General features: G+C 37.0%; 3 protein-coding genes, 2 long non-coding RNA genes and 1 pseudogene across 6 annotated transcripts in view; 2 read left to right on the top strand and 4 right to left on the bottom strand.

Moving 5' to 3' along the window:
- Positions 1–8,744: 8,744 nt before the first annotated feature.
- LOC137737155 (MLP-like protein 31) lies at positions 8,745–16,926 on the bottom strand (annotated as a pseudogene). The gene is made up of 7 exons (XR_015954876.1): positions 16,595–16,926; positions 16,417–16,470; positions 15,677–16,261; positions 15,497–15,556; positions 11,523–12,949; positions 10,417–11,411; positions 8,745–9,126 (listed from the first exon to the last, which is right to left on the bottom strand). The product of XR_015954876.1 is annotated as an MLP-like protein 31 (transcript).
- On the top strand, positions 14,308–14,966 carry LOC148692076 (uncharacterized). The gene is made up of 2 exons (XR_015954877.1): positions 14,308–14,705; positions 14,792–14,966. It is a non-coding gene; the product is annotated as an uncharacterized LOC148692076 (long non-coding RNA).
- Positions 16,927–34,700: 17,774 nt separating the features above from the next.
- Positions 34,701–35,895, bottom strand: LOC137737153 (MLP-like protein 31). The gene is made up of 2 exons (XM_088682852.1): positions 35,469–35,895; positions 34,701–35,263 (listed from the first exon to the last, which is right to left on the bottom strand). Exons 1-2 carry the CDS (start codon positions 35,656–35,658, stop codon positions 34,986–34,988), a joined length of 468 nt encoding a protein of 155 aa, XP_088538978.1. The 5' UTR covers positions 35,659–35,895; the 3' UTR covers positions 34,701–34,985.
- A 7,757-nt stretch (positions 35,896–43,652) lies between these two features.
- Positions 43,653–44,597, bottom strand: LOC148692075 (uncharacterized). The gene is made up of 2 exons (XR_015954887.1): positions 44,424–44,597; positions 43,653–44,236 (listed from the first exon to the last, which is right to left on the bottom strand). It is a non-coding gene; the product is annotated as an uncharacterized LOC148692075 (long non-coding RNA).
- Positions 44,598–51,439: 6,842 nt separating this feature from the next.
- On the bottom strand, positions 51,440–52,528 carry LOC137737471 (MLP-like protein 31). Its single transcript, XM_068476962.2, has 2 exons — positions 52,253–52,528; positions 51,440–52,029 (listed from the first exon to the last, which is right to left on the bottom strand). The coding sequence occupies exons 1-2, from the start codon at positions 52,440–52,442 to the stop codon at positions 51,752–51,754; spliced, it is 468 nt and encodes a 155-aa protein (XP_068333063.2). The 5' UTR covers positions 52,443–52,528; the 3' UTR covers positions 51,440–51,751.
- A 10,281-nt stretch (positions 52,529–62,809) lies between these two features.
- LOC137737472 (MLP-like protein 328) overlaps positions 62,810–62,941 on the top strand; it is a 1,159-nt gene continuing 1,027 nt past the window's right edge. The window contains exon 1 of the mRNA XM_068476963.2: positions 62,810–62,941. This exon is cut by the window's right edge and continues 109 nt beyond it. Within this exon, the coding sequence (XP_068333064.2) occupies positions 62,867–62,941 (75 nt within the window). The 5' untranslated portion in view covers positions 62,810–62,866.

The following is a 62,941-nucleotide window of genomic DNA, read 5'->3' as shown; positions in this document are numbered from 1 at the left end:
TATTCATATGAAATTACAAATTGTAACGTACTAATGAGAAAATTATTGAGGGGCAACATTTGAATATTAACTTTTAATTTTTTTTTATACAGAAAAAATGACTACAATTCTAATTTTTAATTCAGTAAATATAGTTTGGATAACTCGAGGTGAGAGTCCTCCGTTCCATTGTCTGGTAGCCCAGACCCCGTCTTAATCCCATTGTAGATATTGCGATCCAGGTTTGCATCTGGAAAATGGGTTTCTAAATGTATCTTTGATGAAAAAATAAATGTCAAATGTAAATTTGATGGCTGACGTGGTAACGTTAGATTTTTTTTTCTTTCACCAACCCATATGTTTTGTGTTATAAATGATATTTGTAGGATCTATTTGTAAAAAGAATCACTTAAAATGAAATTTTAAAATCTATAATTGTTGGATTAATGGAACCTACACAATAAAACAATTGAAAAATAAATTGACAACACATTTTTTTCATATGTTAATTTGACAGAAGAAAATTCATATGTCAATTCACGTAAGATTGATATATCAGTTGAAGTTTTTATCTACCTTCAAATTTGATTGTGTGACATTCCTATTAAAATTTGACACCATATTTGGATGGTTTAAATTGTTTGGCCATTGACTCGAAAAAATATTGTTAGACCAGCTAGGCTCAAAATTGTTGGGCTGGTCCATTTTCTTGTAAATTAGGAAGGGTTTTATTTATTTATTTAGGTTATATATAACTTGCTATTAGCTTTTTACATACCAATTCTGATAATATAGAAGTACCAGTAGCTTAGTAGGTATCTAAACAAAATATAAATAACATATCAAAATACTAATTTGTCCACAAATTTAGATTACATAACGTACCAATAATGTATTGATATGCTATTTTTTAATATATGGGCCTACATATATATCATGTATGTAATGTATTATCATTTGGAGTACATTGGTACATTTAAAATATCACCCGTTTGATTTTTCTTTTGTTAAAAAAAAACGTTCTTTTTTCTGCACCCACAATTCAACTTTGTTTTTTTTGTTATTATCGAAATTTGATTGTCTTTTCTGTTTTTTTTGTTTGTTGGACAAACAATATCATTTACTCTAAGGGAGTGGGGGAGGAGGATAAGCTAGTAATAATGTGGTTTAAATTCGTATTTGGTTAGAATGAACTTAAGATCTCTTACTTACAAGTGAAGAAAAATACCACTAGATCGTAATACTAAGTAGCTAGCAATATTGTTTTTTTTCTCTTTTGAAATCATTTGAATTAATGAGACATAAATTAACAATATCTTCTTTTATAAGTGAGGGGTCTTAGATTCGGTTCTCGCCAAAGACGAATTTAAACCACATTATTGCTAGCCTATTATGAGGCTAAGCTTACCTCTTCTCCCTTAGTGCAGATAATATCATTTGTTAAAAAAAAAATAGTAAATTAATTATAATAACAATTTGTGTAATTATAATTAATTAGTAAATTAATTAAAATTAAAAAAAAAAGTAGTTTGATCCAATCTCTAAAAGCCTTAGATGTTTGGTCGAAAATAAAATAAAAAAACCAAGCATTTAGATCAAAACACCCCTTTAATACTTTGTAATCAGGAAGTTAATTTCATGGTTTCTGATTAAAAGTTTAACATGTTTATGATACAAGTATTTCTAGCAAAAACACTTGTACTTGGCACAAAAACACTAGTACTCGCCAAAATTGAAATTCCAAACTACAGTATCACCATGAATGTGACTGGCCATAAAAAACAACCTTACTCTATTTTTTAATATATGCCACATAATAATACGTGTCTATGGAATTTTTATTTTTACTTCTCGGTTTATTATTCTAAAGTTTTATGGTTTTCAATATTGAATACATAAAATTTTTTTCATCTCAGAAGCATGACTTAAGTCTTAATTTTCGAACAGTCTCATACATCTGTTAAGTTGGCTGTTACGTTAACTAGTGATGTGACACCCATGTAGATAATGACTGGACACATTAAGGATTCACTTGGAAATTAAAAAAATTTAAAAATTAGAAAATTAATTAAAAATTTTAAAAACTAAGCCTAAACCCACCTCCATTTTGACCCGTACATATCCGGGCCGGGCTCCATTTCGATCGCCGACCAAAACCCACCGCACGGCCAAAACCCATCATCCCTTCCCTCCTCTCCCGCTTCGACGCCGTCACCAAGCTCGCCCTCAAATGTGACCGCAGATCCGTCATCGTCGGCAAGGATCGGAAGCTGCTGAACCAGAAACAAAGGATGAGGAAGCAGCATTGCTCAAGCTCCTTTCCATCTCAACCCTCCTCTTCTTCTTCCTCTCTGCATACAAAGGTAAGCAAGTTTCTCTACCAACTCTTAACATTTTCTTGCTCGGTTTTCTTCAATTCAAAGTTTAAATCCAATAGTACTTCAAAACTCAAAGAAATCAAGCAACTTTTTTCCCCACTTGTGGTATTTTCTTTTTGGGTTTTCTCCATTATTTTGAAATAATCTAGAAAGCATTCAACTTTTTCACTAATTCTAACATTTGGTTGCTGGGTTTTCTTCATTACAATGTTTAAACCCAACAGTTTCTAAAAATCAAGGAAGCAAGCAACTTTTTACACCATTTTTACCATTTGGTCGCTGGGTTTTCTTCACTTCAAAGTTTAAACCCAGCAATACTTAAAAAAATCAATTATAGCAAGCAACTTTCTCGACCATTTCTAACAGTTTACTGCTGGGCACTTTCAGCTGCATCTTCTCCGTCGACATTCGAAAGCACCAAGCTGCAAAACCAGGACCAAGAAAATGAGTCGTTCGTCGGGGTGAATATCGGTACCGACGTTTCGAATCTTCTGTCTCCGTCAGAGCTCGTTTCGTTTCTGCAACTCTAGCAGATCAACCACATCCGCCTCTACGATGCCGGCCTGGACATCCTCAAAGCCCTGTCCAAAACCAAGATTCGGGTCGTCATCAGCGTCCCAACCAACCAGGCGGCGGAGAAGATGCAGGAGAGATTACTGTTGCCGTTGACCGATTCGTCGGAGCTCGAGTGAAAGTGAGTTGGTGTTGGAATCAAATGAAAGTTGTTTTTAATCTAATGGCTGACAAGGAAAGGATCATCTGTTAAGTCTTTACTTAGTCTCATAGGACAAGTGTAGGCTTAGATTTCTGTTTATGAATTAAGGGCTAAGATTGCTTGTAACAGAAAGTGTTGTTCTGATATTTTCTATAAAATATCTGTGCTGATGTTCTCTGTGCAGAGAGCTCTGCACATTCCTGAAAAACCTTTCCTCTTCCGTGTAACATTTTCCCTCCTAAAATATCAACTTCAAACAATTCTAAGATTTTAACATGGCCTCAGAGCTTAGGTTCTGATCAAGAATTCAGAACTGGGCGTTTTGTGTGCTTCGTACTACTGAAAAGGAGGGAAACTCATTTCCAGATTTTTGAAAACCTTACTGTTCTTACAAGTCTCACATGGCTACTTCGAGCAGTGGAGGAGACCTGAGGGCTCCCATCTTCAACGGGTCCAACTACGATTTCTGGTCTATCAAGATGAAGACCATATTCAAATCATATGATCTTTGGAGCTTGGTGGACAAGGGTATCGAAAATGCAGAGTCTGGTGATGATTCCAGTGATGAAGATCAAAAGTCAGTTAAGAGCTCAATGAAGATTAATGAAACCAGAGATGCAAAAGCTCTTGGCATCATTCAAGGGGCAGTTTCTGACGAAATATTTCCTCGAATCTCAAACTTTGAATCATCTAAGGCTGCGTGGGATGTTCTTCAACAAGAATTTCGTGGTGACAAAAAGGTTAGATCTGTCAAACTACAATGTTTAAGGAGGGATTTCGAGTACACTAGAATGAATGATGGCGAATCTCTATCTGTTTATCTAACTAGGATGACTGATATAGTGAATCAAATGAAAACTCTTGGTGAAGAACTATCAAACCAAAGATTAGTGCAAAAGATACTTATAAGCCTGCCTAAATCCTATGATTCCATTGCATCCATTATAGAAGAAACTAAGGACCTTGATTCTATTGAGGTTCAGGAAGTGATTGGTACACTGAAAGGATATGAGCAGAGATTAAACATGCACTCTGAAAACTTATCTGAAAAAGCTTTTACAAGCCTAAGTGTGACTGACAGAGATAGCAGCTACAAGACTCAGGGAAGCAACTCAAATCAAAAGAAATTCTGGAAAGGAAAAGGGAAGAAATGGGATAACAAGTTCACTCCACAACCAAGATCAGAATCTAGCAGTGAATCCACTAAAACCAAGTGCAAAATATGTGACAAACTACACTATGGTGTCTGCTGGTATAAGGGAAAGCCCAAATGCACTAAGTGTGAAAGATTTGGTCATATGGCAAAGGACTGTAATCCAAGAAGGAACCAAGCTGTCAACTATGCACATAGAGCAGAAGAAGAGGAAGTAAATGTTTTCTATGCGTGTAGTGTTGCAAGAACTGAAAATAAAAGTGGTATCTGGTACATTGACAGTGGATGCAGTAATCACATGACTGCATATGAATCACTATTAGTAAACATTGACAGAAGCTTCAATTGCAGAGTTAAAATGGGAAATGGTCAACTTGTGGAAGCTACTGGAAAAGGAACTCTTGTTCTAGAGACAAAGGGTGGAAGAAGATTCATCAAGGATGTGATACTAGTACCTGGCCTTGATGAAAATCTCCTTAGTGTGGGACAAATGATTGCACATGGTTACTTCTTACTCTTTGGGGATGACATGGTGGAGATCTTTGATGACAGAAGCCTTCAAAACTTGGTAACACAAGTTGGCATGACTGAAAACAAAAGTTTTCCACTTATGCTGGACTACACTGACTCAGTTGCTCTGAAAGCTAGTGTTGCTGAGAATTCGTGGTTATGGCACAAGAGGTTTGGGCATCTCAACTTTCACAGTTTGAAGAACTTGGAGAAATTACAAATGGTGACTGGACTGCCTGAGATACAGGAAACAAAAGAACATTGTGAAGGTTGCATACTAGGGAAGCACCACAGGGACTCTTTCGAAACTGGAACTGCATGGAGAGCTAGCCAACCTCTAGAACTCATTCACACAGATGTGTGTGGTCCTATGAAAACACCTACACTCAGTGGGAACAGATATTTTCTGTTATTTATTGATGACTGCACCAGGATGGTTTGGGTTTATCTCATGAGAAACAAGAGTGAAGTCTTTACTATTTTCAAAAAGTTCAAAGTAAGGGTTGAACTTCAGAGTGGTTTGAAGATCAAAAGATTGAGAAGTGACAGAGGTGGTGAGTTCACCTCCATGGAGTTCCAAGAATTCTGTGAAGGGGTAGGATTACAGAAGCAACTGACAGTGGCTTACACACCACAGCAGAATGGTGTAGCTGAGAGGAAGAATATGACTGTGGTTGAAATGACCAAGTCAATGTTGCATGATAAGAAAATGCCACTTTCTTTCTGGGGTGAGGCAGTCAATGTTTCTGTGTATCTTCTAAACAGGTGTCCAACTAAAGCACTCGAGAGGAAAACACCATTTGAGGCATTTAGTGGCAGAAAACCAAGTGTAAAGCACTTGAAGGTGTTTGGATCAATCTGCTATGCACAGATACCATCTCAATTAAGACACAAACTTGAAGTCAACAGTATCAAGTGTGTTCTTGTAGGCTATGGAAGCTGTGAAAAGGGCTATAGGCTCTACAACATTGAGACACATAAAGTTATAATCTCAAGGGATGTGGTGTTCAAAGAAGATGAAGCATGGAATTGGGAAACCAAGAAGATTGACACCATCTCTTTTCCATTAACTATGGAAAGAACACAAGCAACTGTGCAATCTGGAAATGAACCTGTTACAACAGGTGGAAGTCAAAACGATTTCTCTACACCATCACAAGGATCTCAGTCCACTACTTCAAATGCAGAAGGACATGAATTGCAGGGTTCCTCCCCAGGAACAACTCCATTAAAGTTAAGGAGTTTAGATGAGATCTATGCAGTCTGCAACTACTGTATTGCTGAACCAGAGAGTTTCGAAGAAGCAAAAATGGATCAATCTTGGCAGAAAGCTATGAGTGAAGAAATCACTATGATTGAAAAAAACTCTACTTAGCAATTAGTGGACAGACCAAGTGATAAACCTGTGATAGGTGTGAAATGGATCTACAAGACCAAGCTGAATCTGGATGGATCTATAATGAAGAATAAAGCAAGACTGGTAGCCAAAGGCTACTCACAACAACCAGGGATTGATTTCAATGAAACCTTTGCCCTTGTGGCAAGGTTAGACACCATCAGGACCTTGGTTGCCCTTGCTGCTCAAAAGGGTTGGAAACTTCATCAATTAGATGTTAAATCAGCCTTTCTGAATGGCACACTGGAGGAAAAAGTGTATGTGGATCAACCACAAGGCTTTGAAGTTCCAAATGAAGAAGAGAGAGTGTATAAGTTAAACAAGGCACTGTATGGACTCAAGCAAGCCCCCAAGGCTTGGTACAGTGAGATAGACTCCTATTTCAACAGATGTGGATTCAACAAAAGTCCTAGTGAAGCTACATTGTACACAAAAACTGGTGAGAAAACTGATATGCTTATTGTGTCCATATATGTTGATGATGTGGTTTTTACTGGAAATTGTGAAGAATTGATTGAAGAATTCAGAAATGATATGATGAGGCAATATGAGATGACAGATCTTGGGTTGCTGCATCACTTCTTGGGAATTGGAGTAATACAAGATGTTACTGGAATTTTCATACATCAAGAAAAGTATGCACAATCTCTACTTAAAAGATTCAATCTGGAAGGATGCAAATCTGTGGGAACACCATTGATCACAAATGAGAAGCTTTGCAAAATGGATGGTTCTGAACCTGCTGATGAAAATCTCTATAGGAAAATTGTAGGGAGTCTACTCTACTTGACTGCAACTAGGCCTGACATTATGTATGCAGCCAGTCTCTTATCAAGGTTCATGCATAATCCCACAAGAATTCATATGGGAACTGCTAAGAGAGTACTCAGGTATATCTCAGGGACCTTAGACTATGGGATCAAGTATGAGAAGGGAAAAGAAGCAATCCTAGTTGGCTTCTGTGACAGTGATTGGGGAGGCAGTGAAGATGACATGAGAAGTACCTCAGGGTATGCATTTTCGTTTGGTTCTGGAATATTTTCTTGGGCTTCTGTCAAGCAACAAAGTGTTGCACTGTCTACGGCTGAGGCAAAGTATGTGAGTGCTGCAATGGCTACCTCTCAAGCTATATGGTTGAGGTTTGTGTTGAAGGATTTTGGTGAAATGCAAGTGGATGCTACACCACTTATGTGTGACAACACATCAGCAATAGCTATGACTAAGAATCCTATTTTTCACCAGAAAACTAAACATATCAAAAGGAAGTTTCATTTCATAAGGGAAGCATTGCAGGAGAATACCATTGATTTGATCTACTGCAAGTCTCAGGATCAAATGGCAGACATCTTCACCAAAGCTCTACCTAAAGACAGATTTGTTTATCTCAGAGAAATGCTCGGGATCAAAACCAAAATTCATTTGATGAGGAGTGTTGGAATCAAATGAAAGTTGTTTTTAATCTAATGGCTGACAAGGAAATGATCATCTGTTAAGTCTTTACTTAGTCTCATAGGACAAATGTAGGCTTAGATTTCTGTTTATGAATTAAGGGCTAAGATTGCTTGTAACAGAAAGTGTTGTTCTGATATTTTCTATAAAATATCTGTGCTGATGTTCTCTGTGCAGAGAGCTCTGCACATTCCTGAAAAACCTTTCCTCTTCCGTGTAACATTTTCCCTCCTAAAATATCAACTTCAAACAATTCTAAGATTTTAACAGTTGGCAGATTTGAGAGCAAGGTTGGAGATTACGGAGGAGAAATCAGGAGGCGGAGGATTAGGCCGAAGATCAGGCCGCCCTTGTCACGCCGCCGAGACAAAACCCAGTCACGCCGCACCTTCAAATTCTATGTTTTCATGGTGGTGGAGAGTCCAAATCGGGAATCCAGGTCAGATATGGAGGGATTAGAGGAGGCATGGGTCGGGTTGGGAGGTGGGGGTGAGGGAAGGACGAGTGCGGGGAGAAGGATGGAGGATGGAGACCGAGTTGGCCAAGACAGAGGAGGAAGAAGGGTCTGAGCGATGGGGGATGGTTAAGATTTAGGTTTAGGTTTAGTTTTTTAAATTTTAAATTAATTTTCTGATAGATACCACGTTATTAGTTAACGGTTGACTGAACAGACAGCTTAACGGATGTATAATAATGTCTGAAAATTAACATTCAATGTATGACTCTGGGATAAAAAAAATTCATGTACCAAATGTTAAAAACCACAAAACTTTAAGGTAGTAAATTAAGATTAACCCTAATTTATTCCTTCATTTTTAATGTAACTTTATTTTTCAATAGGAGTGTGCTATCCACACACCTCATTTTACTTCTAACACACCCTTTGTTAATTTCTATCCGTTGATCTTTTTCAATTCATCCGATCAGACGGTCAAAAATTAGAAAGATTTGTGAAAAGTAAAAAAATGTGTGTGAATATCACATTCATTTTCAATATATTTTGCATACCAAACCGAGGGGTGGCTAGGGTGTGCCCCATCCCATCCCAAACTACAAAATGACCTACCTGCTCGTGAACTACTATTCTCCCACAGTCCCACTACCTTTAACCTACTCTTAAACTACTATCCTCCTACTTATATGGCTCTACGAACGACACAGTCGTCATATCAAATATTTTTATTGATCACACACATGCAGATAGATCGTGATTGCAGCACACAGATTAATCACAGAGCATATATAATGAAGCCGTAAGCCTTCTGTGCTTGTTATGCGTCGGTGCTTGTAAGGTGAGCATCAATATCTTTGGAGAGCTCAACTAATAACTGGAGCAATGTATGTGGATCTTCAATGTCGTTGTGGTGCTTCTCATACTCCATAGTCCAGTGCACGTTGCATCCCTCGCATTTCGGAGTTGCGTGGATGGTGAACTTAAGGCTCTTGTAATGCTCCAAAAGATCTCCTTCAATCACTTTGAAAGTGATCATATTATTTTCAGCGTCTATGGCTTCAACCAAGTCCTTAGCAACTTTGGCGTTTCCATCTGCATACATGAAAATCTCACATAATTAATATGATATCACAAGTTTGAGCTTAATTAAGTTGATTAGAACAATGTAAGTTCAAATCTACTCATCAATTAGATAAATTTAGTATAAAATGTCGCTTGTGTATTTTAGGATGGTACATATATATAAAAGAGTATCAATGATGGAGCCAACCACAAGGCTAAGGTGGGATATAGCCCAAGGAGGTTTTTTGTAAGGGTAATGTCATTCATGCACTTATTTTTACTTTTCACACACTTCTCTCAATTTTCAACTGTCAAATAGAATGAATTGAAGATGATCAATGACAAAAAATTAATAAAGGTGTGTTGGAAGTAAAAATAGGTGTGAATAACACTATTCTTTTGTAATCTCATGCTTATAGCCCATTCAATTTCAATACAAGTTATTATTTAATGTATATTTAGTAAAAGATAGGTAATAAATAATAAGTTTTATGCTAAAAATTATAAATTAGTTCCATCTCCCGTCCTCCTTTATCCTATTTGTAAAAGAAAAAAACCACTTACCTTATGCGATTTAGCCTCTGTACTTCCTACTCAAAAAAAACAAATCATTTTTTTAAATCCATAAGTCAATCCCTATCTCCGCAATTCTTTACTTTCCGTTGTGATTTTCCAATGGAGTCACCTTTGGTACGTTCTTAATCTCTTTATTTACTTATTCTTGATTTAATTAATTGGTTAATTATTTATATGGTCCTTGAATTAATCGGCTAGGTTATGATTTTGAGAATAATTTATATTCTATTGTTGTTCTTTTATATTGATTGCTATATACTTTTATATAAGCAAAAAAAATAAACGTATGATTTTGTAACATTAATTTGAGTTAGCCAACTCAAGAAAAAAAATCCTAACTCCGTCTTTGGATGAGGGAAATAAACATAGAATTTTGGTAAAAGTTAGAATTTATAAATTGACAGACACCAATTCTCTTGTTTGGATTCATAAACATAGAAATTTAGAATTTCCGCGCGGAAAAAAAACTTGGAATTTGGGACCTCCAAATCCCAAGTTCAAATTCCATGTAAATAGGTGTCATTTCTCAATTTCTATGATTGACAGTTTCAAAATAACAAATTCCGTATTCAATTCCATTGTTCTTTTAGGTTAACCAAACAAGAAAATTTACAAATTCTAGAAAATAAAATCTCGTCATTTCAATTTCCGTCATTTTTAAATTCCTTAATAATTTTAAATTTCTTCACCCCAAACATAGTGTTATAGTCGTTATTAATTGAAGCAAGGTAGTTAGGGTTTTACCATGGAACTAATTCATGTAGACCACAGATCCGACGGTTCCCCAATCACCTTCATGTAGGTCACAGCCTTGAATGATTCTATTGCTGGCATTGGAGATGTGGTGTGGTGTGGTTTGTGTGTGAACATTTCATGGAACTTGGCAGCAGAAGCCTTGATTTCAACAACGGTCTCCAGCTTACCACAATCGCTAGACATTTTCACCAAAAAAGGGTATTTTCCAAATATTATAGGAGGAAGTGTAGAGTTATTTAGCCTATATATAGAGTACTTCTTATTTGAATAAAACTGATTGAAACCTTGCACTTATATAGACGGAGAAGGTGGCTGCATTATAGCAACAAATAAAACACATGTTTAATAAGTGAGCTGAAATAATTGCCTCCAAGTAATTATGTTATTAATTTAAAATACTGCAGGTAATAAAAGGATTGATTGGACATGTCTATAGCAGGTAAGAAAGGATTTGGATTGTCTACCCTCCCCATCTCATACCTTTTTCATCTCCTCCTATTTCTGTGGTCATAGTTAAGCCACGTCAACATTTTATATTTTCATTACTTTTTGTCTTATTATTTCTATAAAAAAAATCAATATAAAATGTTTAAGTGACTTAACCATAACCACATAATACAAGTGGGGATGAGAAGGGTATGGGATGAGGAGGGTAGACAGTCCAGGTCCACTTGTGTTTTATTTGTTGTTATAATGCAGTCCCCTTCTCCGTCTATATAAGTGCAAGGTTCCAATCAGTTTTATTCAAATAAGAAGTACTCTATATATAGGCTAAATAACTCTACACTTCCTCCTATAATATTTGGAAAATACCCTTTTTAGGTGAAAATGTCTAGCGATTGTGGCAAGGAGGAGACCGATGTTGAAATCAAGGCTTCTGCTGCCAAGTTCCATGAAATTTATGATGCTTCCAACCCCTTTGTCCCATCCTGCAAGCTTCATGCGTACCATTTCGATGTTGATCTTTACCACCACGTAAGCCCCTATGAACAATTATTCATCCCAAACACGATAAATAAGCTTTAGTGGAATTTAAATTAGAACAAAATTAAGGAAGCAGAAACAGAAAAAGCAAAAACCACAATGCTAATTACCATCATCAAGGAAACGGTTCTCTTTAAGAGCACCATGTCCAGATGTTTCCATCATGAGATGAGTTTCAATGCATGCCTTATTAAGCTGCCCTCCCTTATCAATCACTTTTCCATAACCATGACGTTATAAGCAATGGTGACCCCCTCGATTCGTGATGAATCATGTAAGCACCATACTTGTGCGCGCATCGGTCACTATGGTGGTTCCGGGGTGTTCCCTCAGTACAATAGCAGAAATCAAAGCAATCAGCTTGTCACCATTGATGGGGTTGCCTTTGTTATCCGCAACGCCAATGCGATCCACATTTAATACAATCTCAGGATCAGCTTAGGAAGATGCAAAAAGTACCCAGATTGATCGAGGAAAAACACTTAGTTTTCCGACCATTGGATATGAAATAGGGTAATGCTAGGAAGATAAAATTTGTAAATAAAATTTACAAACTAAATGATATGTCATAAATAGGAATGAACACGTTTATTAATACTTAATAACAATCTAATCATCAATTTTCATGTCATTTAGTTTACAAAATTTTGTTTACAAACTTAGTTTTCCAAGCTTTACCCTATGAGATAATATCACGGGAAAATTGCTAGGGAGACTTAATTTGTAAAATAAATTTTGAAAACTAAAAGATATGGAAGTTGATAATTAGTTTATTGCTTAAACGTTGATAAACGTACTCATTTCTATTGGTGACACATAATTTAATTTGCAAATTTAGTCTTCCTTACATTATCCATATCACGGAAAAGTACTATAACCCTTTCGAGAATCTGGATCCTCGTCGGATCCTTTTTGTGAGGATTCTAGGATCCGTCAATCATGTCCGTTCATCGTACATCATGTGGCTAGAAAGAGTACTTGACAAAAACTAACTGTACAATGTACGATGAACGGACACAATTTATAAATCTTTTGGATCTTCAACAAAGGAATCCGGTGAGGATCCTGTTGGTTTTGATAAAGCTAAAAGCATGCATAGACCTTTTCCCTTTTCATGTGATACATGTGATTCTGTCAAGATTGTGTTTTCGTAAGAAGACTAGCAAGAGTGCCCACGCGATGATGTAGGTTTTAAAACTATATAAAATATGTAGCAAGTTTTAAATATACAAGATAAGCCATACTACTTGTATATATGTGGAAATCCAATTATAACCCTACCTAAAATAAGAAACAATGAGTAGAGTTTAACTTCCTTAATCAAATGAGTTTGTTTCTTCACTTTGTTCCTCCTTTCTTCTCGTATGGAGCTGTTTTCATTTTATCTGTTAGAAATTGGAAAAATTGAAGTTAATGTGAACAAATGACGGTTGGATTTATTAAAAGGATCCTCTTGCTAAAGATCAGAACAATAAAAGGACTAACTGAAAGTTGGAAAAATGACTTGTGCAGTTGAAAACTGTTGGCTTACCAGGTCCTGCATTGATGAAAACATTAGGCATTATTAACCAAACATGTAAAGTTTATGTCAAATTTTATATTATGTGTGGTTTGAATTATGGACAATAACAATGAGATAACTGAACATGTCTGATTAATGGACATACAGTGTTTCAGAATTTTTAACATAAAGGATTTTGCATATTTAAACATGATAATTGCATGAACTAATTAGGCTTAAAAAAATGGATTCAAGTAGCTAGCAGATTAAAATTGAGAACAAAACAGCAAAGTTGGAGTCAGTCGTTGGAAAATGAAAGTTGATTCCATTGTTCCTCTACGTTCCTATTATAAAAAGTAACAACCCTTTTTTATGATCAGTCCCAAATTTTAGATAATGGACATTGCTTATCAAATTCGTATGTATAGATAGCTTGCACGTTGCCATGGGAATGTGAAATAGATTATCAGCATTGTACATAACTGTTAGAATAATGGACTAAATGTGTTATAAGCTTTGTGCGTATATATGCAAAAACCATTTACACAAAACATGTACAACGCAGAAATGCTGATTATGAAAACATGCTTACCTATAGGACAAACAAATGTGATGTCAAATGCGTAAAAAATAAAAAAATCACATACTTATTCCCAATGTACTCATAGAGCTTAACCTGAAATCCAAAACCAAATCTTCAATTGCAATGAAACAAAGGACTTATTAGTCATTTGAAAGCTCTTCTATAAGAAGCACTTATACTTTCAAGCGCTTTTGCTAGAAATGTTTTTCCTTGAAACATGTTTGAAGTTTCAATCAAGGTCCAAATTGTAATACCCGAAAATTTAAATATATGAATTTTATATTCATAATTGTAAATATGTGAAGAAAATCGGAATTAAATCAATGTACGGTCCCAAAGATAGAATTGGGAAAATCGTAAAGTTTGGTTTTGAGAATTATTATAATGTACATATTCGTGATATTCGTGGTATTGAGAGTCTATATTATTTTTAAGGAATTTATATTAATTTATTTGAATTCAGTTTTAAATTAAACGGCTTATGAGATTTAAAGTTTGTAAATTAACTATTTAAAATCCGTAGCCCTTTTTAGGTCACAATTTATATTTTTGAATAACACTTGAACTCACGAATGTGTAGGCAAAAACCGTTGGTAAAACAGAATTATAACGAAGAAGTTATTAACGATAGAAGTTGAGGGTAAAATAATCATTTTGATATTATTGAGAAGATTCCAGAAAATCTGGAATAAAAGAAGTGCCACGTGTGTGGCTGTGGTTGAAAGGAAAGGAGATATAAGGGAGAGACTGGGACCAATAGAAAGGTAGAGAAAGGAGGGAAATGAGAGAAGGAAAAACAAAAAAAGGGGAGGTGGGGGAACGGGTCTTTTGACCCGTGAGACACAACCGGCGGGATTCGTGACCTCCCAGCCAATTTCCGACGAGATGAAGGTCCCCCACCACCTGAAAGTCATCTCTCATCATCTCTTCTACCTATTCCACGCCAAATTGGAGTGAAATTGGTCTTGGAATTGGGGAACCCGCACCATGAGTGCCGCGAGAACCCTTGCTTGAATTCTAACAATTGTAAAAAGTTACCCTCCAATTACCACCATTTCTAGACTTCCCTTAAGGCCTAGAATAAATCCCAAACAACTGTAGGGGCGGCAGACCACTGGAGACGACGGATCGAAGCACACCCATTCTAGGATTTTCAACAAATTTTGATGAAATTGAGGCTTTTCCCGACCAAATAGGACTTGGGCAGAGGTATAAAGTTTGCTCTATTTTTTGAGATCTTCATTTCTGTATTTTCTGAGAATTTTTAAAAATAATGAAATTTTTCGATGAATCAGGATGACCGTCACTGGCGGTGGCACACGGCCAGGGAGCCGACATTGCCATTTTTCATGTAAATTTCGATATTCTGAATTTATAATTGTTAACCATTTAGTATAAATTGGGTTGTGAATGTTGAATATGGTGGTTACTAGAATATGATTGTAAATCGGTAAAATAATGAATTGTGAACTACGAATAGCTTGATCCCTGTTTAGGGTAAGTAAACAGTCTAACAAGATGTTAGATGCAGCCATAAAATATGTGAGTTTAAATAAATTCGAGATTAAAGGTTGCAAAAACGGAAATTGGTCCATGAAGGGAAATAGCGTTAAAATATGAAGATAATGTCGTACATTTGGTTTGGAATTATAATTATGGAGCGTTAGTGAAACTTAAGTAGAGATTGTAATTGTAGATGGTTAACTAAACTAAATTAAAAATTTTGGGCCTTCCCACAAATTTAATTCCCAAAAATAAATAATTCGGCCCCGGGGCATGACACAAATGCTCCCTTAAAAAGACATAGAAGTGCTTCTTGAAGCATCTGAGTTTAACAGAACACAAACTGAAAAATGAAAAGCGACTTGTACATGAAATTATGTTCACTCCAAAAACTACACTATTCAACTTTAAAACGCAGGAAAAATGAATATTTTGTTAGAAATTTCAAAGAGGATAATTAAACTACAAAAACATAATTATAATGCACGCATCCGTACCTGGCAATCTAAGAAGGCAAGAAAGAAGCTGTTGCAAAGCAGGTAATTGACTTAGTAAATCTGTGCTATCAAGACACAAAAATTAGAGCATGCTAAAACTTTTTTGTGCATTCATTCGTTCATTGTTATAAAACCACAAAAAAAAAAAAAAAAAAAATATTGCAGAGAAGAGATTTTTACCTAATTTTTCAGAAATGATGGTGGAGCTGCAGCTGCTGCAGTCTTATTCTGTGGAGTTTTTCATGTTATAATCTCAAGTAGAATACACTTACATACAGTTGTTAAAAACAACACTTGTATAACACTTATACCAAGATTTACTCACATTCTTGGTTGTGAGTTATTGATTTGGTATTTTTAATCAATTTTTACATACAATTAATAATATAGATTGTAGATTTACACTCGTTGTTCTTTCCTAAATTTTTATTCTCAGTTTCTTATTTATTATTAATTCATAAATAAAAAAACAATTTTTTTTAAATGAAAATAAGGCGGAGAATGCAGAAAATAACATATTCACTGGGGTATGAAAACTAATATCAAATCAGTTACTCAATGCATCAACAAATATAGTAAATCTAATTATCCATGAGTTCCAAAAAACCTGAAGCTTGTAACAATGCTAAAAAGCATACTATGTATTTAATCAGATCACAAACAATCCCATGATATCTCACAATATCATGAAGGCATAAACACATATAATTATCAAGAAGAACACATAATTATTAACCTACTCCTCCACCGCTTGACCCCTTTGATCTGCAAAACCAAATAAAAAATTTCAACCAAAAAGAACTAATTTAACAAAGCAAATGCAGTATACAAAAACAGATATTCAATTTAGCTTCATTTAGATTACAGGAAGTCCATTCAAACAACCAAAAGGATATAAATAAAAATATTCAAGAACCAACCTTTTTCTAAGATCACTGGTTCTAGCGTTCAAACCAAAAAACTGAGACGGTTACCTAAAGTAAATGAAAATGAAAATATAATTAATTTACACTTAACCATGATTTTTTTCAAGAAGCAGAAAAACCTAAAAATATACCAAACAATCCCAAATTTTGAAACTGCCTTAAGCCAACTTACCATGAAATTACAGTCGCTTGAGAAATCTTCTTCAGATCAGGACGGAACAGCCATCGCAGACTGCGTTTCTCGGAAATCAGTAAAAAAACTGGAATCAGCGCAAAAACTCCAGGGATGTTATTTTTGGGTGAGTCTGGGTGGTGTTTGGAGGTGATACAGTGGTGGTTCTCGGTTTTACCGAGAGGGAGAAGGAGAGTTGCAGAGGTGGGGACAGATGGGAGAGGGATGAGAGAGAGTGACAGTGTTGGGAGATGAGGGAGTCTGAGTGGGGTAGAGAGAAGTGAAGAGTGAAGTGAGGGTTGAGTGAATTAGTGGGGGTGTAATGGTGAGTCAGATGAATTGGATGGGTCATAGAAACCAAAGGAAAATTCCAGAGATCCAGCTGGAGGGCATGCAAGACCGAAGCAAAAGGAAAATTGGACGCGTGGAATGAAAGGGTAAAATGATAAAAAAAATAAAAATACAAAATAATCAAAGAAGGTTTAACAAAATATTCCGGCACTGTTTATTTTTAACGAAAAATCATATTTATACTTTTCTTTAGTACTATTTACTATACCTTTAAAAAAAAATTTCATTAAAAAAGAAGTTTTTTTATATTTTTCATTAATTTTCTTAGTAATTAAAGGGTGCTGATGATAGACGCGAAGGAAGGACAAAATGAACTTTTGCCTGTAGCAAAGTGTAAACAGTACGGAGACTAAAGCAGAAATCAAGGGCTTTTTCGCCATTTCACTGTTGATAAACAGTGCTCTCTCATAGAATGAACAGTGCTTTTTTGTTGAGCTTTAGTATAATGTCTAAGAAAGTGACAGATGTCCCTTTTTTTTATAATTTAAAAAAAAATAACTAATGAAAATAATTATAAAATTTTGAGTTTTAATAAAAAAATCACCTAATAACTTTATTTAATGATAAGAACAAGAGATAAAAAAACAAAAAAAAGAACAAAAACTTATTCAACCCAAAGCGCGTGTGCACGTTAGCAGTGCGAAAGTAAGCATCTACCTATTCAATAGAAAACGCAAAAGTAGCACACAAATTACTTTTTAAATATTTCATCGAAAAGGAAAATGTTCAGAGAGAGAGAGAGAGAGAGAGAGAGAGAGAGAGAGAGAGAGAGAGAGAGAGAGAGAGAGAGAGAGAGAGAGAGAGAGAGAGAGAGAGAGAGAGAGAGAGAGAGAGAGAGGAGAATGTCAACCAAATCCATTCAAACTAACATCAACAAACCCAAAAATTTTTGAGAGAGAGAAATTTGAGATATAAAAAATATATTGCTGACATCAATACATGACTAGCACTTAGCCCTACACGTGAGGTAGCATCTCATCATCACCCCATGATCAAATTATGGAATTCTTTATTAATTTTAACCCTAACCAACTAAAACTTAAAAATAAAAAAATATTAGATTACTTTCCTCAATGAAAGCACATCAGCTTTTCTGATATTTCATTTATGCTTTTTGTAACATCCCGTCCCGAAACTAACGAAACGTACATTGAAATTACAATTTTACCCCCTAGTTCGTTAAACTTACGTGTAGTTTTGTGTTGTGTGGTGTAGTGGGACCACACACACTCATACATTTTCTTTTTCTTCCCGGGATTCCCTCCCTCATTCCCTCACTCTGTCTTTCCTTGTCTCTTTTCTCTCTCTCTCTCTCTCCCCGAGTTCCTCTCTTCTTCTTCTTCTACACACGGACACACATACAAACAAACTCAATACTTCACCAATCAAGAAACCAAGACCACCATCGTGTTCGTGGAGCTGAGAGGAGTCCAGTGGTACCATTTTCAGGTAAGGATATAGTTGTTTTCACGTCGTTTCGACGAGGTCCGATTATTGCACTGTTCATGAAAACCTAAACTAGTGTGTTTTTGGAATTTCTAAGCTTGTAGATGTGTTTGTGAGGTCCCAAGGAGCCTCGGAGTGGTTCGTTGGGTGAATTTGGACGTTGGGAAGGCTAGGTTCGAAGTTGGCCGAACTTGGATCGTTGTTGCAGGTGAGATTCCTTAATTTTTAGGCCTTAAAAGTAGTCCAACGTGATTCTACTAGTCCTAAGCATCATTTTGGTATAAAGAACGTGAAATTTGGTTGAAAAACGAAGGAGAAAACACGGTTGGAAAATTACCCAGTTTTCCGGCGCCGTCGCCGGCGCCGGAGTCTCGCCGGAGAAGACAGGGGAATATTCCGTTAAGTTTAACGGAATATTCCTAACGGCAGTGGACGGCGTCAGTTAAGTCTAACGGAATATTCCGTCAGTTTAACGGAATATTCCTGACGGCGTCAGTTGATGCCGTCAGTGTGCAGTGCACGTGGCCGCGCGTGGGGGCGCGTGGGTCCGTGCCTGTTCAGGCGCGTGGGGGCGCGTGCGTGGTCCAAAAATTATTTTAAAAATATGGGTGTGATCCTGAGGTTGTGTAGATCACGTTGGTATATTCAATTGTCCAATTTGAGCAATGTATGAGAAGTTATTACGAGAAGTTGCTTAGGTGCTTTTAAATTAATGTTTTCGTAACTTTGTCGCGTATAGGTGATTCGTTTTCCGAGGACGAGCGTTCACACTCGAGGCAGGGGGGCTACGACCCTTCTAATTGTCAGTGAGTGGGCTTTTGTTTTCCGTATATACCTATATACATATTAATTCCCAGAAATTAAATAGAAAAGGTTATTTGTTTTATGCCATGCATCATATGAATGTTGTTTACGCATCATCGCATGTATTAGTAGTGGCATACATATATATATATATATATATATATATATATATATGTATTTGGTGCTGTGGACGCACAGGTAAGTGCCAGGTAAGCGGTATTCATGTCGTTATGCAATGGTAGTTTGAGATGTTTAGAGAGCTCATAATCTGCACCCCCGGTGTTAGTGCTCCCGCCCGAGGCCAGGGCACAGCCTTCACGTGTATGTTCACCAGCACCGCATGCTCGCCTTGGATCCAAGATAGGTGCAAGCCTGTCGTACAGACCACAATAGGTGGTTCCGACTTGTAGGTGACCCGCGATTTATCGCACAGCTTCACGTGATCGTAGCACTAGAGCATACATATATATATTACACCCGGCCTGTCGTACATACCACGTTAGGTGGTTCCGACTTGTGTGCAGATTCAGTTATTGAGTTGAGAGTGGAGCTCTAGATGCAGCCGTACAGGTCACGTTAGGTGACTCCCGGCTGCCAGATTATATGTTATTGATGTGATTTATGCTTGAGCATTTATATTTGATTATGAAATTCTGTTGTGGCATATTCTCGAGCATGAATGGCATATTGTGAGCATGAATGGCATATCATGGAGCATGATTGACATATCTATACATACGTATATATGTTCATTTTCTGGGAAGTATACAGGTTTTACGGCGAGGGGTTAGAATGTATTTTGCTAAAGAGTTTTCAAAGAACTTTGTTTTTGCCCACTCACGCTTTTGTTTTTGCGCCCCTCCAGGTTCTAGTGGTCTAGCAAGTTCGGTGGTTTATCCCAGAGGGCGTCCCGGCATTTCTGACAGACATTCACCATTGTAGGGTCACATTCGGGTGTAAATATGTCGTATCTTTTCCTTTTGGACTGTCGTAGATTTGCTCTGAATTGTGTCTCACATACACTAGTACTTTGTATGCTATTAGGTTTTTAATTATTCGTACTTTTATATTACTTTCTCATTAGCTTCTGCACGCGCACATGACTACGTCACCTTCGTGTGATGGCCAGCACGCCCTGATCTCGGTCGGGGTGTGTCACTTTTGTTGTTAATTTTGTATTGAATAAATTAAATGGAAGTCAAATAAATTGTTTGAATAATGTTAAGGAACAAATAGAAATGTGAAAATCATTATTCTAACTCTGTAAGAATATATATATTATTTTCAGTGATTCATATGATAATGAGAAGAGAGCTTCAAATTTTGAACCTTTTAGTATTCAATTTTAAAAACAGTGATAGTGCTAGTGTTTGATTTTAAGAAATAATCAGTGTTTAGTTTACGAAATAGTTAGTTTTTGGTTTAAGAAATAGTCAGTGTTTAGCTTATGAAATAGTGACAGTACTAGTTTACAAAATAGTGATAATATTAGTGTTTGGTTTAAAAAATAGTCAGTACTTAGTTTACAAAATAATGATAGTGTTTGGGCCCAAAATATTATTGCTGGGCCGAGCAGCAGGATGTGCTCGGCCCAAGGTGATGGTAAATACTATGGGCCGAATAATAAATCTCGGGCCAGCTGGCAAGATCGGCCAAATCCTATCCCAAGTGGTCTGGATGAATAGGAAAGGTCGAGGAAGTCCTAGTGCGACCAGGATTCTCGATCAGCAAGGAATGAAGTCCCGAAAAGAAGGAAAATTCAGAATCCCAGTAGGAATAGGTTTGCTCGAGTTAGAGGCGAAATGGGACAAGGACTCCCAATCCAAATCAGAATTGGTTTCAAGGAATGGGGCACTATAAATACAAGAAATCATGCAACAGAAAAGGACCTTCAAATCAGCATACAATTGCCCTGCGCAAAACCTCTCAAACACCTTGAGATTTTTCTTTTTCTTTTTCTTTTCCTGCCGACACACCTTCAGTTTGGATAAACAGCACTGCTGCCGCAGAATCAGCCGACCAAGAAGCACCTTCAGTTTGGATAAACAGCACTGCGTCGAGGTCGACCGGTTATCTATCTAAGTCTCGGTCGAGAAGGGTTTTCGAACCTTTGTTGGCAGAGGTCACCTTACTAGCCTTCTCGGCATAGTTAGGTGTTACGAATTGCATTACTCGGCGTGCTGGACGCCGAGTGGTTTTATGATTGGATACTCGCAAGTAAGTTTCAGGGTTCGGCATACCGACGGCCGAACTACGTTCACCATCAAGACATACATCACGTTCGAGTACCTGTGCCCATATAGTTTGGTCTCGATTCGACGTGCTTATACTTTTACGAATATAATCACAGTGACCGAATCGGGTTCCGACGATTTGTGAACTCCGCAGAAATAGCAGCCTTGTCTTCAGGCTGTAGAACCCAGAGACCGAGAGTGTTCCTTCATCGGTCGCAATCGCAAGATAGAGAAGTCCACGACGCGCTCAAAGCTACATCAACAAATTTTACTCCTCGGCCAAGCTCGGCCGACGAGTTGGCACGCCCCGCATTCGACCCAAGGACGTAGTTAGCTTATTAGTTACTCGGCCTGCGCGCCACATAGGTTTTGTAATTTTTAGAGTCAACAGATAGTACTATTACTTGGTTTAGTAAATAGTCTATTTAGTTTACGGAATAGTGATTATGACATCTCACATTGTGTAGGATAGTGAATCCTCTAAATTTTATATGTATATTCTCATCTCTATCTAGCACGAGGCTTTTTGGGAGTACACTGGCTTCGGGTTCCATTGGAACTTCGAAGTTAAGCGATTTCGAGCAAAAGCAATCCCAAGATGGGTGGCCCACTGGGAAGTTCTCGTGTAAGTTCCCAGAAACAAAACCATGAGGGCGTGGTCGGAGCCCAAAGCGGACAATATCGTGCTACGCCGGAGTCGAGCCCAGGATATGGTGGAAATGATAGTACTAGTGTTAGGTTTAAGAAATAATTAGTGTTTAGTTTACAAGGTTTCCAGTTTAAGAAATAGTCAGTGTTTAGTTTAAGAAGTAGTGATAGTATTAGTGTTCCGTTTAAGAAATAGTCAGTGTTCCGTTCAAGAAGTAGTCAATGTTCAGTTTAAGAAATAATGTTCAGTTTAATAAGTAGTCAATGTTCAGTTTAAGAAGTAATCATTGTTTTGTTTAATAAATGGTGACAGTATTAGTTTTTATAAAACTGAATAATGAAAATTTTCTTTAATTTTGATTTTGTAATATTATTACTTAATTTGTTCTAAAAAAATTGAAAGAATAGTCAAATAAACAAATAATAAAATAAAATAAAAAAATTGTTTATAAAGTGAGGTGAAAGGAGAGAGAAGAGTGGGGAGAGGTGAAAAAAAAAGAAGAAAAAAAGTTGATGTGGATGAGTGAAGTGAAATGAAAGAGAAAAATTGATGGAAATATGTGAAAGAGGGAGAGAGAGAGAAAGAGGTTGAATGGTTGATCGAGAGAGAGTATGTGAACGTGTGTGATATGATGCGTGGTTAATGTGTTTGCCCTTTTTTTATTTATTATTATTATGTAAAATTTTTGTCATTTTCATTAAAAGTTGATTATTTTTTTTATTAAAGTTTAAGCCCTTTTTATTAAATAAAGTTTATTGATGATTTTTGGTTAATTAAAAGTTTTGAGAAGCACTTTTCATTAAAGTTTCATTTCTTTTATACTTATTTGTTTATCAAAACAAAGAAGCAAGTCTTTTAAATGGGATTGATTATCCAATAAAATAAAGAAAACTTTAACAAAAAGTTATCGGTGCTGTTTATTTTAACGAAAAATTATATTTTTACACTAAAAAATCAATCCTATTACTATTCACTTTACTCTTTATTTTGTCTTTATCGTTAAAACTCAAAGTTTTCAAGTCATTTTTATTAGTTTTTCTACTTTAACGAAAAGCTTCTGATACTGTTCATGTAACATCCCGTCCCGAAACTAACGAAACGTACATTGAAATTACGATTTTACCCCCTAGTTGTTATTTTACGTGTATATTTGTGTTGTGTGGGTGGTGGGACCACACACAATCATACATTTTCTTTTCTCCCGGGATTCCCTCCCTCATTCCCTCACTATGTCTCTCAGTCTCTCTCTCTCTCTCCCCGAGTCCATCTTCTTCCTCTTCCTTCTGCAAACTTACGGACCACATACAAACACACTCAAAACATCAACCATCGAGGAAACAAATTGCACCATTGAACTCGTGAGGTTGTGAGGAGCACAACCAAACCAATTCTAGGTAAGAAAACTACCATTTTCACGTCGTTTCGAAGTGGTCCGAATTATGCATTGTTCATGCAAACCTAATCTAGCTTGTTTTAGGAGATTCTAAGCTTGTAGTTGTGTTTGTGAAGTTCCCAGGAGCTTGGGAGTAGTTCGTTGGACGAGTTTGGACGTCGGGAAGGCTAGGTTCGAAGTTGGCCGAGTTTCGGAAATTTGGACAGGTATAATCTCGTCATTTTAGGCCTTAAAACTTGTTGGATCATGTTCTACTAGCTTTAAGGTTCATTTTGGTGCAAGAAACGTGGAAAAAGGTGGAAAAACGAGAGAGATATAGTGAGTTGCAGGTTTTCCGGCGACGGCGACGGCGACGGCGCCGGCGTCGGGGTTAGACTGGAGAAGAAGACGGAATATTCCGTCAAAGTTGACGGAATATTCCTGACGCCGTTAACGGCGTCCGGTTAAGTCTAACGGAATATTCCGTCAGTTAACGGAATATTCCTGACGGCGTCTGTTGACACCGTCAGTGTGCAGGTCACGTGGCCGCGCGTGGGAGGCGCGTAGGTCCGTGCCTAGGACGGCGCGTGGGGGCGCGTGCGTGGTCCAAAAATTATTTTAAAAATATGTGTGTGATCCTGAGGTTGTGTAGATCACGTTGGTATATTCATTTGTCCAATTTGAGCTATGTATGAGAAGTTTTTACGAGAAGTTGCTTAGGTGCTTTTAAATTAACGTTTTCGTAACTTTGTCGCGTATAGGTGATTCGTTTTCCGAGGACGAGCGTACACACTCGAGGCAGGGGGGCTACGACCCTTCTAATTATCAGTGAGTGGGCTTTTGTTTTCCGTATATACCTATATACAATTATATTCCCAGAAATTAAATAGAAAAGGTTATTAGTTTTATGCCATGCATCATATGAATGTTGTTTACGCATCATCGCATGTATTAGTAGTGGCATACATATATATAAATGTGTATTTGGTGCTGTGGACGCACAGGTAAGTGCCAGGTAAGCGGTACTCGTGTGGTTATGCATTCCTGTTTATTATGCAATAGTAGTTTGAGATGCTTAGAGAGCTCATAATCTGCACCCCCGGTGTTAGTGCTCCCGCCCAGAGAGGGGCAGAGTCCTTCACGTGTATGTTCACCAGCACCACACGCTCGCCTTGGATCCAAGTTAGGTGCAAGCTTTGTCGTGCAGACCACATTAGGTGGTTCCGACTCGTAGGTGACCCGCGATTATTCGCATAGTCTTCACGTGATCGTAGCACTAGAGCGTATGTATTACACCCAGTCCTGTCGTACAGACCACGTTAGGTGGCTCCGACTTGTGTGCAGATTCAGATGTTGAGTTGAGATTGGAGCTCTATATGCAGCGGTACATGTCACGTTAGGTGACTCCCGGCTGCCAGATTATATGTTATTGATGTGAATTACGCTTGAGCATTTATATTTGATTATGAGATTCTGTTGTGGCATATTCTCAAACATGAATGACATATTGTGAGCATGAATGGCATATCATGGAGCATGATTGACATATCTATACATACGTATATATGTTCATTTTCTGGGAAGTATACAGGTTTTACAGCGAGGGGTTAGAATGTATTTTGTTAAAGAGTTTTCAAAGAACTTTGTTTTTGCCCACTCACGCTTTGTTTTTGCGCCCCTCCAGGTTCTAGTGGTCTAGCAAGTTCGGTGGTTTATCCCAGAGGGCGTCCCGGTATTTCTGACAGACACTCACCATTGTAGGGTCACCTTCGGGTGTAAATATGTCGTATCTTTTCCTTTTGGACTGTTGTAGACTTGCTCTTAATTGTGTCTCACATACACTAGTACTTTGTATGCTATTAGGTTTTTAATTATTAGTACTTTTATATTACCTTCTCATTAGCTTCCGCACGCGCACATGGTTACGTCACCTTCGTGTGACGGCCAGCACGCCCTGATCTCGGTCGGGGTGTGTCAGCTTGGTATCAGAGCCTAGGTTTGGCAGTCCTGTGTCTTTGTGAGTATTATAATAGTTGGTGTCTTCTGTCAGAATCATGCCGCCTCGTCGGGAACCACGTCGCTCAGATGAGTCTAGTTTCCCTGATCTTACTCAGTTGGGGGAAGTGATTGCTACAGCCCTTCAAACAGTGATGCGCCCTCCCCAGAGGACTCCTCTGGAAACTATGTATAACCTGAAGTTGGATAAGTTTAAAGGTAACGAGGGTCACGAAGGCACAGAACGTTGGTTGGAACACATAGAGAAGACTTTCCGTGTGTTGCATAACCAGGGGAACCTTCCGATGGAAAGGTGGGTTGAGACAACCTCTTGGTTTCTGGAGATGGAGTCTGCAGCTTGGTGGGAACAAGAACTTCGTAGGTTGACTCCAGCTCAGAGGACCGATTGGAATGTTTTCAAGGACGTGTTTCAAAGGAGATTTGTACCACCTGAGTATATTGATCGTAAGAAACAGGAATTCACTGAGTTGAAACAGCGAAAGATGACGGCTAACGAGTATTATCGTAAGTTCACTGATTTGTCTCGTTACTATCCTGATGTCGCTGGTAATCCGGCGGAGATGCTTCGTCGTTTTCGCTTGGGCACTAGGAAAAGATGGCATTCTATGGCCACTACTACTCACTGTGAGTCCTACCAGGAGTTCTATGAGATATTGTTGAGGGTAGAGGACTCAGAGAATATGTCTAGTGACAGTGATGAAAAGAAAGATGACAAAGGGAAAAGTCAAGTGTCGCTTGGGCCTCGCCAGACTCAGAACTTTAAAAAGGGTGGTGCCAGTTCGAGTTCGTCTAGTGGTGGTTTCAGTGCCTCTGGACAAGGACGTGGAGGTAGGTTTTATGGAGGTGCTCGAGGCCAGAGACAAGGTGATGGTGGTCGAAACCGAGTTCCATTTTGCCGTAGATGTAATAACCGACATTTCGGCGAATGCAGGCGTGGCAGCGGTGTTTGTTTCACGTGTGGACAGGCGGGACATATAGCGGTGAATTGTCCCCAGGGTCAGCAGCAGAAGCCACAGCAGACCTTTATGCCGCCACCTGCACCGATTCGACAAATCCAAGGTCCGAGTAATTTTGGTCAAGCAGGTAGAGGTGGTGCCTATCACTATCAGGGTGATGTTGTTCCCTATGCTCCGGGACCGTATCAGTACCCTCAGGACCCGTATTCACAAGGTGGTTATCCCCCGTATCCCAGCAACTACCTGCCGTATCCTCCAGCTCCAGTAGGTGGTTCTCAGTGGTACCAAGGAGGACAGTATCAGCAGAGTGAGAATGCTACTAGTAGTGCAGGGTCTTCGAGACAGATGGGTCAGCCCAGTCAGGGGCGTGGAGCTCAAGGTCGCGGTGTTCAAGCGAGCAGAGGTCGCGGTGGACGACAGCAGGGCCAGGGGCGTATTCACAATATTTCCCTGCAGGATGCTCAGAACAACCCGGACTTGATTATGGGTACGTTAAACATTCTTGGTTATTTTGCTAGAGTCTTAATTGATTGTGGAGCTACACATTCCGTTATTTCTCATACATTTGCTCAAGTAACGCAACCTCGCCCCACACCTCTAGGGTACGATTTAGAGTTCGCTATGCCTAGAGGAGAGAGATGTGTTGTAGATTGTATGTACCCAGGATGTCCAGTGATAGTAGAGGGTGTTGTTATGCCCGCTGATCTTATCCCGTTAGATATTGTCGATTTTGAAGTGATTTTGGGCAACGATTGGTTGCACTTCTATCGTGCCAACATTGATTGTTACGGGAAAGTAGTTACTTTTCACCGTCCTGGATTACCTGCGGTTACTTTTGTGGGTGAGCAGAGTGACACGGTGTTATTTCGGCTTTGCGAGCGAAGAAGTTGTTGACTAAAGGTTGTCAGGGGTATCTAGCTCATGTGGTGCTAGAGGAGGCCGTTCCTAGCAGAATTGAGGATGTGAGAGTGGTTAGACACTTCCCTGATGTTTTTCCTGAGGATTTACCTGGTTTACCCCCAGATCGAGATGTGGAGTTCAATGTTGAGTTGCTTCCAGGTACCAATCCTATTTCTTTAACTCCTTATCGTATGGCTCCTGCTGAGTTAAGGGAATTGAAAGTGCAGTTACAGGAATTAGTGGATAAGGGATTTATTCAGCCTAGTACTTCACCTTGGGGCGCTCCAATGTTGTTTGTGAAAAAGAAAGATGGGACTTTAAGGCTATGTATCGACTACAGGCAATTGAATCGGGTGACGATTAAAAACCGTTATCCATTGCCTCGTATCGATGATTTGTTTGATCAGCTGAGAGGTGCTTGTGTATTTTCTAAGATAGACTTGAGGTCTGGGTACTATCAGCTGAAGATTAGTAGGGATGATGTTCCTAAGACGGCGTTCAGGACTCGTTACGGTCATTACGAGTTTCTGGTTATGCCATTTGGGTTGACGAATGCACCAGCAGCTTTTATGGATTTAATGAACCGGGTATTTCAGCCTTACCTGGATAGATTTGTCATTGTCTTCATTGACGATATTCTGGTGTATTCTAAGTCCAAAGCAGAGCATGTCCGACATCTTACTTTGGTGTTGAAAAGGTTGAGGGAACACCAATTGTATGCCAAGTTTAGTAAGTGCCAGTTCTGGTTAGATCAAGTCGCATTTTTGGGGCACATCATTTCTGCTCAAGGTATCTTAGTTGATCCTCAGAAGGTTGCAGCTGTGGAGAGTTGGGAGCAACCACGAACCGTCACTGAGGTGAGAAGTTTCATTGGTTTGGCGGGATATTATCGGAGATTTATTAAGGATTTTTCGGTAATTGCCTTGCCACTGACGAGGTTAACAAGGAAAGACGTTAAGTTTGAGTGGAATGATAAGTGTGAGCAGAGTTTCCAGCAGTTGAAGCATTGTCTTACTAATGCACCTGTTTTGGCACTCCCGGACGATAGTGGTGATTTCGAGGTTTATAGCGATGCTTCCTTGAATGGTCTGGGATGTGTATTGATGCAGCATGGTAGGGTGATTGCTTATGCTTCGCGGCAGTTGAAAAACCATGAGATGAATTACCCTACAAATGATTTGGAGTTGGCTGCTATCATCTTTGCGTTGAAGTTGTGGAGACACTATCTTTACGGAGAGAAGTGTAGGATCTTCACAGATCACAAGAGTCTTCAGTATCTCTTCACCCAGAAGGAACTTAATCTTCGTCAACGGAGGTGGTTGGAGTTGCTCAGCGATTACGATTGCACGATTGACTATCACCCTGGTCGTGTGAACGTAGTAGCCGATGCACTTAGCAGGAAGTCACATGGCCGTATCAATGCGTTGTACGCTAGTCGTATTCCTCTTTTGGTAGACTTGCGTGCTACGGGAGTAAGGTTAGAAGCAGAAGATCGAGAAGTGGCATTACTTGCTAATTTTCAAGTTAGGCCAATCTTAGTTGATCGGGTGCTTGAAGCTCAAGTAGCTGATGAACAGATTCAAGAACTAATTCGAGCTCGAGATCAAGGAATGAGGCGAGATCTCAGAGTTCGTGATTCTGATGGCATGTTGATGTTAGAGGGTAGAATGTTCGTACCTAGTAATGTGGAATTGAAGAAGGAAATTCTCGATGAAGCACATATCTCGGCTTATGCCATGCACCCAGGGGCAACTAAAATGTATCATACCATTCGACCATTTTACTATTGGCCGGGTATAAAAAGGGAGATAGCCGAGTATGTGAGCAGTTGTGCTGTTTGTCAGCAGGTTAAAGCAGAAAGAAAGAAGCTGTTTGGATAGTTGTAGCCGCTTCCCGTTCCAGAGTGGAAATGGGAAAATATCACTATGGATTTTGTGTACAAGTTGCCGCGTACACATAATGGCTTTGATGGCATTTGGGTGATCGTTGATCGGCTCACTAAGTCGGCACATTTTATTCCAGTAAGAGAGAGATATTCTTTGAACCGATTAGCGGAATTGTTTATCTCAAAGGTTGTGAAGTACCATGGTGTCCCTGTAAGTATTGTCTCGGATCGTGATCCACGATTCACGTCGAAGTTTTGGGTAGCTTTTCAAGAAGCTTTGGGTACGAGACTACTTTACAGTACGGCATATCATCCACAGACGGACGGACAGTCCGAGAGAACTATTCAGACCTTGGAAGATATGCTGCGAGCATCAGTGTTACAGTTCAGTGATGCTTGGCACCAGCGATTAGATTTGATGGAATTTGCTTACAACAACAGTTTCCATTCAAGCATTGGCATGGCGCCATTTGAAGCTTTGTATGGTAGATCTTGTCGCACTCCGTTATGTTGGTCAGAGGTTGGTGAAAGAGTCTTAGTAGGTCCGGAGATTGTCGAGGAGACTACTCAAAATGTTCAGGTAATTAGGTTTAACCTGAAGGCAGCTCAGGACAGGCAGAAAAGTTTAGCAGATCGACATGCTACGGACAGAACGTATGAGGTCGGAGATTGGGTATTTCTGAAGCTTTCACCATGGAGAGGTGTTGTGCGGTTTGGAAAGAAGGGGAAGTTGAGTCCCAGGTACATCGGACCGTACATAGTCACAGAAAGAGTTGGTGAGGTAGCTTACAGGTTGGAGTTGCCTCCGGAGTTGGCTAAAGTGCATAACGTGTTTCACGTGTCTATGCTTCGACATTACATTGCTGATCCATTACATGTGATACCTCCTCAACCATTAGAGATAAATCCAGATTTGACGTACGACGAGGAACCGTTAACGATCTTGGATTGGAAAGAAAAGGTTCTGAGGAACAAAACGGTGAATTTGGTAAAAGTCTTGTGGAGGAATCACTCGGTTGAAGAAGCGACATGGGAGACAGAAAATAGGATGAGGGATTTGTATCCTAGATTGTTCTTCGATTACTAGGGGTTAAATGAGGTTGTTTTGAATTTCGGGACGAAATTCTATTAAGGAGGGTAGGTTGTAACATCACGTCCCGAAACTAACGAAACGTACATTGAAATTACGATTTTACCCCCTAGTTGTTATTTTACGTGTATATTTGTGTTGTGTGGGTGGTGGGACCACACACAATCATACATTTTCTTTTCTCCCGGGATTCCCTCCCTCATTCCCTCACTCTGTCTCTCAGTCTCTCTCTCTCTCTCTCCCCGAGTCCATCTTCTTCCTCTTCCTTCTGCAAACTTACGGACCACACACAAACACACTCAAAACATCAACCATCGAGGAAACAAATTGCACCATTGAACTCGTGAGGTTGTGAGGAGCACAACCAAACCAATTCCAGGTAAGAAAACTACCATTTTCACGTCGTTTCGAAGTGGTCCGAATTATGCACTGTTCATGCAAACCTAATCTAGCTTGTTTTAGGAGATTCTAAGCTTGTAGTTGTGTTTGTGAAGTTCCCAGGAGCTTGGGAGTAGTTCGTTGGACGAGTTTGGACGTCGGGAAGGCTAGGTTCGAAGTTGGCCGAGTTTTGGAAATTTGGACAGGTATAATCTCGTCATTTTAGGCCTTAAAACTTGTTGGATCATGTTCTACTAGCTTTAAGGTTCATTTTGGTGCAAGAAACGTGGAAAAAGGTGGAAAAACGAGAGAGATATAGTGAGTTGCAGGTTTTCCGGCGACGGTGCCGGCGACGGCGACGGCGCCGGCGTCGGGGTTAGACTGGAGAAGAAGACGGAATATTCTTGACGCCGTTAACGGCGTCCGGTTAAGTCTAACGGAATATTCCGTCAGTTAACGGAATATTCCTGACGGCGTCTGTTGACACCGTCAGTGTGCAGGTCACGTGGCCGCGCGTGGGAGGCGCGTAGGTCCGTGCCTAGGACGGCGCGTGGGGGCGCGTGCGTGGTCCAAAAATTATTTTAAAAATATGTGTGTGATCCTGAGGTTGTGTAGATCACGTTGGTATATTCATTTGTCCAATTTGAGCTATGTATGAGAAGTTTTTACGAGAAGTTGCTTAGGTGCTTTTAAATTAACGTTTTCGTAACTTTGTCGCGTATAGGTGATTCGTTTTCCGAGGACGAGCGTACACACTCGAGGCAGGGGGGCTACGACCCTTCTAATTATCAGTGAGTGGGCTTTTGTTTTCCGTATATACCTATATACAATTATATTCCCAGAAATTAAATAGAAAAGGTTATTAGTTTTATGCCATGCATCATATGAATGTTGTTTACGCATCATCGCATGTATTAGTAGTGGCATACATATATATAAATGTGTATTTGGTGCTGTGGACGCACAAGTAAGTGCCAGGTAAGCGGTACTCGTGTGGTTATGCATTCCTGTTTATTATGCAATAGTAGTTTGAGATGCTTAGAGAGCTCATAATCTGCACCCCGGTGTTAGTGCTCCCGTCCAGAGAGGGGTAGAGTCCTTCACGTGTATGTTCACCAGCACCACACGCTCGCCTTGGATCCAAGTTAGGTGCCAGCCTTGTCGTGCAGACCACATTAGGTGGTTCCGACTTGTAGGTGACCCGCGATTATTCGCATAGTCTTCACGTGATCGTAGCACTAGAGCGTATGTATTACACCCAGTCCTGTCGTACAGACCACGTTAGGTGGCTCCGACTTGTGTGCAGATTCAGATGTTGAGTTGAGATTGGAGCTCTATATGCAGCGGTACATGTCACGTTAGGTGACTCCCGGCTGCCAGATTATATGTTATTGATGTGAATTACGCTTGAGCATTTATATTTGATTATGAGATTCTGTTGTGGCATATTCTCAAACATGAATGGCATATTGTGAGCATGAATGGCATATCATGGAGCATGATTGACATATCTATACATACGTATATATGTTCATTTTCTGGGAAGTATACAGGTTTTACGGCGAGGGGTTAGAATGTATTTTGTTAAAGAGTTTTCAAAGAACTTTGTTTTTGCCCACTCACGCTTTGTTTTTGCGCCCCTCCAGGTTCTAGTGGTCTAGCAAGTTCGGTGGTTTATCCCAGAGGGCGTCCCGGCATTTCTGACAGACACTCACCATTGTAGGGTCACCTTCGGGTGTAAATATGTCGTATCTTTTCCTTTTGGACTGTTGTAGACTTGCTCTGAATTGTGTCTCACATACACTAGTACTTTGTATGCTATTAGGTTTTTAATTATTAGTACTTTTATATTACCTTCTCATTAGCTTCCGCACGCGCACATGGTTACGTCACCTTCGTGTGACGGCCAGCACGCCCTGATCTCGGTTGGGGTGTGTCAGTTCATTTTAACAAAAAATCACATTTTTACACTAAAAAATCAATCATGATATTATTCACATTGCGCTTTATTTTGTTCTTATTTTAAAACTCAAAATTTTCGAATCATTTTTATTAATTTTCCTTAAAATAAACCGTTATCCAGCAAATCTTTTAAAAACTATGGAGCAAACCACCATCAGCATATGCTAATTAATTAGCCAAGGCATCGCAGGATAATGGAAAGACTCTGCAAGCAGTTTACCCTTTTGATATGCTATGACTTATTGGACGAGTCGGATTAGCATTTTCCTTAGTTTAATGGCGAAATTAGCACGGATCCTCTAGTTTCATTCACCCTTGGATTCAGATAGGCCGCTGGACATGGGGTCGACATCACCAATGTCCTTGGCAGAACCTCGTCTTTTCATATGAGATGAACATTTACCTGTATCTGTCAGGGAACAAAAAATTTTACTTTGTGACCAAAGCGGTAGTTCACCTCATGTGTCGGAGGTTAAAATTTTCGGTAGAGCAGTGTCGTACTCCAAATGCACAAGTTCTCCTTGTTGCTCTTCTACAAATTATGCGGTCACATCTGTCATATTGAAGATTTATATTTTGTTATAGGAATTTCAACGGTATTTGGAGAGTTAGCTCGTCCATCGTCATCTTTGAATTATTGAATTTTATATAATTAGAAAAAAAAATAAATTTATGAATAGTATAAAATGAAAATTTTGAAATATTAATAACAATTCTTTTTGTTAAATTATATTATCTTATCTTTATCTTCAAATATATATATAAAACAAGGATGTGCGGAAAGTGAAAATGAATGTGTATATACCCCATATTATATATCATATTTTATATTAGACATGTCCAATCAATCATTTTCTTACGGGACCTAGATTGTATGTCCTTCTCATCTCATAACCTTCCCATTTCCTTTTATATTCTGTGGTCATAGTTAAATCACGTCAAAATTTTATATTGATATTTTTTTATAAAAATAATAAGATAAAAAATAATGAATATATAAAATATTAAAATGATTTAACCGTAACCACATAAATAAAAAAAAATAAAAAAGATATGGAAAGAAAAGGGCCGACAATCCAGTTCTTTAATAAGTGAGCTGAAATAATTGCTCTGCTTAGATTATGTTATTAATTTAAAATATAGCAGGTAATAAAAGGGTTGATTGGACATGTCTATAGCAGTTAAGAAAATGATTGATTGGATGTCTTATATAGCATATCATATATAATATGGGGTATATACACATCTATTTTCACTTTCTCCGCATTCCTATTATATATATATATATATATATTTGAAGATAGAGATAAGATAATATAATTTAGCACACCCCTTAACTCTTCAAATATAGTTGAAACTCCTATAACAAAATATAAATCTTCAATATGGCAGTTGTGACTGCATAATTTTATACAGTTCACACCCGCTTAGTTATTCTTTTCAAAACTATGATATTATTTAGTTGGGTTGCTCAGTCCTCTCTCGCCATCTGCTCTCTCCGTCCCTCGATCCACCTCACCCACCGCCAAATCTCAACGCCATGTCCTTAGCAAACCACAAGGCATCGCTAAGGACCAACCGATGCCTCGCCGACGATCGTATCACTGATGAAGTGATGCCCTGATTACAAATCTGAAGAGGATGGTGAAAGAGATGATGAGTAGGCTCTTTGTCTCTACATTGGCTTCATTTCATCTTCCAAAAATTGTTTTACAGACGTACCTATCTTTTTATGTTTAGAGTTTCTTTCGATTTGGAAATGCGAGCAAAATTGTGAGAAATTCCAAACCAAAGTATCACCAATGTGACTGGCCATAAAAAACAACATAACTCTATTTTTTAATGTAAATATTGTATCAAAAACTCTACTTTTCAAAATATTTTGCACACCAAACCGAGGGGTGGCTAGGATGTGCTCCAGCCCATCCCAACCTACAAAATGTCCTACCTTTAACCTACTCTTAAACTACCATCCTCCCACTTAAATGGCTCATCCCTACCCCAGATTTGGGGCTGAGTCCGCGCCTCACTATATCAAACAATTGAAAGAAAAGAAAAAGATGTTGATCAACTATATAATTTTTTCATTTTAGCAACATAAAAAAGCCACAAATTTTGCAAAAGATAACATAATCACATGAAATAAATGACATACACCAATAAGTAAAAGTTCAATAAGGTAGCCCTAACCCAGGCACATCTTATATATATAAACACACAAACATGATTTGATATGAACGAAACAGTAGTCATATCAAATGTTTTTATTAATCACACACATGCAGATAGATCGTGATTGCAGCACACATATTAATCACAGATATAATTAAGCCTTAAGCCTTCTGTGTTTATTTTGCATCGGTGCTTGTAAGGTGAGCATCAATATCTTTGGAGACCTCAACTGCACACTGGAGCAATGTATGTGGATCTTCAATATCGTCATGGTGCTTCTCATACTCCATAGTCCAGTGCACGTTGCATCCCTCGCCTTTCGGAGTTGCGTGGATGGTGGCCTTGAAGCTCTTGTAATGCTCCAAAAGATCTCCTTCAATCACTTTGAAAGTGATCAGATTATTTTCAGCGTCTATGGCTTCAACCAACTCCTTAGCAACTTTGGCTTTTCCATCTGCATACATGAAAATCTCACATAATTAATATAATATCACAAGCTTGAGCTTAGTTAAGTTGGCTAGAACAATTTAAGTTTAAATCTACTCCTCATAAATTAGATAAATTTAGTATAAAATGTCGCTTGTGTATTTTAGGGTGGTACATAATATAAAAGAGTACTATAGTCGATATTAATTGAAGCAAGGTATTTAGGGTTTTACCATGGAAATAATTCCAGTAGACCACAGATCCGACGGTTCCCCAATCACCTTCATGTAGGTCACAGCCCTGAATATTTCTATTGCTAGCATTGGAGATGTGGTGTGGTTTGTGTGTGAACATTTCATGGAACTTGGCAGCAGAAGCCTTGATTTCAACATCGGCCTCCACCTTACCACAATCGCTAGACATTTTCACCAAAAAAAGGTTATTTTCCAAATATTATAGGAGGAAGTGTAGAGTTATTTAGCCTATATATGGAGTACTTATTTGAATAAAACTGATTGGAACCTTGCACTTATATAGAGACCTGATTTCTCTGCCCTCACAGTTAAGCCACGTCAACATTTTATATCATTATTATCTTTTGTCTTATTATCTTTATAAAAAAATTAATATAAAATATTGACGTGGATTAACTGTGATCACACAAAATAGAATAAGATAACAGTGTATGAAAATTGGAAAGTCAGAAAAGCCGGGCCGCTTATATAGATGGAGAAGGTGACTGCATTATAGCAACAAATAAGACATATGTTTAATAAGTGAGCTGAAATAATTGCCTCCACTCAGAGTATGTTATTAATTTAAAATATAGCAGGTAATAAAAGGATTGATTGGACATGTCTAATATAACATATCATATATAATATGGGGTATGTACACATTCATTTTCACTTTTCACACACTTCTTTTAATTAATTTTCGGTCTTCAAATCGAATGAATTGAAGAAGATAAAATGATTAAGATTAAAAAAGGGTGTGTGAGAAGTGAAAAATTGTGTGTGGATAGCACACCCCTATAATATACACACACACATAGGGCATTGAGGGGGTGCGAAATGTGCAGTCGCTCAGGGCCCCAAATTTGAAGAGGCCCCCAAAAGTTTTGTCACCTAATATTTATATGTAATAATATTCTATATTTAAAATTGCTTTTATTATGAAATAATGTTCTATATTCAACAATTGATTTTGTTAGCACGTTAAAATCTCATCTTACACTCCTTATAAGAGTAATTTTTTTCTTTCTAAATACAAAAATTTAGAGTACAATAAGATATTTTGAGTGCCAATAATATATCATAAAAGACGGTATTTTTTCAATATTATTATATAATTATGTTACATATTCAAGTGAAACTTTAAAGTTAGAGTTTTTGAAGTTCGTTTTCTTCTTTGGTTGTTTAAGATTGAACTGCTTTTGATTATTTAGTGAATGTTATGTTTGTAGCTCTTTTTACTTATTATTAATGACATTTAAAACTTGCAATTAGTGAGTGCTAAACTTTGTTTTGATTTAAGTAATTATTTTCTAGCATCAATACATTGTCCTACATTTTTTAAGACTTATCTTAAGGAGAGGCGCTTTTATAAATTTTACACAGGGCCCCCAAAATCTCAGAGACGGCCATGTGTGTGTGTATATATATATTTATATATTTGAAGATAAAGATAGTATAATTTAGCAAATTCAATAATTCAAAGATGGAGATGGACGAGCTAACTCTTCAAATTCCGTTCAAATTCCGTTGATAAAGATAGTATAATTGAGCAAATTAAATAATTTCAGTGGGAGGCAACAATCATGACGGGCGAGCTAAATCTCCAAATCGCATTGAAATTCATATAACAAAAGATAAATCTTCAATAAGGCAGCCTCACCACATAATTTGTATAAAAGCTTCTACAAACAAAGAGGAACTTCTGCATTTGGAGTAAGATAACGCTCTACTAAAGATTTTAACCTCCAATGAATGAAGTGAACCATACCGTATTGTTCACAATTAAAAATCTTTGCTCCCTGATATGGGTATATGTACTCGTATATGAAATTATTGGGGACAGAAAATTAAATACAAGGTCCCGCCATAGACAGCCTTGTGATATTCAACCCATGTCCAGCGGCCTATCTGAATTCAAGGGTGAATGAAACTAGAGTGGGAGAGTAATGGCTCTGTCTCCTATGGCCAAAGTATTAAACACAATTCGGTACGTAACAGGCTGTGATCATTAATTGTTGTTGTTGATCTAACCACAAGTCACTACTCATTACTGTTGAAGATAGAAACCATATCAGCAGAAGATTGTCTGTTAGAAATGCTGTTAGTAGCGGTTAGAGTTTGCTAAGTCAGTTAACTTCAGTTTAAGACACAAGAAAGCTCATGAGAGCTATATAAAACTTCAGTTTAAGACACAAGAAAGCTCATGAGAGCTATATAAATTTATAGTAGTATCTATGTAATTCATTCAGAAGTAATACACTCAAATAGTATCTCTCTCATCAATTCCTTTCTTTTCTGCTTTCTCATTCATTTAATCTTTCTCTGCGTTCTTCATTTTCATCTGTTAACAATTATAATATTAATTAAATTTCACATAATAACATCTATGGAGAGGTTCTGTTCTAATTTAGGTATTAAACCAAGGAAAATGCTAATCCGACTCGCCCAAAAGATAATAGCATGTCAGAGAAGGAAAAACCACTTGCAGAGACTTTCCATTATCGTGCATGCCTTAGCTAATTAATTATCATATCCTGATGGTGGTTTGCTCCATAATTTTCAAAGATTTGCTGGATAATGTTTTATTAGAGGTTTAACAAAACACTGCCGGTACTTTTAACGAAAAACCACATTTATAACTTTTCTTAATACCTTTCACTATACCTTTAAAAAGGAGTTTTTCATTAAAAGGAAAGTTTTTTTGGACTTTTCGTTAATTTTCCTTTATTTAAGGGTTGGATTATCAATTCCATTTAATATTAAAATTGTCATCCAATACTTGTTTCTTTGTTTAGATAAGACAAATTAAAATTGAAGTGCACTACTTACGTTTGCAATAATTTATAGAGTAATATGCTATAGAGATCATATTTTGTAGATTACATGATGTGACGGTTGATAATTAAATTCTTTATTTAAATCACTAAGAATACAATCAAGTGGTTTATAAATATGATTATTCTAAAATGTGGTTTTCGTAGCATTTTCCTAATGATTGTGTGTTTGTGGATGTAAATTTCTTCCTCCTTGCTCTTAGACAAAATTACACCTACAAAACAAATAACACATTAGGTTAAGACCAATAGCCTCACGCACCCACGATGAATGGGAGGCTTTGGCCAAAGAACCTCCGATGCCAAAGTTAGAATTTTGAAGGAAAAATGTTTGGAAAATTTAGATAATTTAGCAAGAGAACTGAAATTTAGTTTTGGAGAGAATGAGAGTGTTTATACGGGGGTGTGGCCGGCCCCTTTGGGTGGAGATGGACCGGCCACTTGGATGGCTTTGTGGGTGAAGTTCATGATTTGTGGTTAATTAGCAAATTAATTGGATAATAAATCAATTAAATAGTTAATTAATGTAATAAAAAAGAAATGATTTGGAGATACTTACAAAGAAGATTTGATGAGGATGAATGAAATAGGTTATAAATAAATACCTATTTTGGGCACTTTTTTGACTTGATTGATGGATGATTGCTCACTACTCGCGCGTAAAAATCCCGATGTGCCTTAAGGGTAATTTTGTTCTTTCACCTCTTGATTATTTTTGGCTCAACTTGTGTCACTTTCTTAGATATCGTCTAATTAAAACACAATCTTGACTTCATGGACATAAATTAAGATCAAGCTCCACTAATGAATTACCATGGATATAATTCCAGTTGATGACAGAACCAACACTTCCCCGGTCACCTTCATGTCACAAGTCTTGATTTTATCAGAGCTGATAGTGCTTGGATGGTGTGACCTGCGGGTTAAATACTCGTGGACAGCAGAAGCCTTGATTTCAACATCAGTCTCAACCTTACCAACGGAAGACATTTTTCACTGATTGAATAATTGATGAAAGATATTTAGGCTCCTGGCACTGTGGGACGTCGTATTCTTAGGAATTCACAAGCTGACGTTATTGTTTTCATATTTTACTATTTGACCTCCATACTCAAGTTTACCATCCGGATCTCAAATCCATTGTTTATGCATTTATATTCCGGAGTCCCTCAACCGACAATATTTCTTCTACGGGGCGAGACATTGGTTTAGGCTTTTAGGTAAAATGATAATTGAGATATGCATTACTGTCAATTCGGTCTCTAACATTGAAAATCGGTAGAATTTGAGTTTGTCTATCATAAATCATTTTAATCATTTCGTGTAAAATATGTCAATATTCTCATTAAGTGGAGAGGTTAGTTTGACAAAAATACCCATAGAAATAGTCACGTGGTCGTTGACAATTTAACAAGGATGTTGATAATTTTTTTACGAAATGTCCAAAATAATTTATTATGGACAAACTCAGGATCACTTATATCGATTTTTATTGTCATGATCAAAATGAGAAGTTATGTCAATCTCATATACTATTTTGACCAAAAAAAAAAAAACCCTTAATTTTATATAGCAAAATGATTGTCATGCGGCTACAGGTTTTAGACATAGACAACTAAAATCTAGATTTTCCCCAGATTTTATGCTTCGATATAATGTTCGTGTCCCGAAATGCATCATTTTTAGATTTTTTTATAATAAAAATAATGTTATTCAAATACTTTTTTTTTTACTTCCCATAAATTCTAATACCAAATTTAATAGTACCAGCAAACTTGATGAGACATACCAGAATTGAAGCGGATAGTGTTGAAAGAAACATTAATGATTGATACCTCCATAGCATTATTGGAGTGAATGATTGTATATGTGTTGATCTTAAAAACTATCAAGTTTACGTGGTACGAGTAATTAATAAACTAATTACGTCCTTCAGTTGTGTGCAAGGCGTGCCAACTAGTTGGCTGAGCTCAGCCTGAGAGTAAAATGTGTTGATGTTGCGTTGAGCGCGCCGTTGACTTCTTGATCTTGCGACTGTGACCGAGGAAGGAACACGTCTCGGCCTTCGGGTTCTAGAGTTTGAAGACGTAGTAACTTGTAACACCTCACTTCGCTGAGAAGGCTAATGGGATGACCTCTACCCGAAAATCCTTGTCAAAAAAGACTTGGATAGGTAATTAGTCGGCCTCGATGCAGTGTTGTTTATCCAAACTGAAGGTGCTCCGTGGTCAGCTGATTCTGCGGCAACAGTGCTATTTATCCAAACTGAAGATGTGTTGGCGAAAAAGGAAAATAAAAATCTCAAGGTTGTTGAGAGATTTCGCGTAGAGCGAAAGTTTGCATTGGGTAGTTTGTGTGTTCAATTGGAAGGCTTTTCCCATTGCCACTGCCTCTGTATTATAGGGACAAAGTATTCACTAGCCAACCCGTGCAATTCCAGCCCAAAGTAGAACACTCCTCTGAAATAGCTATCACAGAAGCCTTTGTCATCATCTTGATATCCTGGAATAGTCGGCAACTACATTTTCCTTGTATTCAGACTAGATACACTAATCTCCTGGTAAGACTCATATTTAGAATCGTAGCCAACTCCAAATTCCTAGGCACCACGCGCCATATTTTATCACCTATTCACCATATCATTTACGATTCTACGTGCATAAATTGCATGGAAAATGGTCTCCAAATTCCCTACGTACATGCATGAATCCAATCCTTTTATCACCAACCCACGTGCACCACTTGGAATGTGTGCAGCATCAGGATTGCTACTTGGTCATAATCATCACCAATCTTGTTTATCAAATCCGACTTGTAGCTGTATCCCATCCTGATGATGATCAACAAATCCCTCTATTATCCAAAATACAACCTGCATTCATGTTTTTTGGCTATGGAGTATGAATTCAGTCCTTATCCTCCTTTATCCCAAATCAATTGGATCGACTAACGGTAGGTTTAAATAATTTAATATATTTCTAAGAGATAATATCATGATTAAAATCATAATATTATTTCTCAATAATAATTGAAAATCATTTCAACTATTTTGCCGTTCAACGGTTTAAAATTCTGCTCATTCAACGGCCTCGATTGCTCGAGCCGATAGTGTAAAATCAAGTTCAAACAATATGATATTAAGCCGTTAAGATCTTTGGATTTGGCACGACGAAGCGTGTGTGTATATATATATTACATAACCATAAAACTAATTTAGATTTATATTATTTTAATTAGTGATAATATTAAAAAAAATCAATGATTTATGTTATCCTCCATAGCATTATTAGAGTGAATGATTGTATATGATATTAAGCCGTTAAGATCTTTGGATTTGGCACGATGAAGTGTGTATATATTACATAACGATAAAACTAATTTAGATTTATATTTTTCGACCAAAAAAAAATTATACTTATATTATTTTAATTAGTGATAAAATTAAAGAAATCAATGATTGATGTTATCTTGCCGTATTTATAACCTAAGGGCCAGTTTTGAAATGTTAGAGGTCTTGTGCGGAAGATAGTAGATGAGCCTTTGTATAAAAACTCATGCTACAAAGCTAAATTATATGTCTAAAGTTGTACTCGATCTAAATGGAGTACCATTATTTGAGTTATAATTGAAATCAACAAAGCTAATTTATAGTTGTACTAATATGGGAATTGGGTTTTCCCTATTGATATAACTGCTAGTGCCGCCCTTTCTACTATATTCACAATAATGCAATTTTTAGAATAGCATTGTTGGAGTGGAAGTGACATTATTATTTTAATTAAAAAAAATCAACAAAATCATGAAAAAAATAAAATAATAAAAACAAAAGAGAGAGGTTGCATTGGCATACAAAATAAAATTGTGACACGTAAACAAATAATTGCCCATAAAAATTGCTAAATTTGGTCACAATCTATTGATTAGTCTCTTGGGTTGGCTCTTCGATCTTTGGATATTGAAGAACGTTGATGTTCTACTATAAAATTAATTGACAATATAAAGAATATCTCAACTTACTTATAAGCCCACGCAAGATCACTCATCCTATTAATATGAGATTCATTCTCAACAAATGCTAATGATTTATCCGGAGTTGCAACATCCTCAGTTAATTTCTCAAATTCATTCGACAATTTTGCAGTGCTGCCTTCATTGGAGTGAATTGATGGTCTGGCTTAAAGGCTCTTGTAATACTGGAAGACATCTCTTTCAATCCATTTCATTGGGAAATGAAATGCAAGGAATGTCATTCGCATTTTATAATATTCCCTTGTTTACTAATTTTAGAGGAATCAAAATATGCACGAGTCCCGCATTAGATGTCCAATTTTGAGGATTGCATTGAGAGAGGAGGTGAGATTTGAGCTAGGAGGGGGGATGTGAATAAACTTTTTATACTAAAACTACCTGCACACCATCATTCTGATTCCTGGGAGTTAATTGATACATTTTAATGGAAATTCATCTTTCCATTTCACACTGACTTTGATTCATTCATAATCCGTTTATTGTTCATTCCGATTCCAAGTGCATAAACGTGTCCTCATAGTCACGGACTTTTTCTCATCGTTTAATTTTTCCTTGAACATCCCGACTTTGTGAAGGTTTTGAAGAGGAAGGAGAAGGAGAGCTCACGGGAGTGAGTTGGAAAAGAGAGAGGGAGAGAAAATAGGTAGAGAGAGAGAGAGAGAGAGAGAGAGAGAGGGGGAAAGAGAGAGAGAGAGAAAAAGAAAAGAGAGAGAACCGGTCAAATGAGAGGAAAAATGTCATTATCTTAAAAGAAAATTAATGAAAAAGATTTCAATGCTTTGAATTTTAACCAAAAACCATATAAGAACTTTATTTAATGGTTAGTACAAAATCCAATATCAAGCCAACCCAATAAGACTAGCCCAAAAATTATAATATATCGAGCTTCCGATTTTACCCTTGACGTTAAGTCTTGTCCGTTGGTCCGTTTCGCTTCAGATGGAGAGAGAGAAGGTTTATAGATTCAGATCTTTTAGTTAATTTCATCACAATTCCAACACACGTATCTACAACCCCAACAACTTTGGAAAATGCAATCGAAATCCTGATGCATGTGAACAATAGATGCAGATCTCGCTTCGGAAATAAGCGAAGGATGGGGAGGTTGGCGGCTTTTCATCCGTCTTCTCAAATCTCCAGAAAGCCGCCGAAGAGAGCTCTCGCAATGTAAGTGTTTCCAGCGTTTGGTAAATGTATTTGAATATGCAACTTGATTTGGTGTATTTTGGAAATTAGAGTTTATGGTTCATTTTCATTAAAATTTAAGCTGTTTTTTTTTTTCTTTGATAGAAAATAAAAAACTATATTAAAAAGAAAAACCCCTAGGGCAATTCTTATGAGTACAATCAAAGAGAAAGGCTGGACGAGCAGCAAGCGGAATAGAAATTAGAGGACTAAACGATAGAGCTACTTCATGTGCTGATGACATCAGCAAACAAGTTCTACCGTTAACATTTAATCCATCTCTTTTTCCACACATATTTTGGATCGATGCCTTCACCTTAAATAAAACACATCCGAACCAGGCTTTTTCTTGTCGGCCCTCATCAATGCATTCTGACTGGAATTGAACAAGCCATTTCTCATCCCTTCCCCTTTTTCGTTCCATATACATATATTTTTCAAAGTTGCTAGAGGCTTTGGTTGTATCCAAAACGAAATGCAGCCTTTTTCTCACATGCACTTTGATTAACACAAATGCCGACCACCCATGATACAAGAACAAACCAACATTCTATTGAATCAATTCAACACTCCACGCACTGCCGCTAAGGTCGAACAACGAAACTAACCCAGATGTTCTGACTTCCATGTGTCTCATGAATCTTTCTGGGATTTTCAGTCTTTCAGAGCTCAAATCAACAGAATAAACCCACATGCAGTTCATAAACAAATCCATATCTAATCACAAATATAAATATAAACCACAACCCAGTCCATCAATTCATCCGCAAATGAACAAACAAAAAAAAAAACCATAAAATTTTCAAAAACTTTTAGGAAACTACCATCTAACAAGTAGAATGACACGGGATTTAATTAAATAAATAATAAAGTCTGTAGCAAAGAGACAAAGATCTTATCGAACCTGGAACAAGCAGGCGAGATCGACTGTGAGATTCAGGGGATTGTTTCTCTCGCCAAATCACGGCAAATCGAGCGAGGTGGGAGACCGCGAAGATGAGTGAGGTGTTTAGAGCTGTGTGGGATTTAATTAACTGAAATATTTGGTCTTTGTTGTTCGCTTGAAATGTTGTACAGTTTTTTTAACGGGATCGGCTGACGGAATGGGTTTCTGTTAGGGCCAAGGGCTGGAAAGAAAATTATTCCGTTTTGGGCTTTTAATTCAGCCCATGTAGTTTTAATGTTTGTAAGATCTCATATAAATTAGTTGTGTTCTTATGATTAAATATAAAGTACTTTTGATTAAATAATAATACATGATGGTTTTTGGTTAAATTAAACTTCACTCAGGTCATTTTCATTAAAGCTGCCTTATTTTAAAGGTCCAATTGGAGATGCATTTTATTTAATTATATTTTAATAAAATAGACTAGCCTAATTTTTGTTAGGGTAGAGATGCATTTGGCCTATTACTGTTTATTGGAGTTTATCACTATTTATTGAGTGAATAAATGTGCTGGATGCTTGCGCATTTGTGTTAGGGGTGGAACTGCTCTTATTGAACTCTACCGGCCTCCATGGGCTCCACTCCAGCTTGTAATCACCAGCCCCACTCGAAGCCATTTCTTTAATTAGTTATTAGTAATATGTAATAATTAACAATAACGTTCGTCTAGGGTCAGGCTTCCACTTCTTATATAGAGCCACAACCCACAAAATTCTTAATAAACAAGTTTTGGTCACGACCCAAAAAAGAAAACCATGTTGTAGTTATGTAGGCAACTTGTGGATATATGTGATCTGATCACTTGAAAGGATAAGGACGAGTCTGTGGATCTTCCACATGGGAGGTTTTATTACTTCAGCTACCAAATCATGGCCGTAGTCACTAAGGGATCATTCCCTGGCCCGTCCTGCCTTTTTATTTATTTATTTTTATTTCTTGTTTAGATATTACTGTTGTATATCAGTCTAATATTCTTAAATTTAAGTGTTTTTTCAATCTAAACTCTTTTTTGTTCCAGGCGAAACCTTATTTTCTCTCCAACTTTCTTATTGCGGTGCAGTCTTTACTTCCCCTTTTTATTCTATCAACTTTTATTTAGCTTTAACTTATATTTTAAAATTTCTTGTTTACCTTTTACCTTATGTTTGGTTTCTACAATGTTTTTAGGTGTCTCTATTAAATTTAGGGTCTATTAATTTTTAAGCAACTTACTCCAATTTCTCATATTTTAAGTTCAAATTACCTATGTAATAGCGAACTTGATGATATCCAATAATAGCAGAATTTAAGCGGACCATATTGAAAGAAACTTCAACGATTCCGCTCTTAGCATTGTCGGAGTGATTGGTTGTAATTTATATGATGTAAATCATTTTTTTCAACGTTAATTCATCGTATAATTTTTTAAACAATGAGGATATTATTTTTTTTTCTTTTTTTCATTTTATATCTTCCGGGATCATATCCCCATTGTTTTACACAAAAAAAAAAAAAAGACTATTTTTTCTTTTAAAAAGTACTAATTAAGGCCATTTTATGTGATGATGAGCAACAAAGTGGAGATGGTGCACTGTATTAACTCTCAGAAATTATGAAGAACACAGACTTAAGGATTCGAAAGGGGAAAGGAGAGGAAGAGAGAAAGAAGAAGGCACTATTCTATTAAAATCACAGAGAGGAAAATTACAATGTTAATCACAAATGCCTTACAAGCTTTCTTTAAATCTCCTTTGTGAACCTTCTCTCGAACGAAGTGGTAGTTAGTATCAAGATGCTTTATCTTGGAGTGAAACACGAGATTAGAGCTTAAAGCTAAAGCAGAAAGGTTATCACAATACAATGAAGGTGGTGTGGACAGATACTGATGAATGTCCTTGAATTCAAAACGAATCCAAAACACATCAGCTGCACAATGTGCCAAGGCCTTATATTCTACTTCAGTGGAACTCCGAGAAACAGTATATTGTTTCTTTGATTGCCATGAGATAGGATTCGATCCAAGATAAACAATAAAACCAGATATTGATCTTCTAGTAGTTATGTCAGCTGCCCAATCGGAATCTGAGTATGCAGTGAGCTTGAAAGTTGAGCCTTTTGTATACTGCAAACCACAATTGATAGTCCCTTGGACATATCTAAGAATACATTTAACCAATGTAAATGAGCATCAATTGGGTGGGTCATGAACTGACACACCATATTCATAAAGTAACCAAGATCCGGTCTTGTGAAGGTTAAATATTGAAGAGCCCCCACAATACTTCGATATTGACTTGGATCAGACAGTAACACTCCTTCATTGGCAAGAATTTGAGTATGTGGCTTCGATGGAGTCGAGGTTGGCTTACAAGATTCCATAACTGCTTTCTTTAACAATTCCTTGGCATACTTGGACTGATTGATAAAAATAGAACCATCAACATTGTATTGAACATGTAGACCCAAAAAATATGTAAGTTTGCCCATGTCCTTGAGATCAAAGACTCCTGCTAAGTCATTGATCATAGTCTGCACCTTAATTGGATTAGAACCAGTGAGGATAATGTCATCCACATATAAAAGTAATAGAATAATGTCTTCTTCATCCACCTTGACAAACAGGCTTGTATCAGACAGTGATGTTTTAAAACCAAGGCTGGGGAGATAACTAGTGAATTTAAAATTCCAGGCTCTAGGTGCCTGCTTTAAACCATATAGAGACTTCACCAATCTGCAAACATGATCAGGCTTTTGAGGGTCCACAAACCCTTGAGGTTGCTTCATGTATACCTCATCTTCAAAATCCCCATGCAAAAATGCATTTTTAATGTCTAATTGTCTCAATTGCCAACTAAACTAAGCAGCTAATGCAAGTATAATCCGTACTGTAGTGTGGCAAACAAACGGACTAAACGTTTCAGAATAGTCGATCCCATGCTCTTGAGTGAACCCTTGTGCAACCAACCGGGCTTTGAACCGGGAAATAAAACCATCATGATTTTTCTTTATTTTGTAGACCCATTTACTACATATGACAGATCGATTAGATGAAGGTGGGACTAGTTTCCATGTACCCTGAACTTTGAGGGCATCAAATTCTTCCTGCATGGCCTTCTGCCATTCGACTTGATGAATTGCGCTTTGAAATTCTTTGGTTCCTCCACATCAGATATATCAGCTAGAAATGAAAAATCACCATGACATTGATCCATATGTTGAGTCTGAGAAGCATTATCCACAAGTTGTAAAAAAAACAACTGAGGCAATGAGGCAAGAAAACTGGCATAGTTCTATCGTGAAATTGCACCTGTTTGCAATCTAGTTGGTGGACCATTTGTTCTCACAACATTAGTATCTGAATTATCAGAAGAAGATGTAGTGAAAGGAAGAACTACCTGTAATTGTGCAAGGTCTAGAACAGGAAGTAAGGGAGGTGTATCAACTGGAATGGAAATAGTAAAATGATCGAATGACACTGAATCATCTGCCTGAGAATCATAACTTGTTGCATTTGCATGGTCTGAAACACTTACATCAGAAGCAATTGAATTAGGAAGATGTGCATTGGAAAATGATGGTACAGTTGAGTGAGATAAACAATTTGAATTGTTCACAGAGTTATGAACTGATTCTCTGTGTCCAACATGAATTGGTATAAGAACTGGCATAAATTGTTGAGATACTTTTCTATGTTGGTCTATGTTAGTATGTGTTTGAGGTATCTTTGCAGGAAAACAAGACTCATCAAATATCACATGCCTAGATATGACATATTTTCGGGTTTTCATATCAAAACAAACTACCCCTTTATATCCCAATGATTAACCCAGAAAGATACACATAACAATTCTTGCCTGCAACTTGTTGGCATTATATGACCTTAACCAGGGAAATACAGCTGAGCCAAAAATTTTCAGTGATTGAACATCAGGTACTTTCTGATAGAGTAACTGATATGGAGAACACATTGATAGAGTCTTATAGGGCATCATGTTAATAAAAAAAACTGAATGTGCACAAGCAAAATACCAAAACTCAGGAGGTAAACCAGCAGTATTGAGTAATGTGATAGCAGTTTCCACAATATGCCTGTGTTTTCTTTCTGCCACTCCATTCTGTTGTGGAGTGTTAGGGCAAGAAATAAACTGAACTATTCCTTTATCAGCTAAAAAAGAGGTAAATCTTTTACTTACATACTCTCATCCTCCATCTGTTTGCAAACTCTTAATATGTATTCCAAACTGAGTAAGTACAAAGGTATAAAATCTGACAAAGATGGTAAACACATCTGATTTATTACTCATTGGAAAAATCCACACATATCTGGTATATTCATCAATCAGAGTGACATAGTACCTATATGGTTCTAAGGATTTCACAGGAGAATGACCCCAAATGTTTGAATGTATTTTCTCAAATGGAGAGGTACATGGAGTTCTAGAGATTTTCCCTTGAATACAGGGTACACAGACAATATGTTTATCCTCTATACAACTCCTAATATTAGATGTCTGTAACATAGAAGACATGATTTCTTGGGTAGGATGTCCCAACCTCTGGTGCCAAACCTCAGACTTTATAGCTTTTCCCAAATATGTTGCTGAACTACTTGAAATAACCTGGACTCCTCTTTTTTTATGAACCACCGGGATTTGAAATAATTCTTCAGGCTTACTCTTTCCTTGATACACTATCTCCCTTATCCTCTTGTCCTGCACAAAGAATTGAAATTCATCACATATAAACCAGCTCTTATTGTCTGCACACAATTGTTTTACAGATAAGAGACTTCTAGCAAGATAAGGAACATGGAATATGTTGTTAAGAAGAAGAGAATGGTTATTGGTCTGTAAAGTTACTGAACCAATATTATGTATTGATAAACCTGTACCATTTCCAATGGTTATCTTATCAGACCTCTCAAAAGGTGTAACTTGAGTCAAAGCATTGATGTCAGCAGTCATATGATGAGATGCACCTAAATCAACAATCCAGGTATCTTGAGGAATGAACTGGGGAGCCTGTTGAGCATTCATAGCAGAAAGCGATGTTGGTGGTGACTGTCCTTGAAAGGAATAGTTATTCATTTGGTAGCAATCAAGAGCTAAATGTCCCATTTTTCCACAAATTTGACACTCAACCACAAAACTTGAATTTGAAGGGTTACTGTTTCTTTGGTAACAGTTAACTGCAGTGTGCCCCCGCTTGTTACGTATTTGACACTCTATCACCACATTAGTTCTTGTATTAGTATTGCCAGACCAAGAATTATTACCATTCTATCTAGAATTGCTTGAGCCATATCCAGGACCCCTGAAGATATTATTGTGTCTATAATTGTTCCCCCGATACTGATTGCTACTTTGTCTTTGAGCCCCAAACTGAATTCCACCATTAAACTGTGTTGTAGAGTTGTTTTGATCAGTAGTGTTTGTACCATACTTGACCAATCCCGAAACTACTAAGCACCGGTCAACAACATACCGTCAATGACCCACAAGACTTTTCCTCCAACTAGGAGGCCAATCATAATGCGACACGTGTCGGTATCAGAGGCCAATCATAGCGCAACACTTGTCGATATCAGAGGCCAATCATAACACGACACGTGTCAATGTCACAACAAAACTAGAAACTCTCTTCTATAAAAGGGGATCATTCTCCCACAATAATCTCTAATGTCATTTGTACTAAACTATTCACTAGAACTCACTAAAAGAGAGCTTGAACCTATGTATTTGTGTAAACCCTTCACAACTAATGAGAACTCCTCTACTCCGTGGACGTAGCCAATCTGGGTGAACCACGTACATATTTTGTTGTTTGCTTCCCTGTCTCTATTCATTTACATACTTATCCATACTAATGACCAGAGCAACCTAGCGAAGGTCACAAACTTGACACTTTCTGTTGTACCAAAGTTCTCGCCGATTTTGTGCATCAACAAGTAGAATTACCAACAAACCCATAGCCATAAGGCTGGCCATGAAATGAAATAGGTTGCAATGGTGGAGCAGAATAAAATGGTTGAAACGGTTGGGATGGAACATAATAGAATGGCTGCTGAAAATTTTGTGGTGGTAGTGAATTATAGAGGGAACTATTTAAAATCGGAGGAATGGAACCATGAGGTACAGCAGTAATTGTACCCGCAGTATTACCAGGAATATGACTATGAGTTTGTGCATTCGAGGATGAAGCAGCATTGGAACTAAAGGTAGAACCCTGAACATATATGGCAGATAAGCTTTGAGAAAGAACAGTAATCTCCCCTTCAATTTCCCTTTCTGCTCCCAATAACTATGCTCGAAACTCCTTCAAGGTGATCAAATACTCCCTAGCTAATATAACTGTACAAATAACCCCATACTCCTTGGGTAAACCAGCAAGACCAGCAATCATTATATCATTATCAGAGATAGATTCACCTGCAGCAGCCAGTTGATCCCTTATATCCTTCAGCCTCAACATATATTTGTCAATTGTATTGGTGCCTTTCTGAATTGTGTGTAATTATGTTTTAAGATGATTAACCCTAGACTTAGAGACAGATGCATAACGATCAACAAGATTGATCCATGCTTCATGAGCAGTCCTGTACCCAAGCACATACTCTATTGCTTCATCAGTTAGTGTAGCAAGTAACAAGCTCAACAATGCCATATCCGTAGACTCCCAATCCACAAATGCCTAAGAAATTTCTTTTGTAACCCCAGCTTCTGCACTAACAACATACTTGGATGGACACATAATTGTACCATCAAAATGGCCAAACAATTTGTACCCTCTTAAAATAGATTGAAACTGAAATGCCCATTTAGCAAAATTATCATCTTTGAGCTTTATGGTAAGCATACCCAAAATCCCATCCACTTTAAAATTCGAGGACTCATGACTATCCCATCCTCCCACTTAAATGGCGCATCCCTACCCTAGATTTGGGGCTGAATCCGCGCCTCACTATATCAAACAATTGAAAGAAAAAGAAAAAGAGGTTGATCAACTGTATAATTTTTTCATTTTAGCATTTATAATTGATGCTGATGGGTACATAAAAAAGCCACAATTTTTGCAAAAGATAACATAGTCACATGAAATAAAGGACATACACCAATAAGTAAAAGTTCGATGAGGTAGCCCTCACCCATGCACATCTTATATATATATAAACACACAAACATGATTTGATACGAACGAAACAGTCGTCATATCAAATGTTTTTATTAATCACACACATGCAGATAGATCGTGATTGCAGCACACAGATTAATCACAGATCATATAATTAAGCCTTAAGCCTTCTGTGTTTATTTTGCATCGGTGCTTGTAAGGTGAGCATCAATATCTTTGGAGACCTCAACTGCAAACTGGAGCAATGTATGTGGATCTTCAATATCGTCATGGTGCTTCTCATACTCCATAGTCCAGTGCACGTTGCATCCCTCGCCTTTCGGAGTTGCGTGGATGGTGATCTTGAAGCTCTTGTAATGCTCCATAAGATCTCCTTCAATCACTTTGAAAGTGATCAGATTATTTTCAGCGTCTATGGCTTCAACCAACTCCTTAGCAACTTTGGCTTTTCCATCTGCATGCATGAAAATCTCACATAATTAATATAATATCACAAGTTTCAGCTTAGTTAAGTTTGCTAGAACCGTGTATTTCTCCCACTGCACTTAAGTTCAAAACCCCTCTCCATAATTTAGATAAATTTAGTATAAAATGTCGTTTGTATATTTTAGGGTTTAGGGTTATATAGAAGAGTAATACAGTCGATATTAATTGAAGCAAGGTAGTTACGGTTTTACCATGGAAATAATTCCAGTAGACCACAGATCCGACGGTTCCCCAATCACCTTCATGTAGATCACAGCCCTGAATGTTGCTATTGCTGACATTGGAGATGTGGTGTGGCTTGTGTGTGAACATTTCATGGAACTTGGCAGCAGAAGCCTTGATTTCAACATCGGCCTCCACCTTACCACAATCGCTAGACATTTTCACCAAAAAAACGTGTTTGCAAATTATAGGAGGTGTGTAGTGCTTTACCCTATATAGTAGTTCTTAGTTTGAATAATACTTACTGGAGCCTTGCACTTATATAGATGGAGAGGGTGACTGCATGTGGAATATTCTAATGGATAAGGTATTGGGTTTCCAATAAGTTGGAAACTTCACATTCTCTAAATTATTGTAATAATTTCAAATATTTTTCCACTCAGAATATGTTATTAATTGATAGTAGATGATAGATAGAGCCCACCACCAGCACATGTGGGTTTCACCGCTTTTAAAGAGATGATACAAATGATGGTGTAAATATGTAGTAAGAGTATTATTTTTGGGTAATAAAAGGATTGATTGTATATATCTAATATAGCATATTATTAAGTGTAATTCTAGAGTGACTAAATTTTTTTTAACTAAATGATATGAGAGTTGATGATTGAGTTTTTATTAACGTGCTTATTTTTATTGGTGACACATTATTTAGTCTGCAAATTTCATCTACAAATTTAATCTATCTAGCATTACTCTATTATTAGGTGTTAGTTATTATTATTATATATTTGAAAGATAGAGATGAGATGATTGAGCAAATTAAATAATTTCAGTGGGGAGGCAAAATCGTGACGGGCGAGCTAACTCTCCAAGTACGTCTATATATATATATATATATGATGAGATCATACAATTCAGCAAATTAAATAATTTCAATGGAGTGGCAACAATCGTGACGGGCGAGCTAACTCTCCAAATTGCATTGAAATTCATATAACAAAAGATAAATTTTCAATAAGGCAGCCTCACCACATAATTTGTAGAACAGCTTCTACAAACAAAGAGGAAATTAATTCTGCATTTGGAGTAAGATAACGCTCTACTAAAGATTTTAACCTCCAATAAATGAAGTGAACCATACCGTATTGTTCACAATTAAAAATCTTTGCTCCCTGACAGATATGGGTATATGTACTCATATATGAAATTACTGGGGACAGAAAATTAAATACAAGGTCCTGCCATAGACAGCCTTGTGATATTCAACCCATGTCCAGCGGCCTATCTGAATTCAAGGGTGAATGAAACTAGAGTGGGAGAGTAATGGCTCTGTCTTCTATGGCCAAAGTATTAAACACACTTTAGTACATAACAGGCTGTGATGATTAATTGTTGTTGATCTAACCACAAGTCACTACTCATTACTGTTGAAGATAGAAACCATATCAGCAGAAGAATGTCTGTTAGAAATGCTGTTAGTAGCTGTTAGAGTTTGTAAGAGTTTTTTAAGTCAGTTAACTCCAGCTTAAGACACAAGAAAGCTCATGAGAGCTATATGAAGTTGTAGTAGTATCTATGTAATTCACTCAGAAGTAATACACTCAAATAGTATCTCTCTCATCAATTCCTTTCTTTTCTGCTTTCTCGTTCATTTAATCTTTCTCTGAGTTCTTCATGTTCATCTGTTAACAATTATAATATTAGTTGCATTTCACATAATAACATCTATAGAGAGGTTCTGTTCTAATTTAGGTATTAAACCAAGGAAAATGCTAATCCGACTCGCCCCAAAAGATAATAGCATGTAAAAGAAGAAAAAACCACTTGCAGAGACTTTCCATTATCGTGCATGCCTTAGCTAATTAATTATCATATCCTGATGGTAGTTTGCTCCATAATTTTCAAAGATTTGCTGGATAATGGTTTATTTTATTGGATTATCAAGTTTAGCATCCGGATCTCACTTCCATTGTTTATGTATTTATATGTCTGTGGATCTTCAACGAACCTACCAGCTGGTAGCTGTTAAATGGAAAGTCTCACAGGATATGCTAATAATGATTTATTTAAATTTAGTAGCTGTTAAATGATAATGATGTGTCTTTGGATCTTCAACTAACATTCCACATTTAATAGTACCAGCAAACTTGATGAGACATACCAGAATTCAATCGGATCGTGTTGAAAGAAACATTAATGATTGATACCTCCATAGCATTATTGGAGTGAATGATTGTATATGATATTAAGCCATTAATATCTTTGGATATGAAGTGTGTGTGTATATATTACATCACGATAAAACTAATCTAAATTTGTATATTTTAATTAATGATAAGATTAAAGAAATCAATGATTTATGTTAGGGTGCTTTAGATTTAGTTCCTTACAACTATTGAACTCTAGACATAAACCCACCTATATTAAAACATCTAAATAAAACCCACATTTTGAAATTGATGCCATGTAAGATAAAAGATGTCCATACATTTAAATTTATTAACAACACCATGCCACCAACATTAATATGGCTATTATGGTTTTTTTTGTAGACTTTTAATTTATTGTCTTTTCTTTGTCAACAACATTCAATTAGTTTAAGTTTTTCTTTTCTTTTAATTTTTTTTAAAAAAAAAGAAGTTCTTTTCTTCTTTTATGTGAAATCGCCTAATCCAAATCTAATTAGTTCAATATACATTCTATTGAAAAAGTAGATACATTAACTTGTGAAAATTAAAAAAAAAAAAAAAAGGGGTAAAAATAAACTAGTAGATACATTGTTTCTTGTAAAAACTAAACAATTAGTTACAGTATTTTCATAAAAAAATAAACAATATGTAAATTTATTTATTTTTAAATTACACAATAGGTGCACAATTTTCGTAAAAATTAAATAATAGGTACTTTATTTTTGGAAAAAAAAAAAAAACTAGTAGAAACATTGTTTCTTTTAAAAATTAAACAATGAATTTATAAGGTAAATTAGTTTGCATGTATTTTGTATATATGGGTTTGCTATTATGTAGGTAAATTATTTTTCATGTATTTTACATAAACTGGGTATATTATTTTTCTTTTTTTTAAGCAATCTAACATTTTAAAAATTTAATAGTAGGTGCACTATTTGAATCAAATGTTTTTTTTAGTAGGTAAATTATTTTGCATGAATTTTACATATATCAGGCATATATGTGTGTGTGTGTGTGTGAAATAATTTACCTACATTAATATGTAAAATATAATTTTATTGACTTAATTAAGCATGTATAATAACATATATTAGACATGTTTTATGTTATTATATATTAGGCAATGAATTTATAACATTAATGTTTTTTTTTTTTTGGTAAAATCATTAATTCTCCCTTACCATCCATCCGCATGACATTAATTATGTACATCAAACATTCAAAGAGGGTTTATAAATAATAAAAAAATATTCAAATAGAGATATTTTAGGCATGCGAAATTTTTTTTAATGTGTGAAGTCAAAAATAATTAATGAATTTGCTGATGTGAATCTAGTCAATGGGTTTTATTCAAGAAAAATACTTATGTTAGGTTTTATGTAGAGAAAATTAAGTTTTAGGTGACACACCCCGACCCAGAAAGTCCACTTGGACCCTGAATTGAGCTGTTCTGGCCAACACCTGGAAGGTGACGAAGACATAAAATGTGATAGTGTATAGAAAGTGAATAAATTTGAATCTAAAAGTGTCTAAGTACTAGAGTGCGCTACGAGTGGGAGCGAACCCATTTCACACGCGATGTCAGAGCATAAGTAAGGTACAGTAGTGTGGGTAAGAATCATACCCTCAGAAATATCCATCAATACTAAGATTCGCCACAGATTCTTGTCGATACAAACTCAGCAGCTAAAACCTGGAGGGCACCAAACAGAAGGTGTGAGTAAGCAATAAAACTAAGCTTCCCAAAGTTATTACCTCTCTAAAAGTAATGCCCCTAAATGTAAAACCCGTATCGTTTTCCATAAGACAGTACAACATATATACATATATCCAAACCATACTCAGAAATGACCAAAACCACGGTTTGCCATCAACTCCACCATACATTAATAAGTAGGCCAAATGAACTAAATCAATACAAAGTGATATATCAGTCAGAGTCATCTAAAATGACATGTACAACTTATCCATATCTCATCAATCATGACTAGCATATAAGTCGGAGTCACCTATAGTGACCTGTACGACTTATCCATATCTTATCAATCATGGCTAGCATATAAGTTGGAGTCACCTATAGTGACCTGTACGACTTATCCATATCTCATCAATCCTGGCTAGCCAATAGCTCAATAAGTATACCTACACACGAGTCGGAACCACCTAAAGTGGTTTGTACGACAGGACTGGGTGTAAATAAATACGCTCAAGTGCTACGATCACGTGAAGACTAGGCGAATAATCGCGGGTCACCTACGAGTCGGAACCACCTAAAGTGGTCTGTACGACAGGACTGTGCACCTACCTTGAATCCAAGGTGAGCGTAAGGTGCGGGAGGTGAACATCATGTGAAGGACTGTGCCCTGGCCACGGGCGGGAGCACTAACACCGAGGTGCAGGTTTATGAGCTCTCAATGCATCTCAATATAACATGTGGAACTTATGGCAACCAGTACGACAGTATCAAAGTTGCCTAATACATAACTGTAGTCATGCTATAACTCAATCGATTCAACTAATACCATAAACTCACCTGAACTTACCTGGGTGTCCTGAGTTCACCTTTGCACTTGAAAGCATTCCCAATAATTATATGCAAGTAATATACATATGGATATACCATGATGCAATCTAATACTCAACCATGTCGTAGCATTTTCAATTATAAACAATACAGTGAGAAGTGTACAATCAATAACGCCATACTCCCAAACTACGTATTTTCAGGGATAATTATCCATGACAACCCAATTAACACTAATTTAACAAACTAATTCATAAAACTAAAACTTGCCTTTACCAATTTCCTTCGCATTACTCAATTTCCCAAGCAAGGCTTTTGTCTCAAATATTTTATGGCTGCATCTAATGTCTCGTTAGACTGCCTACGTACCCTAAACAGGGATCAAGCCATTCGTAGTTCATATAGGTACTTCAAGCATTCACAATAATTATACGAAGGTAATATACCTAATCAATTTAAAAGTGTCGATAGAACTCTCAACAATATGTACGATAAAAAGGAAAAGATCCACTCACCTGGAGTCCACGCTATGATTCTCTAGCGCACACATCGAGGCGTCCTGAATGATTGGTCCATGTGACCAATTATCAAATCACATCTCAGAACTCTTATCCGAAGAATACGTAATTCACATAAAACACAACCTCAACGACATTCTAAAATAGTTTGAGACCCATTGACCACAAGTCAACCGTCGATCAAAGATTGACGGTAGGGTTTACAACCCTGTATAACTTGACCCGGAAGATCCGCATATCAGATTTCCAATCCGCAACTCCCAACGATCCACAATATGTTTCTAGAATAACATATTAAAATTTCATTACGATCCAACGGTCAGATCTCCGCCAATTGCTTAAAACAAGTGGCCGTGAACATTTATTTTACTAACTTACAAATCTAATTCAGGAAGATCCGTAAGTCGGATTCCCGATCCATAAATTCCTATGATCTTTAAATATTACGTATTATAATGTATCCAATTTTGGTGACGATCCAACGGTCGGATCATCGATTCACATTTTTATCAAGTAACGTATTGTAACGAATTTAGGTTCCAACTATCAACCTACGTCATTCAAATGACAAAACTGAATTCAAGACATTTGACATAGCCTAAAAATAGCATTGGCGGCCCACTGGCCACGCGCCGCCCCGACTCGCCGGAAAATCCAACTATTTCCAAAAATTCTCAAACTTCACAGAAATGAAGATCTCAGTGAGTGGAGCAACTTTCATACCTGCCACGAAGTCCAAAAGTGGACGGAAGATGGTCACTTTTGCCCACAAAGCTGGTGGGTGCCTAAAACTTCCCGACGTCGATTCGTCGTCTACGGTGGTCCAACGGGGTCAAGGTTGGTTGGGTTTTGCTCCTGGGATGATGGGCTACAAAGCCCAAGAGTGGCATCGGCCATCGCTTTGCCGATTTGCCGGAAAATCGAAAAGGGTGGCCAGAGCACCATTGATTTTCGTCAACTTTCGTGGCCTCAAACCGCCCCATACCATGGTTAATCAAGGTGGTTCTTGGGTGGGTTTTGTAGAGGGAAATGAGAGCTTCAAGATGGTGGTGGTGGCATCGAAAAACTCCACCGGAGTTGGCTGAAATCGGCCTTGGAAAATGGACCCGCGGTGGGTGAGGGTGGACGGGAACCACTTCCTTTTCTTCTTTTTTTTTTATTTTTATTTTTTTATTTCTTTCCTCCCTCCATTTCTGATTGGGCTTCCCCCACAAAGTGGGGATTTAATTTAAATAAACACTAAACCTTGAATAACCAATTTCGAACGTCCGTAACTATACCGTTATAATCCGGACTCGCAAACGGCTTTTGCCTATACGTTCGTACCAATGAGTACTACGAGGATATGCTAAAAGAATAAGTCCCACATCTCTCAAGTCGATGGTCAACAGAAGTCAAAGTCCTTGCCTCTAGGGCAATTTCGTAAATTCACGCTTTTAAAATAAAATAAAAACGTAAAATTTGGAACGGGTTGTCACATTAGGGGCTAAAGTCATATTTTCAGTTTGTGTTATCTTGCCGTATTTGTAATTTAAGGGCCAGTTTTGAAATGTTAGAGGTCTTGTGCGGAAGATATTAGATGAGTCTTTGTATAAAAATTCATGCTACAAAGCTAAATTATATGTCTATAGTTGTACTAATAAGTGATCTAAATGGAGTACCATTACTTGAGTTATAATTGAAATCAACAAGGCTAATATATACGTCTATAGTTGTACTAATATGAAAATTGGGTTTTCCCTATTGATATAACTGCTAGTGCTGCCCTTTCTGCTATATTCGCAATAATGCAATTTTTAGGATAGCATTGCTGGAGTGGAAGTGATATTATTGTTTTAATTAAAAAAAAATCAACAGAATCATGAAAAATAAATAAAAAAAAAACAAAAAAGATAGGTTGTATTGGCATACAAAATAAAATTGTGACACGTAAACAAATAATTGCCCATAAAATTGCTAAATTTGATCACAATCTATAGATTAGTCTCTTGGGTTAGCTCTCCAATCTTTAGATATTGAAGAACGTTGAGGTTATACTATAAAATTAATTGATAATATAAGGAATAGCTCAACTTACTTATAAACATATGCAAGATCACTATTTCCATCAATGTGAGATTCATTCTCAATAAGTGCTGATGATTTGTCCGAAGTTGCAACATCCTCAGTTAATTTCTCAAATTCATTCGACAATTTTGCAAGTGGGTGAAGGAGAACCCAAATGAGGAGAGATGCTTTATTTCCAATTGGGTAGTGTTATTCACACATTCTTTTTTACCTCCCACACACACTTGTTAATTTTTGTTAATTGATCTTCTTCAATTCATTCGATCTGATGCCACAAATTGAGAGAGGTGTATGAGAGGTAAAAATGAGTGTGTGAATAGCACCACCCTTTCCATTATGGCAACTCTCCTTTTATGTTGGTTATATTCAGCAAAAGAAAATTGTAATTGTCCTTTAATGACCAATTTCCCTTGTTTTTAGTTAATTTTATGCTGATTCAAATATGAAAATTAATTGACTTGTCTTCCAAGTGCGTGTACCATGTATTGTGAGAATGAATGACTCAAATTTGTTTGTCCACAATATCTTTTTTGTCAAGTATTCTTCTACTTATTTAATGACATATGGTGTAAATGCTTGTGTTCTGAACACATTAAAGAATATCTCTTTTTATGTTCAAATTCTCCGTTCGTAATTTAGAGAATTCAGGTTATTCTATAACTTGTCAAAACAAAAGATTGTTCAACAGCAACCACCATTATATTAGACATTACGGAGTGTCCACAATCCACATCCTGGAACCATAAACTCGTGGTAGGATGAGGAGGAAAAATTCATCCTCACGCGTTTTTTAAGAGAATTATTGGTAATTGTTGTATATACAATCTTCCATTCACTTTCTCCAATCTTCCACGGAACGATTTCTTGTAATACAAGTCTTCATACACTGTGGCAGCGTGGTGCAGTGTTAAATAATTGATATTATTTATAGACAATATTTTTTTATGGTCTGAATAGACTATATATCTATAAATAATGCAAGTCAGGGATGATCCATTGGCAATGAAAATCTTCAAAGATCTAAAAATATTTTTTTTTAACAAACAATATTATCTATACTAAGAGAAAGAGATGTGCTTAGCTTCACAATAGACTATCAATAATATGGTCCAAATTTGCTTTTACGCGAGAATCGGACCAAAGATCTCTCACTTACAAATAAAGATGAATATCACTAGACCGTAGTATTAAGTGACATAGATCTAAAAACATTAATTTAGCAAGATTTTGTGAATCTAACATTTGTGGATACCCTTACCTCATCATCCTCCTACTTTTTTTTATCATTTCTATTTTGTTTTATTAGAAAGTCGGAGTTGGTAATGACTTTTTAGCAAAAAAAAAAAAAAAAAAAAAAAAAGGTAAATATCAATTTACTACCCCTCATGTTTCGTGATTTTCAAAATTTAGTACATCAAGTTTTTTTTCGTTCCAGAGTCATATCTAAAATGTCAATTTTGGGACAGTCTCATATATCCGTTAGTCAAACTGTTAAATTTGCCGTTTACTGAAGACGTGACGCTTATGTGGACAATGACTGGGCGCTACATGTCATTAAGGGGTCCACGTGGATTTTTTATATTTTTTTAGAAGGGGTTCAAAAAAAAAAAAATTAATAATAATAACTGAAACAAAGCAACCTCCCTTCTCTTTTCCTTCCTCCCTTCTCTTTTCCTTCCTCCTTGTAAAATCCCAAAAACAAAGCAACTCTCAGACCCAGAAACCAAAAAATGTAGAAAACCCATGATTTTGCTCTGGCTGAGATGAAGAAATTAGAGGCAGAAAGATCTTCTTGCGGGGTTTGTCCAAGGTGGACTCAGGCTCTGATTTTGGCAAAGTAGGCGGGCTTGAGCTCTGAGAAACCGGGGCGCTGTCGAGGAACATCACGGTAGTGGGAAATGGGTGGTGTAGCGGAGAAGATCGGGTTGGGGTTGGGATCTCTTCAATAAACCTTAGAAATTGCAGAGAAAGAGGGAAAGATGCTTTCTCTCCTCCGTATTCGAAATTGGGAAGAGATTGAATCTTTGCTAGATTGGAGAATGGAGGGAGGTACAGAGAGAGGAGAGAGAGGTAGAGAGAGGAGAGAGGAGAGAGAGGTAGAGAGAGAGAGAGAGAGAGAGAGAGGGGGGGGGAGGGAGAATGGAGGGAGAGAGGGTGCGGGGGTAGTAGACGGGTTTCGGTTTTTTTTTTTTTTGAACCCTTTCTCAAAAAAAAATCCATGTGGACCATTAATGACACGTGGTACCCAGTCATTGTCCACATAAGCGTCATATCATCAGTTAACGGTAGATTTAACGGTTTGACTAACGGTAGTATGAGACTGTCCCAAAATTAACATTTTAGGTATGACTCTGGGACGAAAAAAACTTGATGTACTAAATGTTGAAAACCACAAAACATGAGGATAGTAAACTGATATTTACCAAAAAAAAAAAAAAAAAGAGAAATGATTCTCTCTCATTCCATTTCCCTTTGCTCCGGTTCTCTCCTCTTTCTCTTTCATTTTTTCTTCTTTTCCTACAAAAAAGATAATACAAGATGTTGACGTAATTTAATCGTAATCATTCAACTAGGAAAAGACTGAAGAGTGGAAAAAAAAATGGAAAAAAAGAGAATCCTGATAAAAAAAAAAAAACAGACGCATTACAAATCAATCTATCCGAAAAAATAAATAATGATAATAAACATATTACGCACAATATTTTACTAGTGTGATGGTCAACTACACACAATGTTTTTTTTTTTTTTTTTTTTTTGGAAACTACACACAATGTTATTTGTGAATTGATAACATATACTGTCCTATTGTGAATTGGTAACATATACCGTCCTATTGTGAATTGATAACATATACTTTGTCATTGTTTAAAACTGAAAAGACACTATAAAACGGAGATAAATAAACAAACCTTCCATCTATCAATGCATATTGTGAACTTGTCTTCATATGATTCCAATTAGAGAAATACCAAGGAGACTCTCAAAAGTGGAACTCTCTTCATAGATTCTTTGTCACCTTATATTTTTGGCACAATATTTTACAATGTTAATACGAGAATTGATGTTAAACTGTGAGGTGATCGCAGAGAATTCATAAAAAATCTCATTTTTAAAGGGTTGATTTTGCATTCAAGAAGTATGATTTTAAAAATATATGACTTACTGTCTATCATGTGTTTCATGATTTAAATGCTTCTTAAATTGGATGACCCACTATTAAAATATTATGCAATTTAACTCTAGTCACTTGTATTTAAGGAGGTAGGAGCCGAAATTATACACACACTTTAACATTCTTCTCTTATAATTTCTGAGTAGCATCCATCAAAACTGCTCATAAACATGGTGCTGCATGGTAAAATTGGGACTGAAATAGAAATTAAGGCACCAGCTGACAAGTTGTATAACATCTTCAAG

This window comes from Pyrus communis, chromosome 13 (assembly GCF_041283825.1).
Source record: "Pyrus communis isolate YQ-2024b chromosome 13, ASM4128382v1, whole genome shotgun sequence".
Classification (NCBI taxonomy): Eukaryota; Viridiplantae; Streptophyta; class Magnoliopsida; order Rosales; family Rosaceae; genus Pyrus; species Pyrus communis.
Note: the sequence above shows the minus strand (reverse complement) of the source record. Positions and strands in the feature narration are given on the sequence as shown.

Excerpts from the sequence above, each read along its gene's own strand:
- LOC137737153 (XM_088682852.1), bottom strand. The coding sequence starts at position 35,658 with ATGTCTAGCGATTGTGGTAAGGTGGAGGCCGATGTTGAAATCAAGGCT. Across the intron at positions 35,264-35,468 it reads CTACTGGAATTATTTCCATG|ATGGAAAAGCCAAAGTTGCT; the intron begins GTAAAACCCTAA and ends TCATGTATGCAG.
- LOC137737471 (XM_068476962.2), bottom strand. The coding sequence starts at position 52,442 with ATGTCTAGCGATTGTGGTAAGGTGGAGGCCGATGTTGAAATCAAGGCT. Across the intron at positions 52,030-52,252 it reads CTACTGGAATTATTTCCATG|ATGGAAAAGCCAAAGTTGCT; the intron begins GTAAAACCGTAA and ends TCATGCATGCAG.